Raw genomic sequence first — 71485 nt, forward strand, 5'->3', positions numbered from 1 at the left:
GGTGACCCTTTGATATGATAAACAGGACACACGTATGGCATATGAAACATGATTAACCATAACAGGATGCTCTACATATGCTTAAACGTGACTAAACTTGGGCTAGAATAACATAGAAACATACTTTGACTAGGCTAAGCCAAACAAAGATCCAATCATGCTTAACTGTAGAGTAACTCATCGCCTACAACTTTATTGGATTAAACTAACTTAAACAAGCCAAGCAATTCGATTACTAAGCAAAACAGGGAGGTCTTTCTTCTTCGACTACGAGCATTGTTTCAGCAACCAAATAAAGCAATATATATCATTTTTTATTAAAACTGATCAGGCTAAACATAGTACAATTCTTCAACAAATGAAACAATGAATCTATATCGGCATAGCAACTAGTCGCGGCCAACCACATAAACAGCCAATGAGGAATAAGAAACAACCAAAACAGCATACATAATTCTATTTCTTGATACAACTAAACTAAGCAAAACATAACTAACCTACTTAAACAAACTGGACTATCTTAACATCTATAGACATGCTGAACTACTTAGTTTAAACAACAACACGCAAAGCAGTAAACTAACTACGCTAAACTCAAGGTAACATACAAGGCATGGCTCAGCTATATAAACTAAATTAACTTAACACAGAAGCATCCGAACATCATTTTAAATGAAAGAAACTATGACTTTTAGCTTAAAATACAGAAACATACAGAAATCCAATGCATAAAATAAATGAGGAAAACGAGGATTGTTACCTTTTTCGAGTGCAGCGAACTGGATTTTAAGCCTTCAATCTACACTCGAACACCACAAAGATCAAACTCGCGTACACTCGGACTCGAAATAACTCCGGAGGCAAACGAAAACAAAAATGACTTAGTATCCTAGAAAAATTGCAACTGCTAAAGTTGATATTTTCTTAGAGGGGAAATTTCGGGTGGCTGACCAGAACTTGTGTTTCTTTAGGGAATTTTAGTGACTGGAGAAAAAAGAAGACGACCTAATTCTTCAGGAATTTCACCACGCAAAAAAAAAACTCCTCATATGACTGGAAAAATGATTATTTATAGGAAAAGATTAGGGTTTTTGGAGTTCAACGATTTGGGCGGGATCTTTGGTCAAAACCCTCCACTCCAAATCAGAGTTCGTATTTCAAATCTTTGGTCAGAAAAAGAAAGGAGTGGACAAAATATAATTAAGATTCCCGTACCCGAAGATAAAAAAGAGACTGATAAAATTGATTTGAAGTCGCAAGTAGACAAAGCCCATCAATGATGTTTCAGATTGAGACAGGGAGAAAGAAGGAGAAAACAAAATCTCACCCCCTTCAACCGTTGAAAAACTGACGGGAAAGTACAAAACATTAATTTCTCTTCCCAAATTTGGCCATGCATGGCCTGGATGAGGCGAAATCATTCTGTGATTTCGCCATTTTCGTGAGGAGAGAGAGAGACAGAGAGGAGAAGGGAAAAGGACGAGTCTGTTGGGGGTCACAAACAGACGACTTTTACACGGAAAGGGGAAGGTCAAACTGTTCAGGGCTAAAGGGAAAGCGGCCTTTAGCTGGAAATGGAGAGGAAGGAGAGAGGGGCGGGGGGAGAGAGAGAGAAGAGAGAAGGGAGAGAAGGGAGGCGGTTGAAGATGAAAAGAAACCTAAAGGTTTCATTTGTTTAATAAGTTGGGCCGGGTCGGATTTAATGGGTAATGGGCTGGGCGGATGAAAAAATATGGACTGTGTATTAAATGTGGGCTGCTGAGTTGGGTGAAATAATGGATTAATTACAATGGGCTAAGTTGAAACGAATTAGGCTTCTAGCCCAAATGATTTAGGATTTAATTATGGACTGAATTAATACGGACTAAAATATTACCTAATATAAAATATGTAATTATTAGTGCTCAGATAATAAAAATTTATGAGATTGTAATAGTCGTGCAAAATATTTTTTAAAGTTCGACAGTGAATAAAAGATATTATTTAACATCGCGAAAATAAATGCGATGTGTGTGCATATGGTGGTAAAAAATGCTGAAATGATTATAATGCAAATAATAATATTAATAATAATAATAATAATAATAATAATAATAATAATAATAATAATAATAATAATAATAATAATAGTAATAACAATAATAATAATAATGATAAGCGTAAACAGATATTTTGGAGGAGAGGCGGGACAAAATTTGGTGTCAATAGTGATGAATTTGAATTGTAGTTAAATCTTTCAAAGCAATCTGAAATTCTTATCAAGAGATGGACTCTTTATCGATAACTATAAAATTCAACTTATTTTCTTATTTTTAATCTCTTTTAAACCTATTTTTTACTTATGTTCATTATCAATTAAGTGACATATAAAAATTTTAAAACCAATTATATAAAGTTCCATTGCGTGATTTTAATCAATGAACTTGAAATTATTTTGAAGTTTTAAAATTTAAATTAAAAGCTATCCAAATTCAATTTCTTAAAAGTGAACTTGCATTTTCTTAAATCCTCTATTTCGTGACATGTTATACGTGAATAAATAGTAGTCAAACATATTCTAATAACACTAAAATGAATAATAAAGATTCTTGAATTGAGGTAAATTTGAATTTAAATTTAAATTAAAGACTAAATATTTTTGACCTATAGATAAAAAAATAAAAAAATAAAATAAAAAACTGAATTAGAATTGGATTGAATGATAAGGACTTTTGAATTGACATTAAGAATTTTGAATTTGGATTTGGGATCAAACGATAACAAGGAAATCATACAACGACAATATTTCAGAATTTTTAATTCCTAATGCTATATCACATTTTAATGAAATTGTTCGGGCAGACTTATCCTTTAAAATAATGACAAGATATGTTTTAAAAGAATAATCAACTTTGATAAATTTATCTCATATAAATATGCAAAAAGTTAACATTAGTAGATAACTCCTTAGTGCGAGATTTAAGGAATATTTTATCAGCCAATCCAATTTAAATAGATAGTTTATTAGAGTTTCAACTTTAATAGGAGTTTTTGCAATGTAAATTGTATAAATTGACATATAGCTGTGGTGAACTAAGTAAAATGACGAGCTTGACTCCTTCCTTTCTCTGTTTTGCTAATTTGTCTTCTCTGTCTCTTTTTTTTTTTTTTTCCAGATTGTTGCGGAAACAATTCTCGGGTGCAATCTGATTAAATACAAAATTAGATGGATATTTTGTTCTTGAAGTGTCTCAATAGATATTAGGTAGGCAATACTTAATTGCTTTCGGAATTTTGGTTATTATTTAACTTGAAATATTATATACTGTTCTGAAAGTTTTATGGTCTTTTTGTATTTCCATTGCAATTGTTACACATTTCACGAGCTTTAATATTTATTTTTTTTGTTTGGTTCGATGGATTGGAGCTATCGTCGAATTATCTTTGTCTCTTTCATTACAAACTTGATAATTCAATTTTTATGTCGTCAATAATAAAGGCTTTTTGTGGCATTGTTCTCCCCAAGTTATCAAGTGAACAAATAAATAAATAAAAACTTGATTTATACCGAAATCAAGTTAGATTGAAGCCAATGTAAGTTATTATTACATTTTTTTTTTTGGGTTATAGGATATATTTCTACATAATTAGTGAGGAGCATATATGGATTTCTTTGTGATTTTAAAGTTGACAATTTTAGTTACATATTATTTACGATTTGTTACATAGTATTATTTATAATTTTGCATCATTTGCACATATGGAGATTTTAAAAAAGCCACAGAAAGAATAGAGAAGGTCTTTTTGGTGTATTACATTTTCTTGGTTGAACTATAATTTTTTGTCCTGTTTAAAAAAAATGGAAAGTCATAAGTTGCTCAGTGTAAAGTACTTAAAGACTTGCTGAAGATGGCTCGAGTAAATTCTTAGTATGTGCTTATCAAATTTTGAGATTAATCAAAAACTATCTGAAGTTAAAGCTAAAAAAAATGTGGAAAAACGTTTTGTGTTCATATAAAGTAATTTTGGCTTGATCAAAATTATGGGATGAAAGTATATGTTCTTTGAATTTCTGTTTGTTTTGCACATTGACTTTAGCCTCCACAAATCTTGGGCCAAAAAAATTATAAGTTATGCTAAGTAGCAAGTTAATAATAAGTCACTTGGCAATTTTAAGACAAACTTTAATTTGATAGGTAATAACATTGAATTTTAATTTTAAAGGAAGATAAAGATGTGTTTTTTTCAACAGCATGTGAAATTAAAGCGTGCCATTATTTCTTTGTCGCATGTCCAAATCTTTCTTCCGGCATATGTTTACCAATATGTAGTGATTGACATCGGTGGTGGTTATGAGTGGTAGTGATTAATAATGGTGGATGCTAGGGGCAGCTGTAGTTGATAATAGTGTGTGATGGCAGGTACCAGTAAATGGGTGGAATTGATGAACTATCATTTTTGAATATAATGATATTAAGATTTTGCTATAGATTTTAACCATTCAGATTTATTCAAACTCATTTAAGGAGTCTTTGGCAGTTGGCACAGAGGTGCTCGTGTTTGGAAAGGAGATTTTGTCGCATGTCATTTATCGTTAACACTTGGTAATCTGGAATGCAAAAGAATGCTCCAAGGTGTTTGTTTGGCTTTGCCAGTGTCAGGTAGATTGTCATTCAAGCTGGTGGTTGTGACTCACAAGTAGTAGTTGTTAAAATGAGCTAAAAGTGAGTCATAACTCAACCACCCATTCTTACTAAGTTTTAATTTTTTTATTTGTTCTTTTATAAATTTTAGTACCTAATAAAACTACTTTTTTATGCTATATTATGGCTACATATAACAATAAAAATTGTCTTTTAAAATAAATTTTGTCCAGTTATTTACGCTTATCAGCCCAATTTTGATGGGTTGAAATGGATTGAGCTAATAAATGTATGGATAAATGACCAACTCAAACTTGAGCGGATTAGGCGGGTTAAGTTTTCATGAGCTAATTTTACCACCTCTACTCACAACATTTTCAATTAAAGGAAAATTTTAATTTTAATCTGCACATTATTGTTAAAGATTAACTCAAGGATAGAGTTTTAAAACTTGATTTTAAGGCTACATTTTCTAAAGTTGAATAGAAAGATAAGATTTAATCTTCAAAAGTAGAGTAGTCTTTAACTTTGTATTTTTTTTTATTTAACTTTGTATTCAAAATCAAATCAGATGTTTATCCCTTTCTAATTAGAAAATAAAATTAATGATACTAAAATTATTTGATAACTCTGAAAAATGACATAATTCACTAACAAAATGTAAATTAAAATTAAAAAAAATTGAAGTAAATATGTCAGTAATAAATGTATTGAACTGAAGCAGCAGAATAAATACACAAAAAAGAAAATCCCATTTAGGTAATCTCAATAATAGCAATTTAAATTAAAACATTAGTTGGAAATAAAATAAAAAGATAATCTAATTATTTCTATATCTATTAATTAAAGAATCCGTCATTACTCCTACTATTAGTTAAGCAAAAGTTTAAGTACTAAAGTTATTTATCTATTATAGGATAAGGATGTACTGTATTTTAAAAAAGAAATCCTATTCCTAACAACTTATTATTTGGTGGAGTATTACTTTTGAATTTGAATTTAAACAAAATTTGAGTTAGTTTGAATTTGGTTTCTACAGTCCTACTCCTACTGCTAACTAATTACTATATAAAGTTAAATATGAGGATAGCATCCGCAAATTCCTAACGGGTAATCCTTTTGAATTGAAAAACAAAGCAAAGCAAATCTTATCAAAAGTCAATTTTTTTGAATTTGGAAAAAAGAAATCAAAGTTTGAACTGAGTGGTTAAAACTTTTGACTTGGAAAGACAAAACTCCAAACGAATGCTATATAAAGAGGGTGAGTGAATGACAAAAGTACTACTAATGAAAAAATTAATTCTTCTTTGCTTAAGAGTTTTATATCTCAAGACAAAGCCTATTTTTTCTTTTCCCTGAAAATCACACAAAGCGGCAAGCTAACACTCTACGGTGAAATAGGTTATCGCATAATGGGTAATATTTTGAAAATATTGAAATTGTGAAGAAAACCTTAGATGTCTATTTTCACATGCATGATTAAAAAAAAAGCCTTTCGTTACCATCTATATTCTCTAAATAAAAGTCACTCATATATTATTACCGAATAGTATAATTTATTAATTTTCATTATGAATATTTGGACAACTTTTCTTTGAAAATAGCATGACAGACAAAGGTGAAATCAAATCTCTTCAGTTAAGTAGGAGGTTAGTGGCATTAGGTAATAATATTGAAGTCTTAATAGGTAAACTTTGTATAAAAGAGGGTAGTAGGCTTGGAGATTAAGCCAAGTGACGCTGAAAAAATACATGAATTTTATTTTTACAAACTGTCAATAAACATTGTAATAAAAATATTTGAATTGAGATAGAAAAATTAAGTCTAAATGGAAAGAGATAATATTTGAATGAGATAGAAAAAAATGATGTGAATTGAAAGATAGAAATAGTTACATTAAGATACAAATCTTCGAATTGAAATTTAGAAATATTAGTAAATTTTATGATAAAATAATCATATTACTTCTCTATTTATATTTTGTACAAGAATACAACATTATTTTGATTATAGGCAAAATATTAATAGAAAACGAATTAAAATATCACAGTGAAGCTATATAATGTAGAAAAGGTGGATAGAGATAATGTGAGGATATTTATACATTAAATTAATCTAAAAGGTAAAACAAAGTAAATAAATAACTAATACACAAAATATTCTTGATAAAATTTGGAAAACTGAAAAATCATGAATAATAAAGTAAAAGTTTTAAAATTATATTTTTCTTGAGAAAAAGGTTTTTTTTTTATACTAAAGGGAGTGGAGTGGTCGAAAATATTAAATCAAGTGACAAGTTAATAAATTAACTATATAATTATTTTAATTAGAGGATACTTTAATAAATAAAAATAAGGAACAAAAAGTTATTCGATGAATATGAGTTCTTTTAATTTTATCCAAATTTTGTTATCGGATACATTACATTAAGAAAAAAGATATCAGTTGATTTTTTTTTTAAAGTGATCTTATCTAATATGCTAAAACAAAAGCATATGATGAATTTTAATTTTATGTAGATTTAATTATCGATAGAATACATTAAGAAAAAAGATGGCAGTTGGAATTTTTTTAAAACAATATGATCTAATATGCTCAAATGACGCAAATCGCTATTTAAAATAACTAATATTTCTTATTATTGTCCGCGCATCGCGCGAGTACTAATATTAGTAGACAAATAAAACATAATCTCTTCATCTCTTGTTAAAATAGCCCTTCATTGTCAGGCCGTCTCAACAACATTAGGGGCCTAAAGTCAAATTTCAAAGAGAGACCCTATTCTTTTTTAAAGGAAAGATCGTCATATATATTTTTATTCAAAATCTGTTTTTCTAACTTTTTTAGATGAGAACTCATTAATTACTGTTTTATAATCCATTTATTCTAACAATTCCTTTTCAATTGATAATATAGCTAATTCATTCAATCTATCTTAAGACAATGTTGATTTTAGATAAGATTTTATCAAGTTTAATTTAGAAAAACTTCTTTCGACTGAGGCAACAGTTATATATAGAAAATACATTTTTAAAGAAAAAAAAAACCCCAAAAAAGTTAGGGCCTCAAGCGATTGCTTTATTGGCCTTATAGTCGAGCCACCCCTGCTCATTTTTCGAGTCGAATGGCTCCTCTATTTTCTGAAATAACTGTGCCAAAATAATGCCCAATTTCTTACAAAACAAAAACAAACCACGAGGATTACATGAAACCTATAATTAGTTTGTTCTTAATCTTGTTATCATTTATCTCATTTAGGGTTATAGGATAATTAAGCATTCTATTTAGCGAGAAACTATTCACTGTTATAAACTGCTCTTTTTCGTAGAAATAACCAATGAAGAACGCGTCAACTCATTTTCTCAAAATATCATAGGGAAATTAATTTTATATCTCGTTAAGAACATTCTTTTAGTTATATGATTAATTATTTATAAAAAAAAAGTTAAGTAAATAAAATACAGAAGATCGATAAATAAAATGCAACAGAAATTGTAGAGTAGTGATTCAGTTCTTTTCTATTTAAATTGTAACTAATAATCCAAGAAGATGTCAAATTGGGCATGTGTTGACTTCAAGTCTTTTGCTGCTCCGGATACTTTAATTTATTATCCCCTTTCATATTATTCCCTTTCATTTGGTCATATAATGCATTACTACTACGACCTTTTCATGCTCATTTAAGTAAAGTCAGTGATATTTCAGGTCTTCAACTGCTACAGCGACTTTTCTTCGTAATCAATGTTTACATGGCATAACTAACTCTAGTACATATTTAGATTTAGTAGCTATAGTTTAGATTAGTTACATCCTATAGCTAAAAGTAATATGTTAAATACAATTAATACCTACATATATATTTAAGGTTGAATACCCATCATCACATTATTCACTACCAACCAAACCGTCCTATCTCTCTCTCCCCTCTTCCCCCACTGCTCCGGTGAGGAGCATCCAGCTTCAGTGAACCGAAGCAGCCGTCTTCTCTAGCGAACTGTACAACTCCACACCACCGCCACTGCCCAGCGGTCTTCTCTGGCGTCTTCGCCGTCTTCTCCGAGTATTTGTCGTCTTCTCCGTCTAGATCTGACCGGTGTCAGTCTTCTTCTCCGTTTTGCTATAGATTTGATCGGAAAAAAGCAAGTTTTGAAGAAATTGCACGGTTTGCCCTCCAAATGATTTGGTCTTTAATTTTTCCGTTCAAATAGGCTGGTCTTTAACTTTAGGCCTTCAGAACTTACATGCAGCGGTGTATTCATTAATTTTTGCGGGATCTGGAAACATTTTCTGGTGCCGGATCTGGAAAATAGTGTTTCTTTATGAGTGTATTCAATAATTTTTTAGCATACAATCCAGTGTATTCATTAATTTTTTACATACAATTTAGTGGGTGTATTTTATTTCTTGTATTTAGTATTTGAGTGTATCCGTTAAATTTCAGTGCACAATTGTGTTTGGGGTGCATTTTATTTCTTGTATTTTGAAGGATATTTTTTTGTATACAACCGATTTTAAATATAATAAAGTGAATACAGTGTAAAAATAGCTACAAATGAATACAGTTGAGTTGAATACAACTTAGTTGAATACATCTGACTTGAATACAGCGAAATCTGAATTGAATACAACGAAATCTGACTCAACCGAATTTTAAATACAATCTACTGTAGCAATCTACTGTGGCGCGCGATTGTAGCTACGAAATGTAATTAGCTAAAATGTAGCTATGCCCAATTTAAAACTCCTAAATGTTAGTCATTTATGTAAAATTCCCATGTTTATTAACCCGACATTAAATAGTCAATGTCACTGGAGAAGATTTGTATAGAAGGCCATTTTCAAGTTTTAATTGGGAATATGGTCACTCAATTTTTTTTCACTTATTTTTTGGTATTAGGGTTTAGAAAAATGAAAATGGGTCCCTTTTCATAATTTTAAAAAGTTTGAAAGTTTTAAGTTATACACTTAAGTCCATGAGACTTCTAATAAAATACACAAAGATCCTCTCTCTCCGATCCGTCCCTTTCACTTCTTCATTTCTCTTTCTAGCTTGAAACTCTCAAACTTCCACCTCTCCCCCAAGATCTAATATGCCTTGATCGTCGTAAACAGGTAAGTTCTTTAACTCTGAAGCTCCGTCGGAGCATTTTGAGCTCCATATTGCCCTGAATTTTTTTATTTTTTTCGATCTTGATAAAAAACTAGTGTTCATAAATATCTGTTTTTTTTTTTCAAAACCTTTGTTGTTTTGCCTGTTTTTTCATCGAAATGTGTGTTATTTATACTTATTTTGCTTGTTTCGATCTTTGTTTTTCTGTTTTTGCTTTTTGAAATTATATATGGTCTATTAATAGACTTTTGGTCGATTATTCTTATATCGTGGTTGATCAACGTCTCTATTATTTGTATATAGATCGTATAAATGTCTAGGTGTAGAGGCAGAGGAGGAAAAATACTCCCTCGTTCTTCTGCAATGGTTGAAACCCGTTCTAATGCGAATCGTAAGGATAAAAAAAAAAGAAGAGGTGAAGAACTTAGGTGAGATAGAAACTTGTACATTGCATATGACATAAATGTACTACTGAGTGCCCAAATCCGTTTGGACAATTTTTCTTCCGTGTGATTTTAGTAATCAGAAATAATAAAAGGAATTTTGAAAATACGAAGAAATTTGAAATTTTATTTGACGTAGAAAATATCTGATTAATTAAAATAACAACTTAACAACAACAATAACATACTCATTGTAATTCCACGACTCACGGTACAATAGTACTCCTTTCATACACTTTTACTTGTCCACTTTTGATTTTGCACGTCCCTTAAGGATTAACAAATGAAGTATATATTTTAGGGTAATGCCCATATTAATTGGTGTATAGTTTCATTAGACTTGAGAATGATTTGAAAAATGATTAATTAATATTAAGGATAAAATAAATAAAAAATCATTTTTTCTTGATATGTCAATACGAATAATTAAAAATGAAAAATTATTTTTATTATAGTGAACATGTAAAAGTGAACGGATCGGTCGGACGTGAATTTCACGTGAAACTGTTGTTTTTTGGCCTTTTTCAATGATGGAAATGTAAATTCAAACCATCAGTACATGTGCATCCCGGGGAAGATTTTCACTTTGTAATGCTGGCCTGGGGCAGCTACTAGTCCACGCAATCAGCAGCCAGTCTCCTTCAAGCTGGGACCTTTTTATTAATTCAACACGTAAATTTAATTGTCTATTTTGAACTTGGGAAAAAAGTGTTTTTTCCTTTTAACTTTTCTCACTGGATGCTTCCTTCTTCGAACATCCTACTTTCTATGGGTTTTCTCTCCAGTTTATTTTGTTGTTTCGAGAAACGCGGTGGCGCCGGTGACGGAGACGAAACAGATGACAAAGGAGAAGACTCTTATGATTTGTTCTTTGAGCTCCGTGCTTTGCAAATTGCTACTAACTTCTTTTCCGACCTTAATCAGCTTGGTCACGGAGGCTTTGGACCTGTTTACAAGGTAGGCCTCGTCGAATTTCGTAATGTTTTTACACTATAGGTAACAATAGGGCTCATTTCTCCCCACAAACACCAGAATTTCACTTTGTTTGGCATTAATACTCCCTCCGTTCACTTTTACTTGCGATCGTTTGCGAGTCCATTTCAGATTTGACCCATCGGAGCTAAATTGAATTAGAATAATTTAATATTTTAGATGTTCAAAAATGATATGAAAAATACTATAAGTTTCAATTCTTCTCGATGAAAAAATACATTGGTCAAAATTCATATAATTTGACTTTCGAGAAGCGAAATGTGACAAGTAAAAGTGAACGTAGGGAGTACTAACATTCGAATTAGGTACTGTTAAAAATTTCTCCAATTTCGGGAATAATTGGGGTTGTTTGGTCGCATAATTGTTACATTTTCGCATTAAATTGTTGTTTGTACGTAACGAATTTGTTATCGTACAAAATGAATGACGTGTTGGTTCCATGATAGTTGTGACATGTTAACTCTGTGCTTTTTCTCTTAGCTAATAGGAGTAGTACCAGAATATTCCTTGCTATTTCAAGCTCCAAAATTCACAGTTGGGAATTTTAGTCAATAAAATGATGGCATGGCATGGCATGCCTAATCTTTATTTCTATTTACAGAATTGGGTGGATTATTGCTTTGATTTCGGGTCACGGGTGTTGGTTGGTTTGATATAAGGTACAGAGTGGTGACACTTTTGGCTTGTGATGACAATGACATGGAATACAGCGGTCGTGGTTATTTGTTCTTTATACTGGTGATGAGTTCTTGAATGGGGGAGAGACGGTCAAGAGGCATGTCATGTGGCGTTTCTTTGACATATATAGGGTCGAGTAGAGGCTGTCAGAGTGATCTGCTAATGTTGCGTTATACTGTTTTAGTTCCTTCTTCCAAGAACTGCTAACTCTCCATGTAGTACTATCACATACACCTGTTGCTTAGGAAGTGAACCTGTAAGATAGTATTCACTAACAAGTTTCCATACATCAGAAAGCATTCTAATCATCAGTTCCAAGCGAAAACTAAAAATTTCAAAATTCCAGGACTCTAGTTAATAATTAGTTCAACTGTCTGACCTAATGAACCTCATATGGTTGCTATAGTCGTTTAGTTCAATAAAAAGATATGGAGTCTATCTTTATTTTTATTTTTTTAATTATTAACTTTCTTCACAGGGACTGATGCCAAATGGTCAGGAAATTGCTGTTAAGAAGTTATCCGTAGATTCAAGACAGGGAATAAAAGAATTCACTAATGAGGTGAAACTATTATTGAAAATTCAGCACAAAAATCTGGTCATTTTGTTAGGGTGTTGCATAGAAGGACCTGCAAAGATGCTTGTGTATGAGTATCTGCCAAATAAAAGCCTTGACCGCTTCCTCTTTGGTAAAATAAACATTCATGACGCCAAGAATTTCTTGAACACCATCAGGCTTAGGAAAAACTAATAAAGTGTGATTTTTCAGCTGAGGAGAAGTCTCCATCTTTGGATTGGACAAAGAGATTCCAGATAGTTACTGGTATTGCAAGAGGTCTTCTCTATTTGCATGAAGAGGCCCCTGTTAGAATCATACATAGAGACATTAAGGCCGGTAATATATTGTTGGACGAGCAATTAAATCCAAAGATCTCAGACTTTGGTCTGGCTAGGCTGTTTCCAGAGGACGGCACTCATGTAAATACATTTAAAATCTCTGGTACATAGTGAGTATTATTTTCCTTTCCGTGTACGTATTATTTTTGAAGACCAAAGGGGAAAAAGTGATTCCTCTGTCCGTTAAACTAATTGGCATCTAAGCTGCTTCTACTGCATGCAGTGGTTATATGGCTCCGGAGTATGCATTGCATGGTTATTTGTCTGTGAAGGCAGATGTATTTAGCTTTGGTGTTTTGCTGTTGGAGATCGTGAGTGGAAGGAAGAATAGTGATAAGCGGCTTGGTCCTCAAAAGGCAGACCTCTTAAGCTATGTAAGTTCCAGGCCAAAAACTTCAAGTTTTTGCTTATGCGATTGAGCATGTGTACGATTTACACTTGAATGAGTTTTGAATTTGTTTTATACTTAAAATATCACTAATAGTCTAATACTAAGATAGCGTGGCTTGGTAATCGGATATTCAAAACTTTTTATCAAAATACGAACTTAAAATATCACTAATAGTCTAATACTAAGATAGCGTGGCTTGGTAATCGGATATTCAAAACTTTTTATCAAAATACGAACTTGCTGTCATGGGCATCCCCCTAAAGTAGTGCATCTTAGATCACAGTTTGTCCAACAACTAGTTCTCATTCAGTGCTGCTGCAAGCCAGCAAACACTTCATGTTTCATCCCTAAGAAGGAAAAAGTATATAACATAGTTTGATAATTTACCATCCACTTTCTGCTATCTTGCTTTGACAAGTTCACTGCTCTCGCTTTACAGGCATGGGGACTGTTTCAAGAAAGGAAGACTTTGGAGCTGGTTGATTCCAGCCTTGAAAACTATGATTCTGCTGAAGCAGCAATGTGTATTCAGTTAGGATTACTATGCTGTCAATCTACTGTTTCAGATAGACCTGATATGAACTCTGTTAATCTCACGCTTTCAAGTGATTCATTTACTTTACCAAGACCCGGGAAACCTGCAATTCAAGGCCGTGTAAGCAGATGGACAACTGATAGTTCTAGTGCCTGTACCAAAAATACTACTACTAATGCTAGTAGTACCTTTACTGGCGTAACAAATGCTACCAGTACTACTAGGGCTTCCGGTGGCAGTAGTTTTGTTGACGATTTTTCTAGAAATTCTATCTCATGTTCTTCTATAAACGAAGGGAGATGACCTCATTTTGTATTTGTAAATTTGTAACGAGTTTGTTATTTGCCATTTTTTAATTTTGTGTTTACCTTATTGTTTAAATCACCTTCTGTGGGTGTGTTTACTGTATGTAAAATTTATTCTTGACCTTTTTATTTATCACTATCAGTCTCAGAGCTTCATTAAAGGGTGTCCTTTCCTCCGTTTTCATCCACTTCAGGACCAAGGTGAACCTTTATCAGCGTTGAGAATTTCTCTAGTTTTTTTGTCACTACGAGTTTGGTGGTCATACGTTTGTTTGAAGTACCAAAAGATTAGTCAGAATAATACTGGGACCATAGTATTTCTGTAGCTTATCTGATGCCCGGGACCAGGCATCTGGATTTTCCTTTCAGTGTGGATTCTTGTGAAGTTGCATAATGCAAGATGAAAGGTGTTCCATTCTGGCGTTCGTGATTTGTTTTGCATATGTTGGAGAGGAATTATAGACGAATAAGTACGGCTGAATTTAAAGGCGGATATAGAGCGTGTTCTACTAATTCAATTGAACTCACTTGGGCTCAATTTCTGTTTACATATGCAAACTTTCTTTAGAAAATACTAGTACATATAATAGATTACACACATTCTGAATTCACTCCACATCTGACTAAATTTAGATTAAAAAAATGAATATGGAGATGGCTTGGGTAATACGAGTATTATTTTTTTGGTTTTTAATTTTATTTTATAGAGGAGCTATCAGATCCAAAACCAAGATCCGAGGAACTTGATGGTCGAGTCAAAATGTTTTCTCCCAAGACACCATTCAATAAACTTAAATAGACGACTTGTGTCAGTATTTGAAAATTGTTGAAGTAGAAACAAAGTAATGAGATTGGTTGCATGTGACATGAGTTTCAGTAAAAAAACAAGAACCCACGCCGCAGTTATAGCACCGACTAGCTACTCACAATAAACTAACACCCCATTCTGAATCTGCCATTCAGCATCAGCCATCTCATTCTCTGTACCTCTTTACATTTCAGTTACTAAACACTGGAAACAAAGGAAAAGTAAAAAAACACCAGTCCCTCTATAAAAAAAAAAAAAAAGGAAAGAGAAAGAGAAGACGCTAACTAATTTTTTATGTAAAAATTCACCAACTGCAACTCATCATCTCCATATTGCTTTATGCTGGAAAAACGGAACAAAGTCAATTTTAAAAGTTTTTCGCTCACACCCACTTGAGAAAAAAGATTCTTGATCCCTTTGCCCAGAAAAATACCAGTTTGAAGAACATTTTTTTTTTCCCCTCTTTTTGGAAATAATAGTCTTGTAAAGCATGCCAAATTGGGAGCTGAAGCATTGTTGCAAGCATGAGCAAGTCGTTTTTCTCGCCACTCTCGGCGTTTGTGCTGTCGTCATTCTTGCCGTACTTCCCTCTTCTTGTTTCTCACTATTTCTTTTGGATCACATTCAGTACTCTCACAAATTCAAGTTAAAAAAGGAACTTTCTTGGATATCTAACAGTAGATCTTAATTGTGGGAATGTTATGTAAATCACTTGGAATGATCATTCCCCACTTTATAGTAGCTCTTTCCTCCCCTCCCCACCACAAGCATATTGTAGTTTCTCTTAACCTGTAAGTTGAGTAGCTATAGAGTACTATGTATCTTATTGCCTACTATAATTTCTAAACTCAGGAAGTCCCCTGATGTGTTACTTAAGCTAGGGGTTGATTCTTTAACCAAGTTGAAATTAGTATAAAAGACAGATTAATTAGTGTCCAGTCCATGTTGGATCCATAGCAATAGATGAATTTGATTTCTTCTATCTTCTTGATTGTTCATAGTGTGTCAATATTGTAGTTGTGGTAAATCATCACCACTTCAAGTTTTACTTGTCTTCTACTTTTTGGAAATTTAAGCTTTTATGACTTAACGGTCTATCTGTTACCCTTCATTTGGTGATAATATGTTGTTTTCTTGCAGCTATGGAGGACGGTGCTATTACTACCTTTCAAGCTTGTGACCGTGTTTATTCATGAAGCTAGTCACGCTATAGCTTGCAAACTTACTTGTGGCCATGTGAAAATCCCTGTCTCTTTCTTTTAATTTTTAGGATATTATACTGTGGGTTCAGACTTACTAAGTAGTCAAATATATGATTCAATTGTTGGAAGCTGATAATGCCATGTCCTTATAGTTGGATTTTGTGATAGAATATGATAGTTCATCATCAGATGATGTGCAAGTGCATCTACTTGTGTGACCTGAACATATTCATCAGATAAAATGCTAGAAAAGCAAATTAATGCTTGATTGTTCTTACTTCAATACTTGCTTCTTATAACCAAGATATTTCTGAGCGAATTAGGAAAGATTATCTGTACTAACCGTTTTGTTAGCCATGTCATTGCTAATCAATAGTCCTATCTTCAGCCTTATACCATTCAAATTTTAGCTAATTTTGTGATGCTTACCATCTGCAGGTTGAGGGGATACAGGTTCATGCTGATGAAGGTGGCACTACACAAACACGTGGCGGTGTATATTGGTTCATCTTGCCAGCTGGATGTATATTTCTATCACTTTCCTTTGTTACATTTTAATTTCAATGAACTGTGAACTTTAATCATAGTACTGGAATAATGTTCAATACTTTCTTGTGTCTAAATAATATTACAAACTACTGTAAGATGCACACAACGAGTTTTCTCTTTCAATGGCTGATGTTAACTCATATGACACTCTTGTTTTGGTTCATGGAATCGACTCTATTTTCTGCTTTATAGATCTTGGTTCAGCATTCTGGGGAATGGTTTTAGTGCTTGCATCCACCAAGCTCCTTACAGCAAGAATTGCCGCAGGATGTTTAGTGGTCACTCTAATTATTGTTCTTTTTGTGGCTAAAAATGTGAGTGATTCCCTTAGAGCATCACAAAATCATCTTATCAATGATGGCCGTGCATAAATAAACTTACATGTACATAAATGCCAGAGCATCTTGATGGATTGATATTTTTGATAAAATCGGTGTTGCAGTACCTGTCTTGCTGATCATGTAGCATCTCTTTTGTGCAGTGGACACTCCGGGGCCTTTGTATTGGTGAGATCATTCATCATTTTCTAATATTTTGAGACCATGAGAACTAGGCCAAACTGATATTTAAACATCAAACCATCAGGATTTATTGTCTTCCTTGCTATTGTATGGATTCTGCAAGAAACAACAAAGATTAAAATTCTGCGGTACATCATTCTTTTCATTGGTAACTTTCAGTCCTTTTGCCTTGTCATAATGTGAATTCTCATGCACCAGTGAACTTTTTTCCAATGCGTAAACTCTTTTTTGCTCATTAAAGCGTTTTACTGGAATGCAGGTGTAATGAACAGCTTATTTTCTGTGTATGGTAGGCCCTGGATATACAAAACTGTTTCGCGCACTTCTTCATTTGAGAAAATTCTACTTTAGCGTATTGATGCCTGCACGTGTATATAATTTATACAGATATATACGATGATCTGATATCACGAAGAGTTAACCACAGTGATGCTGAGAAATTTGCTGAAGTGTGTCCCTGTCCTTGTACTGGTGTTGGCTGGGGAGTGATCTGGTGAGCGCACCTATAACTTAAGGGAAAGCATTGAACCATCTGACTTCATAAATATTAGATCGTTTGCTTAAGGGAAAGTCACTTGCAGGGGACTCATTTCTTTCTTGTTTCTCTGTGGAGCCACATATCTTGGTTTGGTGATCTTGTCTTGAGGTACACCTTGTTAGTTCATTACAGGTGATCTTATTCATTGCAAGTTCTTTTGATTTTAGTCTACCTTCATGCTACTCATATATAACTTGTCTTAGTTAAGTCCTATTTTCTTTTTTTCTGGAGTTAAAGCCTACGTTTGATCATCATTTTCTTGTCGTAACCCCTCCCCCCCTCCCCCACCTCCACCCCCACCCCCCACACACCCACCAAGGAGGATGAGTGATGAATCCCACATGTGAAAGGTTGTTGACGAAACCATCTTAAGCTGTTAGTTCTTCCAAGCTACTAAGAGTTTATACCTATGCAGATCTTAAAATGAGCTCGGAGAGGAAAACCTCTTCCGATGTATCACTCTCTTGGAAATAATCATCTTCCCTTTGTCTAACACTAGAGGAAAGAAGTAAAACAAAAAACTGATTTACCATTTTTGCTTCCTTCTACTCTGATCCGGCTTTGGTTGCAGTCATCCACCCTCCTGGCTTTAGCACTGCCGAAATTGTTCTGTCTTGTTTTTTTAAAAAGAACATGAAACTGCTGAAATCTGGTTGTAATGCCTTTGAGGTCTTCTCCTTTTTCTTTTTGTTCTTATCGGAGGCAAAAAGAAAGAAATTGGTATATAGACCTTCATACTAAGTGTCCTAAGAGACAGAGGGAGGCACTTGTAAATTTAATCACAACCATCTTATTATAGAATTTATTGGTAAATAATGCAGGTAGTTCAAATTGAACCTGCCTTTTTTCTGTCTGTGAAGCTGGATACTTATCACAACTCACAAAACAAGGGACTTCCATTTATACAACTTTCAAGATCATTCTTTTAGCCTTATCTTCAGTGGCTTCTTACCAGTTATGGAACTATGAATTATTATAGTGCATTTGCCAAATCATTTATGGAGGAGGAGAATCAGAGAAACTGGAGCATCTATTTTTCCTTCTCATATACCAAAGGATCTAAAATATCATATATTTCCTCATGATTCGTCTGTCTTTAACACTTTGCTGTTGTATATATCCGTTTCAAATAGTTTCTTGATGGAATTAATAGCTTTCTAGTTTTGGATATTTTTGTAACTTTAAATTTGTCAAAGTGACAATAAAATCATTCCTATCGGTGCCTTCATCTTCATTTTATCTAAAATATATCTGTATTTATTGCCATACTCTATAAAGGTGGGATATGATTCCTCTTACTTTCTGTTTCTTCCAGGGTGTGCGTATACTCAAGAAGGCTGATAAAACTACTTGATAAATAGGAGAAAAATCGTGAGAATACTCTGTGCAAAAATAAATTTCTTAACCTTTGATTATATGAGAAAAATGAGGGGCAAGACTATATATGTGGCTGTGTTTCTCTAGCACTTGCAAGTGCAACTTCAACTGTATATTGTAGTAAAAATTAGCAAACAAAACAATAGTGAAATGATTATTAAGATTGATTTATAGCTTGTTTGGCCAAGTTTCTAAAAGCAGCTTATTTTGAAAAGTGTTTTTAAAAAAAACACTTTTGACGAAAAAAAATTGTGTTTGGCTAATTAATTTAAAAAACATTTTTAAGCAACAATTAGTGCTTGGCCAAACACAAAAAGTGCTTTTGGGCAAAAAACTATTTTTTTTTACCTTCCAAAAACTATTTTTACTACTCCCCAAAAACACTTTTTTTCTCCAAAAGTTTAACCAAACACCTCACTTTTTTAAAATAAATACTTATTGAAAAAAATAAACACTTTTGGGAGAAAATACGCTTGGTCAAACATGTTATTAGATAGTAAAATAAAAGAGTTTGAAAGTTAGAAAACAGATGCTTCTTTATAAGAAACTTAAATAGAAAGTCTTGATTGACAACTAAGATCTAACTATTTGTGAATAATAATATTCATTTACAGAGTTGATTTTAGAAGCGACAACTGAAGAATCAAAGATTTTTCAAAAGCAGTCTATGAAAAATAATTATATTTTCAAAAATTCAAATGTTTAATATTTTAAAATATAAGATTTATAGATTTGTTCTTTATCAAAATTGATAAATTCGTGACAAGTGACTTCAAGAAAGTGAATTAAAATTCTCGCGAAAATCAAATAGAAGCTAAATAATGAAAACAGACATAATTGGATTTCGCCGACACATTGCCATTTTCAGTTCAAGTTATCAAGTACTAGTGGTAACTAACATCATATGCTTTGCATATTATCCTTATTTTGATTGATCAAACAATTTTAATATCAAATGCTTATTATGTTGAGTTGTTTGGATAATTAAGGAACAAAACAATATAAACACCACGTATACTAGAACACATCACTTGTATAAAAACATAAAGGGGAAGAAATTTAAACAAAGTTAATTCGTCGTAGTTTTCATGACCTATACAACAAAACAAACATAGATGAAAGCTCGAATTATTTTGACTAGGGTGCATGAGGGGCTTTTTGCCCAAAACATTAATGAAACAGGTAGCTTTATAGAAAAGGTGTAGAAATTAAGTTGTGGAACTGCTAAATTGGAAAACGATTTTATCAGACATGGATGTACCCACATGTAAACTTGGCGCGGATAACAATTCTAAGGTTTATCAAACAACTGACTGCCAAGAGGGGTAAAGCATAGTTCAAGAAAAAACCTACTGGAGATGCACCCAATATGGTGTTCACAAAGGGAATCCCCGTTCAATTTACTGGTAAAACTTGAGAAAAATGAGCCTATTTCAAACGAGACTAGTAATTAAAATCCCTTTCATATCATTTGACCAAAATGAGCCTATTTCAAACGAGACTAGTAATTAAAATCCCTTACATATCATTTGACCAATTGTAACTTCTTGATTCCAATAGTTGAAGTATTTAGCAAAGACTCAAAATAAGTAAGAATAGAAAAATCGATTTAAGTTTTAAATTAGTTTAAGTTAGTCCATATTTTGACTATACATGATACGACTGCGGTGTATACCAAGAAACAGTTGCAAGCAGCAGATTTTGAAGTTCCAAGACATGAAAGTCCTAGGTACAACAGCACAGAATGAGAGAAACAGCACGGCACCAGATTTATCAAACGATTTGGATAATCTAGGGCATTGCAACAAAGTTCCAATGAATAACAGTCTAAACGATGTCCTCAGCTTTCAAAACATAATTTAAACGCCAAAAAAAATTATAATGTAGCCCCTAATTTGTAGTCAAAGAGATCAACACTGCTATTTTGTATCTTTAAGGCTCAGCAGCAATGGGGTATTCGAAAACAACATCTTTGCCTGAAAGCTTCCTGTAAACTGCAGAAAAGGTCTCCAGCTTGTACTCGGTGTTGTTACGCTCCTTGGGGTCCAGGTAGACCTGTCCAAAACAAGCACATGATGAAGCACTGAGATAGTGAGAAAAGTTTAGAAATATAAATAAAACTAAGACCTGTTTCAGAATCTACTGTTTAGATTGATAATGTTTTTCTTTTGAATTAGATAGCCAATGAGTCTATTTAGAAATAAGCAGTAAAAGTGGGAGCTTCCAACTCAAAAGTGCCAAAAAGTTTCTCGTAGCAGCAGTGATTACCCAAAAAGGTTATAAGCAACCGATAAAACTAGTGGTAATTCCAACAACCTACCTTCATTATCTTGGATCCATCAACGCGATATCTAGTTCTCTTCCCGACAATCTCAGCAGGGACAACCAAATCCTCCAATATGGCATCATGGACAGAAGTAAGAGTCCTGCTGCGGGGCCGTTGGGCAGCAGAGCCTCTCTTGGGGGGCCTCACTATCCTCCTGGTAGCAATGAAGATCACATCCTACAAGAAATGGAACGTCAGGAAATGCCAAAAAACAATGTCCTCCTGGTGAAGCGCTGTAGCAATGTTCTAAGAAACTTAACAACCACAAAAAGAATAAAGGACAACTGGAAACTGAAAATGTAGCCATTTCTCACACTGCAAGCAAACTGTCATCCATTAAATAAAAGCAGGCAAGAGCATAACTTCATTATTATGCTACATCGGTTAATTCATTGACTAGCTAAAAATGTGCAGAAATACCAAAATGAATATTAACATAAGTACCATTGCGTTCGCACAAACCTAAGGTGTAGAACATCAAATCAGGGATTGAGTACATAACTAACAGAAGGCATTCCATTCTTAAGAATGGCATAAGGGCAGGAATGGTAAAAGAGATATTTTGGTGGAATCCAGCAAACAACGTAGGCGATATTTTAGACAAATCATCACTGGAATTAAGCATAGGTTAGCATCGAAAATCACCACATTGTCAATAATCTTTAAATTAGTTGGGAGTACGAAAATGTGGCTATTCTGATGAATGGATTCCTAAATACATACTTGAAACCATACTTAAAGTAACAGCAGGAAGCATAAACTAGAAAGCATTTGATGGTTACCTTTCCACTGAATTTCTTCTCCAGCTCCCTAACAAGCCTGACATGGACCTTGCGGAAAGCTTTCCTCAGTCTGTAGGGCACGTGAATAACAACAGCTTTCCTACTTCCTGACACATCAATTTGACTGCAGCAGCAGCCAAACAAAGTAAATACCACAGTGCATTCGGATACATATTTACTAACAAAATTCTGTTAAGACCACTCTTACGCTGCTGAATTGATGTATAGATCCTTCAATTCACTTTTCAGCTCTTGGTTAGTGTTTTCCAAATCAAACAGAGCCTGTAAAGCAGAAAACTTACAATCTTTATTCAACAAAAACAAAAGTAGCAAATGCTTAATTAAAGATAAACAATAACTAGAACCATCAAGCAAGGAACAAAAAATAACCTGTGCAACAGACTCCTCAAATTCAGATGGTTCAGCATCTTTGTCTTTGTGAATCTTTTGCCTTGACGTGTACATCTTCACAGATCTAATCAAATCAACATATCAGAAATGCAATCCTAAACATAACTATAAAGAGTCTGTAGAAACTGACTGACAAGACCAAACGACCAAAAATACAACACTCCATTTCTGAAGATTCTTAAGCTCAATCTTGATGATGTGAACTGAACAGCTTCGAAATTATAGAGGCATTGAGATATAAAGTTCTATCCAGATGATACGAAATGAACGACTTTGAAATCATACAGACATTGCGTTGTAAATCTCTATCCCGGTGATATGAAATGAACAGGCATTGAGATTTAAAGCTATGCACTGATGATGCAAAGCGAACGAGTTTGAAATCATAAAGGCATTGAGATATAATGTTCTTTCCTGATGATACAAAATGAACGACTTTGAAATCATAGAGGCATTGTAATATAAAGCTATACACTGATTATGCAAAATTTACGACTTTGAAATCATAAAGCCAACTGCACAAACGTAACTGTGTTGCAGAGGAATAAGCATTGCAGATTCGTTCTTTATTTATCTAGCATTTAAGAAAGATTAAGATGAAAAACCTGAACTAATTCATGTAGTTCTAATACAAGGAGTAAAATGCAACAGTTCTGAAAATTCTCAGGTATAATCTTCTCCGGTTTATCTTACTTGCAAGACAGAACTTATAAATGATTTTAAGAATGTAAATATGGCGTGCATGTGAAGAGAAGTCAGTTTGAAATGGAGGAGAAGAGTACCACTGAGCTTCGGCGACGGCGGATCTGTGAATGGCACGGCAATACCTGTTCTAAGAGAAAGATAAAACCCTAGTTTTGAGGGTTAAATACCATATAAAGAAATATCAACGGCTGGGATTAAGTTGTGCGGTGAGCCCAATTGTTTGCTTCAGCCCATTTTGTTAGCAACAAAACCCCTCAACTTTCAAATATATAGTATTTATTTATTCATACCTTCCGTTATATTTTTGGTCCAACTGTGCCTTTATCGATATATTTTGGTGTTGATTTATCCTTAATTTAGATGAAGTGACACGTATAGTCTTAGAATAAAATAACACATCCATAATTTTAATATTCGGATCTAATTAAAACCTACCCGAAATTTTAACCCACTATCTGACCTAATTGTCCCTAAAACTTATTGAATTAATAAAAAATAATCAAACACAAACACATGGCAAATGCGGGACCCACACCTAGCTCTCATCATCTCCTTCAACTAATCACCGGAGAGACCCAAAAACCGCCCAAATTTTGTAGGCAACAAAGGACGTGGCCAAAACATATAAAGATCGGTGTATCACCAAACCATTTTTTAAAAACTAAATCACTTAACCCCAAAACAATCGAAGTCGAGGGCAAGCACAAAACAGAATTTTGCAGATAGCAATATAGGAGTACAAAGCAAACCTATATCTAACAACGAGTTCATAGGAGGCGAAAAGAATAGGAAATTACAAGCTGATGAATCGCTCCGACAAGTCATATACTTAAGCTTCGATATTAGATCCTAACATTCTCTTGCGAAAACGCAAATAAGAATGAACATTTACCACAAATTCATTTAAGAAATAAACACTCCAATACCAGCTTCTTCGCCTCATCTTTGGAGATATTGTCCTTAAATTTCACTTGTAGCCAAGCAAGGGAACTCGAAGAACTACAAGTGTCGTTCATGAAGAGAGGGACGTTAGAAGAGCTTGAAGAGAGGACCTCACGAGTATACAACGTTTGGGAGATGGCTTGGGAGGAGATTGAAGAGGAAGCCACGAGAGAGGAAGCTCCTAAACAAAGTGGCTAGAATTGCAAAGAATGCAAGAGCAAGTGGGTGTGTGAATGAAGGCCCGTGTAAGTTAATTATGCAAAGGCCTTTGTTATAATAGACAAGACTATAAATAAATGCCTTAGCGGTCGTTTGGTAGGAGGATAAGTTATCCCATGTAGATGGAATTGGGTGGGATAAGATGGGATTACTAATCCCACCTTTTATCCCATCTATATGGGATTGGATGGAATATCAAAAAAGTTATCTTACCAACCAAACACAGGATTAATTCCAATCCCATTGGATTAATAATCTAGCCCATCTTATCCCTCCTACCAAATGACCCCTTAGTCTTTCATTTGCATTTACCTTGAATGTTGATGAAAACTCTTGAGTGATAGTTTGTTAATCTTAGTAATCATAGTTATCTTAGCTTTAGTTGTGTTAAACCTTTGTTGGAAATTGCAAACCTTTGTCAATTGATTTCAATTGGAATTGCATCTTTGTAGATGAATTTGTGTCTCCTTTATTGAATTCAAATAGTAATGGTTCATTAGTAGGAACCAATTAGGAGGGTTTATGCTTAGTATACCTAGATTTGTCTATCATTTCTTTACTAATTGGGTCTTACTCCATATGTATTCTTCTCATCCCCAATTCTTGCTATTTGGTTGTGAATCTTAGAGTTTCACCCTAGGATTAGTTATCATTAGGCAAGCCTTCAATCAATTCCTTAGCTTCTTTCAAAGCCAAATTGGATCTCCCGTGCTTCGACGGAGGCGAGAGGGGCGGAAAAGTGGCTCGGCGGTGATGTGTTGTTGTCTCACTACATCACCAAATTCGCCACGTGTATATCTTTTTATTCACCCCATGCTTGGGATTTGTACTTGAATTTGAGCGCAAATGTTACTTTTCTGGAAAACACCAATTTTGATAGTGTTTAGGGGTTTTGGACTACAGGCAAGGAAATAAATTTGCACGGTCATTTGGTCGATGTTTGTCGCCTGAAAAGACATAGGGAAATGGTGGTGTTGAATTTTGAAGAGATGAAAGAGATTTTGGTGTGGGTCGGGTAGTGGGTTAAAATTTGGGGTGGGTTTTAATTAGAGTCGGATATTAAAATTAGGGATGAGTTATTTTATTCTAAAACTGACATTTGTCACTCCATCTGATGTAAGGGCAAATCAACAACAAAATATAACAATAAGGGCATAATTTGAGAAAAAGTATAACGGAGGGTACGAATAAACAATATTTGAAAGTTTAGGGATATTTTTTACCCTTTTCCGTTTTGTTTATCTCCAAGACCCAATATTGTTGCCTAGCCCATCATTTTTTTTCCCTTCTTCTTTTGGTACGCTGGTAGGCATTTAGCCATAAGATTTGGAGCACAAATTTGAATTTTTTGTTTAAAACTAGAGTTTGTTTATGAAGTGTGAACAAGACTTCAACTTCAATTTCAAACCATGATGCGAAATCTCAATTTGTCCAAGAAGTAGGATTTCAAATCTCAAGTTGTGATTTCAATACTTTTTAAATGTAAAACTTGATTCATAAATTTTATAATTTGCAAAATGACACTCATCATTTTAGACTTTGCAAAAAAAAAAAAAAAAAAAAAAAATTGCTCATGCTCAACATGAAGAGATTGTTTGTACCATGTGGAAAAATTATATTAAATAACTAATTCCTACTATTGTTGATTTTGTTTTTAATCAGTGATCTTTGTAAAATTATGTGCATTTCAAAACCATGTCTTTTGCCCAGTATTTATAAAAAGTCAACTTTATACAGAAGTTTTTATATTAGTAAATTTAGTTTTTTACAACAATATCCAAAATAATATATTGCAAACACATGGATAACATCTTATTAACTCGAATTAATTATTTCAAATATAAATAGTATTAGTACTATGTGGAGTTAAATGTTTTATGTCATTTAAGTATACTACATTACAAACAACAATTATGGGGAAAAATCCTCTTACTAAAAACTAATTTTAGACCACTAATTTTAATCGTCCCTGCCTTCATTTGCCAAAAAGTTTAAAAAAACTTTGCCTCTATCCATATAAGTATGAGAGTCATTTTAATAGTTTTTTAGTCAGTATTTGCAATCTTCAAAATATGAAAGTGACTTTACAATATGAAATCTGGCATATAATTAGATAGAAATCAGCTTGAAAAGGCAATAAAATGAAGGAGAAGAATACCTCTAGGCGTTCAGCGACGACAGACAGATGTGTGAGTGTGCTGGAATCACTTGCTCTCGAGGGTTAAATACTTTATAAAGAATAATGAACTACTGCAATAGGACAAATAGTGCTGGGCGGTTTTGATTGAGTGAGCCTGAACTCAAGTTAATTTCAGCCCATATCAACAATCGGGATGAGACAAGAGAGTTGTGCGATTCTGATTGGTGAGCCCAATATTTTGATTCAGCCCATTTTGTTTATATGTAAGGCCCAATGTTGCTGCCTAGCCCATTATGTTTTTTTAGGGTACACTTGAAATATGTATATATTTTTGTAAAAGTTGTTCATAAGCTACACTTCTTAAATCCGCAAGGAGCAAAAACTTCATATTTTTAAGTACTGCTTAGTTTCTTTAATGATACTTATTCCAATCATCATTATCTTCAATGTAATCTATATATACTTATTTCTCGGGAATGAGAAAAGTGATGTGGCATACTTCTATGACAAGGATCTATATTTATCTTTTTTTCCTTTTATTAGTAACTAAAATGTTGCATCAATCAAATTAATGTCAGTCTATTTATAACCCCATTATTATTTATTAGCTCTTCTCCTAAATTTCCTTTACTTTCCTTGTATAGTAATCAATGTGGTAATTGTTGGTATTTAGAAGGTATGATTCATTATACCTTTGCGGAAAAAAAAAATTGCTCATGCTCAACATGAAGAGATTATTTGTACCGTGTGGAAGAATTATATTAAATAACTAATTCCTACTATTGTTGATTTTTTTTATCAGTGATCTTTGTAAAATTATGTGCATTTCAAAACCATGTCTTTTGCCCAATATTTATAAAAAGTGGACTTTATACATAAGTTTTCATACTAGTAAATTTAGTTATTTATAACAATATCCAAAATAATATATTGCAAACACATGAATAACATCTTATTAACTCGAATTAGTTATTTCAAATATAAATAGTATTAGTACTATGTGGAGTTAAATGTTTTATGTCATTTAAGTATACTACATTACAAACAACAATTATGGGAAAAAAATCCTCTTACTAAAAACTAATTTTAGACCACTAATTTTAATCGTCCCTGCCTTCATTTGCCAAAAAGTTTAAAAAAACTTTGCCTCTATCCATATAAGTATGAGAGTCATTTTAATAGTTTTTTAGTCAGTATTTGCAATCTTCAAAATATGAAAGTGACTTTACAATATGAAATCTGGCATATAATTAGATAGAAATCAGCTTGAAAAGGCAATAAAATGAAGGAGAAGAATACCTCTAGGCGTTCAGCGACGACAGACAGATGTGTGAGTGTGCTGGAATCACTTGCTCTCGAGGGTTAAATACTTTATAAAGAATAATGAACTACTGCAATAGGACAAATAGTGCTGGGCGGTTTTGATTGAGTGAGCCTGAACTCAAGTTAATTTCAGCCCATATCAACAATCGGGATGAGACAAGAGAGTTGTGCGATTCTGATTGGTGAGCCCAATATTTTGATTCAGCCCATTTTGTTTATATGTAAGGCCCAATGTTGCTGCCTAGCCCATTATGTTTTTTTAGGGTACACTTGAAATATGTATATATTTTTTTAAAAGTTGTTCGTAAGCTACACTTCTTAAATCCGCAAGGAGCAAAAACTTCATATTTTTAAGTACTGCTTAGTTTCTTTAATGATACTTATTCCAATCATCATTATCTTCAATGTAATCTATATATACTTATTTCTCGGGAATGAGAAAAGTGATGTGGCATACTTCTTTGACAAGGATCTATATTTATCTTTTTTTCTTTTATTAGTAACTAAAATTTATAACCCCATTATTATTATTTATTAGCTCTTCTCCTAAATTTCCTTTACTTTCCTTGTATAGTAATGAATGTGGTAATTGTTGGTATTTAAAAGGTATGACTCATTATAAATAAATGCTAAAATATGAAAGGTCAGGTGATTTACCATAACCGATCAGTATGCATAACAGTTATTTTGGCATATAAATATAAGAGAATAACTTCAAATCATGGCAATGATTTATGAAGAACAACTCCTGAAAGATACATACCGGATAGTGATTAGGAGGAATCCTAACATGATAACATGCAGGTTTGGCTAGATGATTGGAAGCTATCATAGAGCCAACTACAGAGGTTCAGGGTCATGAAGAACGGAAGCACGAGAGTAGATAATAATGCAGCCTTTAGATGAGACGTGATTTTTGCTAGGGAAGACAAAGTGAACGACTCTTCTTGGTTGGCATGGACAGATTCGAGATTGGGATTTAATTTGAGAGGGAGGAAAGTAGAAATTGGCTGTGGAGAGGGTTGTGAGTTTTATATAAAATCAAATTTTTAGTAGTTTTCTTAAAAGCTGGTAAGTGCATACGCATACAGAAATGCGTGTATATACATTGCAAATTAATAAGCAATGATTGCTTGATTTTAGTTTTTTTTCATTTATCATTATAATGCACGAATGCAGGTGTTAAGAATGCAGGTGTTAAGTTTTTCTTTCTCGAGTTTAATTACTTTGTCTCAAGTTTTAGCAATATTTTATTTTTCTCTCTCTTTTCCCCCTGTTTGCCTCATATTCTATTTAACTTAGTATGTGAAAATTTTTATTTTCTTAATTTTTGCATCAACTAAATTATGACGAACAAACTGATACGAAGCTAAATACAATTACAATAGTTAAGGTTAGAGGAAGATAGGCGAGCGATAGTAGGACGGATAAGTTTTGTCAGTCATAGAATAATTTGTGGGTATTAACTGATTAAGCATCATAAGTGCATGATCAAGTAAAAATGACAGTGTATAGGATAATCCAACATAGGCCTGAGAAACATAACACTCAAAGTAAATAAAAAAGCTAAAATGACAAAAAAAGAAAGAAAAGAAGAAGAAGAAGAAGAAGAAGAAGCAGCAGCTAAAAGTAAGAAAATAAATAACCCGACATCAATGATTACACTAAACAAGATTAATTGTCTTCATACGTCAGTGCTTTGTGAAATTTTGGTACTCCTAAAGTAGCAATTTGATTTATTTTTTCCTCCTTTGCTCCCTTGGTTACTCGAACTCGCAACCTTCGGGTTGAAAGTGGAGGGCGCTTATCATATGAGTAACCCCCTCTTGTCATCAATTTGATTTAAATTTCAGGGTATGACTTATTTCTCAGGTGCTATTTTCATTTGTCTTAAATTACATCTAAATTATTGAAACCTGTTTAAGTAATGTAACGGCACTCTTTTGGTAAAGCTGATTGAGGAGGTAAAAAAATTCCAGTACCACTGCTTATTCAAAGCTCAATTACTCCACATTAATGAAAGTAATAACAACCTCTGCTAAATTCATGAAGATAAACTATCTCTACTTATGATTTAATCAATTTCTAAAATTTATTTTTGTATCTTTTTCGCGATATAAGTACAACTTAATCAGTTCAATACTTAAGGTCATATAGAGATTTTTTATTTGCTCAATTTGGCTACATTCACAAAAGATATTTTATAAATTCAATTTGTTATTTTTACAATCGCACAAAACGCAGCCATGTACACTAATGTATGAGTATGTAGAGAAATGAATATAGCGTTGATTTAATCTCCATTTTCTAAATATTACGGCGAACGATAAGTGTATGGAAAAAATGTTTCCATTTGTGGTGAAAATCGTCAAGTCTTACCTTTTTTTTCTCAAAGTCTTTTCATGCACCAAGTCAACTTAATTCTCATCAAATCATTGTTTTTCTACTATTTTCCAATACCCGATTCTTTGCATCCATTTTTAAGACGATCTCCCAGTCAAAGGAACATGAAGTTTCATTTTCTAACACGCCATTAAGATGAGATTATATATAGCTTGAAGACAATTATAGGTGCAAAAGACGAAAATGGTTATTTATGCTAGGAGATATGTTTAAAATTGTGTCTTATATATAATGTTGCACCGTTTTAGTCCTCTAATTTCTTAAGAGTAAACACTTTTGTCAAATACTCCCTCTGTTAAAAAAAGATTAGCTTAGTTTGACTTGACACAAAGTTTAAGAAAGAAAGAAAGACTTTTAAAATGTGTGGTCCAAAACAAGTCTTAGGTATTTGTGTGACTGTAAATCATCTCATAAAGTTAAATTATTTTTAAATATAGAAAGGTGTCAATTTTTTTGGGACATACTAAAAAAGGAAAGGAAAACAATCTTTTTGGGACGGAGAGAGTAGTATTTAATAAATTTTGATAGTTAGATTTAATAGAAAAATGTGAAAGAAAAGAATTTAAATAATAACATCAACAAATCCTAAAAATCCTAAAAATCGCAACACCATAAACTTCACAAGACACAAGTAATAGATAATTATAAAAAAACAAAAATTATACCTCAAAAAGCTGCATCGGGTTCCAAATATAGATAAAAAATAACAGAAACTACAGAATCTGCACCTCTAAATATTAGTTCAAGTTAAATTCTTTTTATTTCACTATCTTATTAAATCCAACAATTAAAGTTAATTAAATATTTGATATAGACTAGAAGGGCTCACTTTTAACTTAAAAAAAACCCCAAATTACTTAAAAATGTATTTAAACAGCTAATTAAATTTACCTTCGAACATAAGAGATCACTTAGTCATTTTCTTATATTTTTAGATATGAAACCTACGCCTCAATAAGATTAGTAAGGTAAGACCTAGCTCCCTTGCTTGTACTTTTCCTTTGAGTTTCGCTTTTATTATATAAATAAAAAATTAACCTTAGACACCCCGCCTAGTGAATTTGCTTAAGGAAAAAAAAAGTCCTCGTGATCATTCTAATAAGAGGATTGATTATGGAAGTAAAATTCTCGAGGAAATTATTTCTTGCCTTTTCGAATTCAACAATTCTGTACAAAGCTCTGAACGGAGGCTAATGATGAGATTGAATTGTTCCAATAGACTGTCACCCAATAAGAATAGTAATTACTATTCTCTCCGGTTATTAATAAGTGTTCACATAATTTTTTTATTGTGATTCAAAATAAGTGTCCACATAATCAAGAAGGAATTGATTTTATTTTTTTTATTTGCCCTTATTAAGTGATAACTGATCATATCCAATATGTCGAGTTAATAATAAATAATAATATATAAATTTTAATTAGAGGTAGTTTAGTCAAAAAAATTTATTTTCTTCTGAGACTTAATATTTTTTTAAAGAATGTGCTAAAGACTAATTTATTTTGAACCGGAGGAAGTTTGTTATAACTGACCCAAGAAAAAGAAGAAGAAGAAAAATGAAAGTCTTTTTAATTCGTTAATGGGCGGCCAGAAAAATCTACCTCTCTCCATATTTGTCTGGTTCCAATTTTTTAATCCGTCTTTTGTGGAATCTCAAGATTATCTAAAAGTCTTTAAAAACTGTTGAAATATGCCCTTCTTCTAGCTTGAGGCGTGACATGGATGATATCGTTCATAAGAATATTTCGTCCGATGCAAGTGTATTCATAAGATTCAATAAGCTTTTCTAGTATACACTAGACGCAAAATAATAAACAGTAATTTAATGGCAGAAAAAATAAAGAGGGGAGATTTTTTCCATATGTATATGTGTCTTTCTCAAAGGAACAAATGTGTATATATATATATATATATAAGTGAGAAAATCTGAACATTAAACTGGCCAAAAATCATAGTCATAATAGTTTAAAGATAATAATACTAAAACAATGACCATTATATGGATTAAGTTAAGGCACTTTTCTTTTTAGATTCAAGGTGTTTGGATTAGGCTTCGCAAGTATATTCCACGCGTTTGGTGTAAATTCGTCTCTTTTGCCTTCACACTCTTTTCTCATGCATGCTAGTTCACTCTCTTTTTTTACTCTGATCACTTTTACTTATTCACTATGGACTTTGCACATCCCTTAAGAAATAATAAATGAAGTGTATAGTTTACAATGATACTCATATTACTTGGTGTATAGCCTTAATGGATTTGAAAAATGATTTGGAATGGATAATTAATGCTAAGGGTAAAATAGGAATTTTTTTTCTTGATATATGAAAATGAACAAGTAAAAGTGAAAAAATGTTTTTTAAAATAGTGGATAAGTAGATATGAACGGAGGGAATATCTCTTTACATTACTAATACTAAAGAATAATTCTTTATCAAGTGAAAAATAAGGTTCTGCCTAATTTCCGAGGGATAATTGTAACGCCCTGTAAACTTGAACTAGGTGTGAATATATAAAAATCTAGTGTTAAGATGATATTTTATCTATATGAATCCATTCTTGATGAATTCGGATGGAGGATGGTCGTTTTGAAGTCAAACCAACTAGTGAAGTTCTTAAGGGCTCTTAAATTTGCCTAAGTTTTGGTAGGTTTGTCTTCTGGGCGATTTTCATGAAAATGTGTTGCGAATTTGGAAAAACTTTCTTGATGAGAGTTGTAGATCTTTGAAATAGTTTTCCAACGGTAGGTCTCCCAGCCCAAACAAAGCTGCATACAAAAAGTTATGCCCGTTTTACTGAAGCCTGTCCTAGCTGGAAATTTGACCTGTGTAACGGTAAGACGTTACGGACCGTAACACATGTTACGGGCCGTAACATGAACCGTAACGTCTCCAAAATTTCCAGAAACTCTCTGGAAATTTCCACTAAGGGACGGTCCAAAGAACGGTCCGTAACACGAAGGACGGTCCGTCCTTCAGAGCGTCCCTTGGCCCGTTTTCACCAGAAAAATATAAAAAGGACCCTTGTTTTGTTTATTCTTCCACCTGCTAAACAACCCTAAGGACGAAAATCATTCCCCCAAGTCTTCAAATCAAAGGTAAGGGCATCCTTAACATTACTAAATCATTCTAACATAAATTTCATGATTCTTAACATGATTCTTGTGACCAAAAACTAGGGTTTGCAACATAATTCCTTCCAAAGTGATTCAAGCTAGGGTTTGGGTGTTCTTCATTAGAAAAGTGAATTGTTAAACCTTATTTAACAAATTAAGGTATGTCTCTTTTGAAAACCTTATTTTGGAATGCATGACTTCTTTTCTTGGAAGTTCTTTATTGAATAAAAAGGGTGAACTTCTCATACAAAACCCTAATGTATGTCTTTAAAAACTTATTTTGGATGAAAATCACTTTTTGAAACTATTGTCGGAAGTATAAATTTTATTCAAGATTCTCTAATGAATGGGAGGAAAAGTAATCTTTTCATGTTTCTTGAACCCTAGTTCATGTCTAAATGGTGGTTAATGTGTGTGAGGGGACAAACCCACATTAAACCTAGATTGTAATAAACCCTATATATGTATAAGATGTTATGAATGTTTTCCTCTATGGGAGATGCTTAGTAATGCTAGTTAAGAGTTGGTAATGACATTCTCATTGGTGAATTGGGACATGGAAATCTTTGTAAAGAAGTTGTACGTTTTCAGAACATTGATTGGAATGACTTATTCTTTCGACATGGCATAATGAACTTTAATGTTATATATGGTGTGACTGCTGTGAGACAATTTATGAATCGGCTTCTATGCTATGAACTTTATTGTTGCGTTTGGCTTAGCTACTCGGGAGGAAGGGTAGCCACTATGGATCCTAGTGTGTCATTGCCTAGCCATTCGGGAGGAAGAGTGACCACCGCTGGGTTCGCTACCCGGGGTGTGATTTATGCCTAGCTATTCGGGAGGAAGGATAGCCACCGCGTGTTACATAGTCCGGTGTGATTTATGCCTAGCTATTCGGGAGGAAGGATAGCCACCGAGAATTATATGTTCCGGTGTGGTGCGCTATGCGCGATATGCTTGATTCTTGGGCCTGTATTGGCATGTGTGACATTCTTATTCTCTTATGGAATTGTTGATGACTATCTTAATTGATTAAAAAGGCATATTGGAAGTTGTAACTTGACAAGAGGCTTTATAAATGAGTTTTGATACTTATTATTGAGATACATAAACTGAATAACTGTCCTTACGTTGGTTTCATATGATTTTCAAGACTGATTTCTTCATGTATAATTTTTACTTTATTTTCGTATTATTCATTGTCCCCGAGGCACTCACTGAGTACGAAGTACTCAGGCATACCATTGTTGTTTTTGATGGTATGTTAGGTAACGGAGAAGAGCAGGTTCTTGATACTCCCGGTGCTTAGGAAGGACTTGCTGTTGCGGCTAATTTGGTGAGCCCACACATTCATTCGTGGGACACCCTATTGATTTACTTATTTATTACATTAGTTGTCCGGGCTGTGTCCCGATGAGTCAGACTATTAATCCTTTATCTTAGAAGCTCCCTAGTATGCATTTGTGGGTAGTTATTGAGTTATTGATTAACTCCTGGGCACGTTGTTATGTTTGACAAGTATAGATAACTAAAGACTTCCGCTGATTTAATTCTTATATGCGTGATTCGTTTACCTTTATTTTATAAACTGTTGGAGGCGAATGTTGAACCTGGCAGGTTCAAGTATTGTTATGGTGTTGTTTAGGTTCTTCCGATGTTGTTCATGACGTCGGATGCCGGTCACGTCTAGAGTGGGTTTTGGGGCGTGACAACAATTCCTCGTAAAGTGAAAAGGAATGTTTCCTTTTGAGATACCTTCATTTGTCTAACGGGTGAAAATCCTTTACGCCCCCAATTTTACTTTAAAAATCAAACTCCTTCTCAACTTTGAACAATAGAGATTTTCTCCCCTTTATTCAATTGACTTTTTAAAATGCCTACTTTATCCTTACATTATTAACTTTTGTTTTCTTTTTTTACTTCTTTAAAATCATGTTAATTTTCATTTTTTTAATTTATGTAACAAATTTCTTATAAAAACTTAATATTGTCTTCTAAGCGAAGTAAAATGTGAGAAATACTAATTGAGTATGTAGGTTAATGATGTTCTATAATAGAATAAATTAGCCGAATAAACAAAAAATTAATTTTATTAAAAATAATCAAAACTTTAATATTTATTTATACAAGTGAAAAATAACTAGTCATAATAACTTTATAAATATATTTATATGTAGGTAATGCAAAAACAATTAAAAAAATAGATGTAAATTATTAAAATTTATTTATTTATACTGTAAATGAATTTTATTATGATTTAAGAAATATTCCCTTAGAGAACTCCAAAACTTGTTTATTTATATAAACAATAGAGAATAAGAGAGAAGTGAAACTTAATATACATACATATATACATACTTACTGCATATAATATTGAAATAACAATCATAAAAAAACATTATATTCTTGTTATAAATTCATAAAAGTATTATTCTACTTATAATGTAAATAAACTTAAAATAAGAATCTATAAATACCTAGATTAAATAAATAAATATTATATACAATAAATGTAGGATTGAAAAAAATAAGGGTGAAATAGTCATTGAATAGGATAAAGGGGGGAGAATGTCTATTGTCAAAGTTGAGAGAAGTTTGATTTTCAAAGTAAAGTCGGGGAGTGTAAATGATTTTCACCCTTAGTCTAACACATTCTAACTAAAAGTCTTGAGGTATCAATAGAGGCGGATCCATGATTTTGAGGTTCCTGAGTGTCATATTATTTTGAGCTTCGACTTAATTCTTTTTAGCTTTGATTCGGATTATTCGTCTTTTCTATTTATATAAACAAATCGACTAAACAATTTTTTTAATAACTATAATAATTTTGAACAAAGCATAAACTTCAAAAGTATTACTTTATCAACACAAAATTATTATTCATTTATAATTGTTCTCGACAAGTTTTCATATTCTGAAGTTACCGTCTGACTCAAGAATAGGCAAATAAAACTAGAAATAGAACTCGTAGATACATATTTAGATACTCAAAATAAAAACTTAATAAACACTACTCCCTCTGTCCCAATTTATGTGTTGATGTGGGGATTACAAGAGTTGATGAGTTGTTATTTGACCGTAATTTTTTATATGTCTTTTAAATATTTTAAAAATTATAATTATTGACTTTTTTATGTAGTTTTCATAAATGTAAATTTTATTTTGAAATTTTTAAAATTATATTTAAACAAACAATCAAAATTAAAACGTTTGAATTTTGAAAAAGGAGAAATATCACATAAATTGTGACAGAAGAAGTATATGAATTACAAAACAGAAGCCAGAAGAATTATAAAACAGAAGCAAGAATTAACAAAATTTAAAAAGTCCAAAGTAGCTCTTAAGGTAGAGCTCGTAATAAGGAAAAGTGAGTGAGCAACAAATAAAGAAAAAGAAAGAAAAGAAGAAGCAAAAGGAAAGAAGAGAGCGTGAAAGAACCACGAAGGAACCTTTGAAATTTCAAAAAGAACAATATCGTGAAAGACCCTCAGTATATTTGCTTTCAATGACCTTCTATCAGCATGATCAGTAGTCAGTACACCCATTATTCCAGTTTAACTGTTCATACAATCCCCACTATTGTACAATGGAAATGTTGAAAACAGAAAAAATACTAACTCTTCCTTTTTAAGAAAAGAAAATTGAAACTAGCTTGCAGCCAAGCCATTATCAACTACTAGTACAATTGCTCATAGCCTGTTTTTGGTAGAAAAATTCATCCATGCTCCAAAAGCTGTCAGCTAAAACATTCTGATCATAATCTATCACATCGTTAAAGTTTCCATTTGCTGATTGGCCGAAAGTATCCACATTATTAACATAACTATTGTCATCAAATGGAAAATGAGCCTTGACGAATGAATTTAAGTCCGAATCACCTATCTCACAAGGTGGAATTTTAGCACATTGTGGAGTATTGGGAGATCTATAGATAATACTCGAGGAATGCGAACTTGAAGAACTGCTACTGCTGGTGTTGTTTTTCTCTAAAGTGAAACCTTGTGGGGTTGATTGTGAACTCTGATTCGATGATTGGATAACAGAGGAAGTGTCTATCTTCTGAAGAAGATGCGGTATCCACAAACAGCGAATCACTTCTTGAAATGCTGCACTATTCGAGTCAATCTTCAGATTCCTCGCCTGTTTCTGCACTCTTGTTCTCCAGTAATTCTTGATTTCGTTATCCGTTCTTCCAGGTAGATATTGCGCAATTCTTGACCATCTAGTAATAAGAAAACAAATATTTTGATCAAGATATGTAGTACTAGAAACCGGGCTTATGACAACGGTTCTAAAACAGTTGCAGTAGATAGGAAAACAGCTGCAATAGATCTATTGCAAATTTGCAATCAGTGGTGGAGCCAGAACTTTGAATTCAAAATTTTAAGAAGTTAAAGGAGATAGTAATTTTCTAGCGTGGGGGTTCAGATGAACCCTCCTACGCCCCCTAACTCCGTTAGCTTGCAATAGTTTAGTTGCAAAAGCTGGAAGAAGAATCAAACAGCAGTATATATACCTGTTACCAAACATGGAATGAAGTTCAAGAATCACGAGCTGTTCCTGAGGAGTTAGATTTCCTCGTTTAACGTCCGGTTTAAGGTAATTTAGCCATCTCAATCTGCAACTCTTGCCTGTTCTCTTCAGTCCTACAGAAAAGAACATGTGCGCTAGCTTAGTGAAGGAAACAAAAATTAGACGAATACATGATTTAGGGACAAGCGAAAGATTCAAGAATGACTATACAGAAGAATTACCAGCATGTTTAGCTAGCATATTCCATCGGCCTTCGCCGTGATTGGTAATGTAGTGGACAAGGAGATTGTCTTCTTCAACAGTCCATGGACCTTTCCTCAATCCAATTTCATCATCACTAGAGCTGCTACTTGAACTTTTAGACAAGGAAGACATGTCTGTTTCCATTGAGAGATTTATTTAGTACTACTGAATGTGCTAAAAGTAGTTTGAAGCAAGAGAGAGTAGCCAGCTTAGATTTATAAGTTCCAAGTTTCTGAGTACTCTCACCAACTTTATAGTAAAGTGGATGCTGCGTGGAACTTGCCTCTTAAAGTTAATTTCCAAAAGTCTTAACCAAAGAGGTTCAGAAATTAACGAGAAAATTAGACTTTTTCATATATTTGGAAAGGTAAGTCAGTTAGAAATTAAAAAGTAAGTCGTCCATTAATGTGACTTCCACCCAGTTACAGCGAGGGTGACCAACATGGCTCCCTCCGTCTCAATTTATGTGATATAATTTGACAAACATGAAGTTTAAAAAATAAATGTAGACTTTTGAAACTTGTGGTCTAAATCAAGATATAGATATATGTGTGATTGTAAATCATTCATTAAGGACAAAAGAAGCAGTTTTACGAAGTGTATCACATAAATTGAGACAGCGAGATTATTAGTTTTTAGGCTATAGTACCTAATATTAAGCAACATCCATGGTTAATTAAACAAGACTAAAGTCATCCAAACAAGCTTAATTTAAGTAGCGTGGAGTGTTTGCAGGTCTTATAAAATAGTGTCAATGTGAAAAGCTTTTTTTTTTTTTTTTTTTTAATTGTAGAATTCCACATTGAAGATTAAGATAAGTAAGAAGAGGCGATGATAAAATTTCCGATAAGGACACAAAAAGTTACTGTATTATGAAATGTTGTTTTGCAGGCCGGAAGGGCCCAGGAATGAGTGACAAATATTTCCTCAGCAGTCAGCACTACTTACATCAAACTAACCAATTAAATTATAAAAGTTACTTACCAATTAAAATGAAAATATATGAACTTAATAATTTAAGTGATAAAAAACTTAAGCAAGACATATATTTGCATTCATTTACTTGACATAAACACTGGGCTACGACAAACTCTTCTCTTGTAGTTAAATTATGTGAGGGTGTGGCCTAGTTGTAAATGAAATGACACAAGCTTCGGAGGTCAATTCAAATCCTAGCAATGTAAAAAATTATTAATTGATTTCTTTCCTATTAAACTAATAACCTGTTTGGCCAAACTTCTAAAATTAACTTATTTTAAAAAATGCCTTTTTCAAACGCATTTTTCAAAAAAGTACTTTTTACCGTTTGTGTTTGACCAATTGATTTAAAAAGTATTTTTGAGTAACAATTAGTGTTTGACCAAGCTTTTAAAAAGTGTTTCTAAGTGTATTTTTCTCAAAAGTATTTTTCAAAAAAGTGCTTTTGGGCAAAAACTGTTTTTTTAGCTTATGAAAAATTGCTTCTGCTACTACCCAAAAACACTTATTTTCTCTCAAAAGCTTGACCAAACACCTCAATTTTTTAAAAATAAGTACTTATTGAAAAAATAAATATTTTTGGGAGAAAAATAAATTTGGCCAAATAGGCTATAAGTCACTGAAGGCAGAATTAGTCGATATATGTGTTGATGAGAGGTTAATAGATGCACAATCAAATAATGATCGTCATAAAAATTAAATAAAAAACTTAAAAATAGAAAGAAGGGTGTCCATTTTCCAAGATTCTCCACTGATTCAACGTGGTTGGCTGAAACACATGTACTACTACAACTGTATCCAGAGCTCACAAAGTGTACAAATAAAACGTGGGGATTTTGATGTTCGCTTGGCAAGAAGGCGGCAGTTTGAGCCGCTGCTTGGATTTTCATTACAAGTTCCCTACTCTAACTTTAATGATGCCGACTTATTGCAACGACGGTGTTTATATGTGGTTCTTGCTTCTCCCAAATGTCTATCATACACTCGAATAATTATATAAAGTTTTTCTTTAATTGAAAAGTCCTGGAATGCGGCTGGATTTGACTCAAATATCTCAATGGCGATAAGTTTACAAGTCAGAGGTTCTATAAGAAATAACGAGATAAGTCCTAATAAAAGTTGAGCACATCCAATAATATTGCAATTTAGCACACTTGTATTTGAGAAAAAAAATTTAGAAATCATGCTGTTCATACTAGTACTACGAAAAATAATGGTTCACTTTGTAACAGCATTAAATTCACTCAAACATGGTTACTACTGCTACAAGAAAGATGTTGCATGCCTACCACTAAATTTGACACGTTTATTTAGTGTACACTTAAACTGTTTGCGATCCTAACTATATCTAAACTTGACACACTTTATTCAATGAATATTTAAACTTTTTATCGTCCTAATTACCCTCTTGGAGTTGGCTCAAGGACGGGTGTCCGGCAGCGTCTCAACCCCCATCCAATTTTTGGGCCAATCCCCCTTCGTACTACCAAAAAATGAGATTCTTATCGAATAGAGTAATTAGGACTAAATTTAAATGTACACTGGATATTAGTTAGATATTCTGCCTAACAAAAATGCATCGTAGACGGAAGAATCGTACAAACAGAACATCAAGATTGCCATATCACAATCACTGAAGTCTACTACCTTGATTGCCTATACAGCCATTTCCATACCATTTATGTGTAGCAATGAATATCTTACCTACACCACGAACGCAGCAAGGTGAAGGATGTATGCAATCTCAAGTTCTTTGAGGAAAGAGAAATCACTCAGTAGGCTAAAACACAAGAAGAATCGTATATTTGACGCTGGAAACTCTTAGTATAATTCAGTAGGCTAAAACACTTTGTTCCAAACCGACAAACTCTGGTTGCCAAACTCAGACCGGAGTGTTCTTGATTAAAAATCAATTCAAATCTAATATTAAAATCAAACCGATTAAATAAATTGATATTTATTTGGGTTAGATTTGATTTGATTTTGAATTTAAAAACCAATAATATTTAGTTTAATTTTGATTTTATTAAAAGTAAACCGCAAAAAAAAACTATACCGAACCGACAGATTTTATATATAATTTTTATAATTATATAAATACAATATATTAATTTTTATAAATACTTTAAAATAATTTTTATACTTTTTAAGCAAAAATTTGTTTACCTTAAGCCGATTTAAAAAAGAAATCTATGAATTCAAACTCACTTATTCAAAAAAACAACTATATGAGATTTACCTAGATTTATTTTTGTATTTCTTATAAACTTTATTTACTTGTTTAGAATCATAAATCCTAAGACATTTTCTCCATAATGCAAGAAACTATAGCTACCACATTAAAAGGGTAATAACGGATTATAAATTGAAAAATGATAGAAAATACTCTCCTAATTGTAGGAAAATAATGCTATAAAATAGATAAATACCGTTAATTTTCTTAAAAACCGAAACCAACCCAAACCGAACCAAATTGACTACAACCAAATCGATGAATATGTATTATATTTGATTTGGTTTGATTTTAATAATTTTAAAAGCCTACTAAATTGGTTTGGTTTTGATTTTAACCCAAAACCGATCCATAAACACCCCTACTCAGACCTTTATATAGCTCTTCAATCTTTGAATCTATTACTATAATACTAATAGGCATCCTTCAGATGAAGTTAAAAAAGAGAATGGCTTCTCCACGGACCACAAACATCAGTGTCATGGCTGAGAATAGAAGCCCAATAATTCTACAAAGGCAACAACAAATTCTTTAAAGATAAATCATGTTGACAAGTCTTGGGGAAGTGTCAAAGAAGCCAATTCATCGAAGTTTCTCAATCAAGGTGATTAGGCGGGATAAACGGCCGCCATAGAGATAGGGCAAGTAATTAACCAAATAGTTAAGTGTTAGTCAACGTGAAATGAGATGATAGGAAGAAGAAGACGACTTGAATGAAGTAGTATGAATTGTATTCAATAATGTGTTGAATATACAAGGGTATACAATGTTTATATACTGATATACAGAGGCAGTCTCTTCCTAATTAACTAACTGCTATTTGGACTTCACATAGTTAGTTAAATAACTAACTTCCGGAACTAGTAAAAGACTATAATACCCTTCTATACTTTATCACTCCCCCTCAAGCTAGGTGGTGTAAATATGTTTAAAAAAACCTAGCTTGGACAATAAAACTCATGCTGAACCTTGCTTAAGCCCTTGATCAACACATCAGCAAGCTGATCTTTGGTGCATATGTATTTGATCACAATCTGGCCTTGTTGAAGCTTTTCTCTTATGAAATGGCAGTCTTTGTCCTTTCATGGTAGACAGGATTTGCAGATATCTGAATTGCTGCTTTACTTTCACTAAACACCTTAACTGGTGGTTCAATATCAGCACCAATCTCTTGTAGTACACCTAGTAACCAAGTTATCTCTGAAACTATAGATGCTAGACTCTTGTACTCAGCTTCAGCTGAGCTCTAGACACAGTTGTCTGCTTCTTTGCTTTCCATGACACTAGGGACTCACCAACCTTGATCATAAAGCCTATTACTGACTTCCTTGTAAGAGGACAAGCAGCCCAGTCTGCATCACAAAAGGCAGACATTGTTTTTGCTGATTTACTAGACAACAGTGTCCCAAGACCTGGTTGAGCTTTTACATATCTAACAATCATAAGTGCAGCATCTATATGTGATCTTTTTGGTTGTTGTAAGAATTGACTGAGTGTCTAAACCACAAAGGAAATATCAGGTCTGGTCATTGCAAGACAGAGTAATTTCCCTATCAATCTTTGACTTTTTGTGTGATCATCAAATTGCTTTGAAGTAAGTTTGAATAATGACAATATATGTCCCGACTAGTTTTGATGCTGAGAGACCAACTTCAGATATAAGCTCAAAGGCATATTTTCTCTGATGCGTGATAATTCCTCTTTGTTTCTGGTAAATTCAATGCCAGGAAAATACTTAACCCACCCAAGTCCTTCATCTTGAAAGCCTGTTGTAGAGACTATTTTGTTTCTTCAATTACTTCCAATGAGCTACCTGTAATCAGCATATCATCAACATAAACTAACACTAGAACTATACTCTCAGCAGTCCTTTTTATGAACAAAGAATAACCATGCTGACTTTGTTTGAATTTCATCTTAATCAAGGCCTCAATGAGTTTCGCATTCCATTGTCTTGGTGCTTGTTTGAGCCCATACAATGACTTCACCAGTCTACATACTTTCTCCCTCCGACTGGCGAGACCTTGAGGCAAATTCATATATATTTCATCACAAAGATCACCTTGAAGAAAGGTATTATACACATCTATTTGATGAATGTGCCAATGCTTTGATGCTACCAAGGATAAGACAGTTCTTACAGTTACTATACCATCTTAACTACTGGACTGAAAGTTTCTTTGTAATCTATGCCTTCTTTTTTATTATAACCTTTTGCCACAAGTCTTGCCTTGAACCTTTCAACTTCACCATTAGCTTTATACTTTATCTTATAAATCCACCTGCAGCCTATTGGAGTTTTTCCTGCTGGTAAATCAGTCACTTCCCATGTATGATTACTTTCAAGAGCTTGTATTTCAGCCTGCATAGCCTCTACTTATCTAGGATCTTTAGTTGCTTCAGCATAACTAGTAGGCTCAGTAAGACTTGAGAAAGCAGCAATATATGCTTGATGTACAGGAGATAAGCTATCATAACTGACATAGTTGCACAAAGGATAGTGCACATCTTCATTGATATTCAAGGATACAAAATCCTTCATCCAAACTGGAGGTTGTTTTCCTCTTAATGATATTCTTTCAGGAACCCTGGATTGAATCTGACCAGCTTCAGCATTTAGAGGCCTAATTTCTTGATTTAGAGCCTGCACTGGTCCTGTATTTTGTTCCTGAGTCAGTACTTGATGTGGTTGTGTGTCACATTGCTGTTGTGGATTTGGCATTTGATCATGATCAACTGCATGTGAATTAACTTCCATGCTTGTGAACTTTGCCTTTAGCTGTTTGAATATCAGATACTGAAACTTCAGTATCATACAACAAACTTGAGTCTGATAAATTGTCTACAAATATTGGCATCTCAATAGTTGATGTTACTGCAAATGGAAATATTGCTTCCTTAAAGATAACATCCCTACTTACAAAAACACTTTTGTTAGACAAATCATATAAAATATATCCCTTGTGCACTTCAGAGTAGCCCATATGCACAACAGTTTTTGCTCTAGACATCATTTTGTCTGTTTCTGTTAAACTCTTTGCAAAATACAAACACCCTAACACTCTGAGGTGTGTAAACATTGGTTGTTTGTTGTATAATTTTTCATAAGGTGACTTGTCATCTATCAACCTACTAGGAATTATGTTGATTAAGTAGACTGCAGCCAACACACAATGTCCCCAAAATCTGATAGGAATCTTAGCTTGGAATCTTAATGCGCTTGTGACTTCTACAATATGCCTATGTTTTCTTTTTGCTACTCCATTCTGTTGAGGAGTATAAGGACAAGTTCTTTGATGTAGTATACCCAACCTTTTGAACAAACTATCCCAAACACCATTCACAAATTCAGCGCCATTATCAGTTCTTATAACTTTTACACATTTATCAAATTGAGTTTGCATAAACTGCAGAAACTGTTGAATAGATACACAAACATCTTTTTTTTGTTTCAAAAAAAGTTAACCAAGTCGTTCTGGAAAAATCATCAACAAGATTCAAGAAATATTTATTTCCATCAATTGTAGTTGTTTTGTAAGGACTCTAAAAGTCTACATGAATTAACTGAAAACTGCCAGTGCTTCTAATGCTACTAACGGGAAATGCTAACCTAGTCTGCTTAGCATAAGGGCAGACTATACAACTGTCAATCTTATTACTAACATGTGGTAAATCCATAGACAACACTCTTCCTAACACACCAGAAGACACATGTCCAAGTCTCTTATGCCATAACTCTACATTTGACTGATTAACACTTGTTTGCAACTTTGATTTGTCTTGAACAGTTAAACAAGTACTTCTAGCAATCTTTGTAGGCACCTTTATTTCCTTCAACAGTAGATATAGTCTTCCTTTTTCCTTACCAATCTCCCTCACCTTGCCATTGGAGAGATCCTGGAAAACACAGAAATCAGAAAAGAAGGAGACTGAGCATCTTAAATCTCTTGTAATCTTATTAACATACTTAAAGTTGTATCTGAACTGAGGCACATGAAATACATTTGTAATGATAATCCTAGGAGAAACACAGTTGACCCTATATGTGTGACAAGTGCAATGTCACCATTAGGTAGAAAAACTTTCTTTTGAACCACAGGTTACTAATTGTCTCCTTTGATAACATATCTAATTTAGACACCATATGGTTAGTAGCACTTGTGTCTATGATGCATACTTCACTATCTTCTGAAACAAGTAAAGATTTACCTGCTATGTTTGCTGAGTCTGCAGGTTCTACATTCTTTAAAGTAGAAGTCTGTTTGTTATTTAGCATCTACAGAATCTGCTCATACTAAATCTTTAGTGAATCCACAATTATGCAGTTGTCTTGCATATTCTGCATTCTTGGCTGAGCCCTCATTGTAAGCCTGGTGGCTGATCATATTGGTATTTAAACCATAGCTGAAATTTGCCTGTTGTTGAGGAACACCAATATTGCTAGTATCAAACTGCTCAGACTGCACATTATAGGCAGTACTAGTTCCATTTCCATATGGTTTCTTTTTGGACTTGACATCAGGAGGGGATACAACTAACTTGTAAAAACTCTCTTTAGTATGACTTTTGAACTTACAGAAGTCACATATCACATTTGGATTATAAGATTTCTTAAACTTGTGATTACCATAAGTTTGAGAATTCTGACCCCTATAATTCTGAGTTTTTGAGTACATCACCAATGAGTCAAGATTGTTAGATGGTATTCCACTCTGACTCTCCATACTACCACCACCACCACCACCACTTACATTAGTAGAAATAGCCTTTTGTCCTTCATAACCAACAATCATAGCGTAAGCCTGATTTATACTAGGTGATTCATAAGCAATATTTGACTCCTAGCCTGTTGATAAGAATCATTCAATCCCATCAAGAATTGGTACAATTTTTGTTAATAGACATGAGTCAAGAAATCCCTTAGATTTTTCACAATTACAAAAAGGTGGAACCAAAGCATCAAATTCACTCCACAAGTTCTTGAGCTTAGTATAATAGGATGAAACAGAAGCAGTACCTTGATGAAGAGTGGCAATTTCTCTGTGAAGATTGTAAGTTCTTAATCCATCAACCCTATCAAATCTTTCTTTAGATCTTCCCAGAAATCACAAGTAGTTGTACCAAACATAACTCCACTAATAAGACTCGTCAAAACTGAATTCATCAGCCATACAGCACTATGACATTAACTCTGTCCCACTGATGCTATAGATCTTCACCATAGATTTCTTTTTTTTACAAGAACCATCAACAAGTCCCATTTTGTTTCTACCCATTAGAGCAAGTTTCATCGAATTACTCCACATATTGTAATTTTCAATACCCACTAACTGAAGGTTATGATGCTAATCCCACTGATATCAGCAGGACTCAAATGTAGGGGATGATTATAGTCAATACCTCGACCTTGAATCGAACCAGCATTTGAAGTTCCAGTTCCTCCATTGTTTTGATTATTGTTGTAAAGATTCTGCTTCAGATCCTCTTGTGCACGTTCTTCAGTGATTCCCATTCTTTAGTTTTCAATAATCTTTCAAGAACACCAGCTTTGATTTGAACTTTACAGAAACACGTTTGCGAAAACTAAAAATGAATTGATTGGGATAACCCTTTTAATCGAACTCGAACCAACTGCTGATATGATACCATGTTAGTTAACGTGAAATGAGATGATGGAAAGAAGAAAAAGACATGAATAGAGAAAGGGTATGAATTGTATTCAATAATGTGTTGAATATACAATGGTATACAATGTTTATATACTGATATACAAAGACAGTTTCTTCCTAACTAACTAACTGCTATTTGGACTTCACATAGTTAGTTAAATAACTAACTTCTGGAACTAGTAAAAGACTATAATAACCTTCTATACTTTATCATTAAGAGTTCAAATTCAAATGCAAAGGTAGAGAACAAATAAAATTATCCCTTTGCAACACACATACACAGAGCTAATACTGAAAGCAACTTAAGAATCCTGTAGTGGCGTTTAAGGACTAAACTATTTTTACAAGTTGATTCTCTGGTCACCAGCACGCTTCGGAAGTGTCAAAGAAGACAATTCACCATAATTTCTCAATCAAAGCGAGTGATTAGGCATGATAAACGTTAGCCATGAAGAGATAAGACAAGTTATTGAAGATATTGCTTGGTACTGGTCAAACCCCCCACCCCAATATCACTTTGCAACACCACACAGAGCTAATCTCTAGCAGATTAACACTTTCTATCTCTGATCAAGTTTCAGTTGTGAAAGACAAGAAATGTGCAGAAGTCATGTAACTTTTTCTTGAATGTCGTAACAACATTTCTTTCTGGATGAGCCACATTTCATGCAGAACTCCATTTGAGATGCATTTCCATGCACAGAAAAGGAAACACGAATTCTCTAAATTCCAATTATCTGATTAACCTTTTATCTGAAAATGTAATAAAAAAGAGTGGAATGAGGACTTAAGGTCATGTGATCGGAATACTCTGTTAGGAATGCTAAGTTCCTAATAAAGAAAAAATGCTACGGCCCACCACAGTCCCCCTTTCATTGCATATAGCGACCATACCAATTGAATCTAACTCACCACCATCTTTAACTTCATTAGATCATATAAACACAAACAGAAAAGATATGAAAAAAAAGGAGTCTGATACACGATAACATGGATTTTTTTAAAAATCACAGAAGGAAAGAAATTAAACGTAATTTCGGGGAGACGGAAACCTTCATATAGGCAAAGAAGGGCCTAATGCCCTATAGGAATTAGCAGATTTAGAGCAAGATATCGACGTAGAAGAGACTCTGTTAATGCTCCATACTGTAATCTAGAAATCTTATGCCTACTACCATTGTTATGCAGGTATTCAGGATGCTGCCATTAAAATTTATCGTGATGTTTTGGAGACTAAGAATTCCTCACTTCAAAACTTACACAGAAAGGAACAGAAGAGATGATGCACCTCCTAGTGTGAGTAGAAAAAAAAAGTGCAGTATGAAACATTTACCTATATGTGCTTTCACCACATGATCAAAACAACTCAAGTAACAGGCGCTAACTATCCTAGTACTTTCAGAAAATAGATTTGCAAAATAAAGACAAGACAGACTATTCTCATTTTGCCACAAAAAAAAAGCTATCTAGTAACACCAAAGAAACCTTTTTAGTGAGAAATACAACAAAAATAAAAATAAAGAGGAGATGAAAGAAACACACAACATCCAGTAGTAAGCATCTGAACATAAGTATGTACTTAAATGGTTATGTTTCCAACATATAGGGATCAAAGATTTTACTGCCACGAGAGGTAACTGACTGATTAATCTTAGCAAGTTTCATGACCATAATATGTCTAAAGTGTTGAAAAATATCCAACCAATCAAATACTGAAATATACTGGAAATTACAAAGATCTTTTGTCTATAGTTCCTAATGAAGATCTCCTGGAATTTTATGCCTTCAATGCACTACCAACAGATCCAAATATTCACCAGCCCACTGGACAATAGAAGGAAATACCACTTTTTGTTAATAGTTGAAGCTATTGGGAAGGAAAGAAAGATTGTACGCTTATGAAATATAGGGGATGGAGTGCATATTTCCAATGATAATAAAAAGAATGATGTGATCCGAGGTGGCCATCAAGGACTTGGAAGCATCCTTCCAACTATCAAGAGCATAGAGTTCTTTTAAGGATTGTGGGAATAAGACTTCAAGGTCCATAATATGCTTAAATGGACATTTACAGGAGGAGCTCATGCCTCAAGGCATCAAAGAGCTCAAAGAAGCAAAAGGAAGGCTGACAGAAGAACGGCACGACCACGAGGAGCCAGAATTAGTAGAAGCTGTGATCGCAACCTATGCTCCGTGATTGCGAAGCTTGGGCTCCAAAAAATTCCAGACTTCATGAATTTGGCCTAAGCAGTTTTAGGGCCTCAGCTTAGGGACTTAGGGTTACTTTTGGTATCTGCAACCTTAATTAAACCCTACGTATACATAGTTCATAAGATCTTCATTTTAGTAGCTAGTTTTTGGATATGTAGATGATTACTCTTGGTGAGTTGTGGGGGAAACCCTTGTATGAACCTCTATTGGATTTTTCAAGATAAGAGTTCCATGTATGAGATCTCAGGTTCAAATTCCAGCAAAGACCAAACATACTAGGTTATTTTTCTCATCTGCTTAAGCCTTAGTAGGCAAAGTCACCCGATACATGTACTGGTAAGAGGTAGCAAGTACCCAGTGGAATAGTCAAGGTGTGCGGAAACTGATCGGGCCACCACTGTCACAAAAAAGTCGCATGTATGAGTTCAATGTCTCTCCCCCCTTGGATTGATTTCTTGTATTGATTAGCTAATTGGTAGGTCTCAATTTTGGTATACTTGTGGTTGACTAACTGCTTCTTTACTAGATTCCATCATTTCTATCTTCTTCCCTATTTCTTGTTTCTATTTGATTGTTTCATTTCTATTTCCGCGCTTACATCAAAGAATGACTCAATCAAAATCACGTGTAACATAGTGGAACAGAATATTAAAAATTTCATTTAAATATATATTGTTAGATGAATAACCTCATAAAGTAAAATAATCACGCAAAACCTGTCGTGCCAGACCCAATGCTCCACTTGTCTTGTAGATCAAGCGCAGGTTGTAAGCTGCTTCTCTATGCAAGCTGCATTAACCCAGGTTTCGTTTTTCTCTGAGATGTTGGCTTTCATAAGGAAGCTGGGGGATAGGATAATCCTTTTCGCGAACAGGAAGCCCCTTCTCATAATATGAAGTGGCTAGAGACACAAGGCCTACATGATGATATGCCCGAGCTATGTTGAATAATGCTTCTTGACTCTCTCCACAAAGTTTTAGATACTTCAACGGAAATGCCATACCTTGTACCACACGCTGATGCTTATTCTAAGTCTGAGATCAAAGGCTAGATTAATCAATGCAGTTCCAATACAAATATTAATAAATCAACTATCAGGAAGAAGTTTGTAAGCATGTAGGTATTCTTCTGCAGCAGCTTGATATTCGCTTCTAACACTAAAACTGATGCCCTAAAATGATATAATTGGCGATACACAATCCTTCTCCTTCTCCCAAATTCTACGGAAGAATCTGAAATGCTTATGGGGATAAATCTCCATTTTAGATAGTGCTCTAAAGTAGTAATTCCACACTGCAATTTTCAAAGGATGTCATTGAAGAATGTCCCGGACAAAATCGTCCCCACGTCTAGGACTTATCACATATGCCATATGAGCCCCAAGAAGTGTAAGCTCTTCGGTATTATTAGAAGATATTGCATCAGAAGCAAAGTTCAGCGTCCATTTGCAAACATCCAATGCATCTTCACATCTCTCTAGAGATGCCAATGATTTGGGTAAATCAATAACAAGCTGATGATGGAGATGAGGAGTTGGAAGTTTCTTTTCTTCTTTGGCCACACTCTTCATCTGACTCTTCACTTTGCCAGTCAATACCAGCAGCTAATGCTTTCAATTTCATTTCCTCCCTCAAATTTGTTCTCAGGTTAAGCTCCCTCTTTGCTCTATCAACTATTGCACGCTCAGCTGCAGTAACTGGTGGTTTAAGTCTCTGGAATCGGTCGTTGAACTGATTGTTTTCCAACACTCTGGCTCTTTCAGTCAGCTCACTCCTTGACGATGATTAATTGACTAACCAGGGGAAAGAATACATCTACAAACTCCGGAAGCAAATCTTTAGTCCGATAAATCTTACAAGCTTTAATCTTACTTTCTTATCATGTCACCAAAACTTAGACGTCTCGCTACAGGAATCTGCCCCAATATCTAAAACCGGTGGAGAGAGCAGTGATATGGCTTCTTTTTCCTTCCTTTCTTCAAGAAGAAGAGAGGCTATTTACTTTTTCGCACGTCACCATTGTCCTCAACTGAATGTACAGCTCTGTAGAAGAGTCGAATTGCCTCTTCCTCTTTCTCCATTGACAAGTAACATTGTGCGATTTTCCCATTCAAAATCCCATCATCAACTCCCTGGTTTCCTCCCAACACAAAATAATAATGTAAAGCATATTCATTGTGCGCAAGACTCTTCAATTTGTCTGCAATTTCAACAACTGAATCAACATTATCATTTGTAATTTCTGGTCTAAAAGCCTTTAGTAAGGTGTCAGCTTTACTCAGATTTCCAAGATAAATGTGGCAGATTCCTGCTTTCGCTGTTAGGTTCAATGGCCATTCTCTTCCCAGTAAACATCCTTCAATATGTTGAAGGGCTTTAGCATATTCTCCATTTTCAATGCATATATTTACCAGCATATCAAATAATTATTGGATCAGCCTCTGTTGTGTGATATTTAGGATAATCGTCTAGAATCAAAACAGAACGTTCAGTTTTACCAAGCTGCTTATACAACTTTGCTGCCGATATGCGTGCTTCAATGTTGTCCGGAAGAAGTTGAAATACTTCCTCATATTCCTTGGCAGCTTTCTCATATTTTTTCAGCTCAATGCAACCGGATGCAAAAAGGAGTCTTGAAATATCTTCAGGCTCTGAAGCTATTGCCTTAGGAAGGTGCCAATCCACAGCAAGAGCATTCCCTTGTTCTAAATACCACGACAGAAGCAACTTCCACAATGAGGTGTCTCTAGGAATAATTTCAGCAGCAAGTGCATAAAATTTTATGGCCTTTCTCTTTTCATCAATTGCATCATAAACAAGAGCAAGTGTATGAAATGCGTCAGGCATAGGTTGTAACCGAATAACTTCCTTTAACAGTTTCAATGGCACTGTATATTTACCAGTAGCATAGCAAAGAGTGGCCTCTCCTAATAACTTTCTGACTTCAACATTTACCGTGTTTTTGGATCCTTTTGGCCTTCCAATCATTTGTCCTCCTTGCTTTTCCTTTTAGTTCCGTATGCTTCCATGTTTCTTTTTGGTTTGTTTATGCTCGCAAGCAGCTAGTGCTTTTCTCTTTCTTTCAGCAAGTAATTCATAATCATTATCTGGTAAGAAATTAACAGTGCTATACTGGATGTCATGTCATAGTTATCTTCACAGTTATCTATAGCAGCTGCTCCTTCAGGAATATCTCTTTCTAAAGAACTTCCAGGACACAGTTTAAACAAATATTCTTGGTTATGTTCAGAATCGCCTAGTTGGTTTACTAGTTCTCACATTGGTCCAATTAGAGTTAAAACTAGAACTGCATATCATCAAACTACAACATGCAAATATATGCTGCACATGTTTCAGTCCAGAGAAATAGAGCAATGATTTTGAAGCTTATTAAGATGAAACAACCGCCAAAAAAAAAAAAAAGCGGATATAACATATCATCCTGCATGTCTTTCATCGTGTTCTACTTGATTCCAGTTAGAAACAGAATCTAAAAGTTCAGTCTTACAGGACAAGTTTTTCTTTTTACATTTATCAACAACCTAGGGATAGAATTTAACATTTTTGTCTGTCGCTCGGGTAGATATCGAAAAATACCAAATTAAAACTCAAAGAAACTCAGGTATGATTATAGAGCAGATCAAATTAAGACTCTGAGCACAACTGAAATAATGAAAATAATAGTACTTATATTTTTGCCCTCTATGCAGAAAATGTGAAACTGAACCATTGATCATCAATAGCCATGCGTTTCTCAGAAATAAACTATTTTACTGTTCCTCTATCAGTCCATTCTCATTTAATGTGATTTTACACGTATTTAACGACCAATTTTACCTTAATAATGCAAGAAGAGATTGTAAATGTTTCTAGGGTTTCTTCATACTGGCAATCTTCCGATAGAAGAAACTGATTCGAATCTAAAGCAAAATAGAGCAACTGGAAAAATTGAAAAGTGGTTTTCAAAAATTGATATCAAGAAAAAAGCTAACTGATTTCTAGCTAAAATTTTGTGGAAAGAAAAATATGGAAACGCTAGAAGGAGGGGTTTGAACCTCCGACCTTATGGTTAACAGCCATACGCTCTAACCAACTGAGCTATTCCAGCTTTGTTGATGCTCTAATCTATGCGTTGTTATTCAAAGACTTGTAGGGGTCGTTTGATTGGGGAACAAGTTATCCGGATCAGCTATCCCATATTGTTATCCCACCTTTCCACAATAATAAAAATAATATTATAATTTGGGGATTAGTTATACCGTAAAATTATCCCAACCGAACATGAAATAAACTCATCTGAAATTTAATCCGTAGATTAATTATACCTTATTCCTCATACCAAACGAGCCCTTACAACTAAGATTGAACTGACTGAATAAACCCATATAGTACCTAGCCTACATATATTTTTGTAAGAATATTTTTTAAAAACCATATTTAAACATACTCAAAGATCTATTTATTTTCTTCTTACTCTTTGAAGCCAGAAAAGTGACAAAATTGTTAGGGGAGATTATATTTGCTATTTATTAGCAGGCAAGGTAGCTCTGAAGGGAGAGTTGAGCGAAATCAGGCATAAGGAGCGAAATTCACTTCAAATACTTGTTTTGGTATAACTATTCAATATCCAAATTCACTAGCCGGATATTTAATTAGTGTGCATAAAATTCATAAAGATGAAGCGATCTTTACCAGAATTTTTTTCATTCCTAAAATTCGAACTAATTCGCCTCAAATTGTTACAATGAATCATGCACTTCTATCCCAATAAACATTGTTTCTGGTACTCTTTTATGATGTTCAGCCACGTTCATTGAGGTGTTATTTTAGCTTTGAGGTAGTGGAGATTAACAGTCACCAAACGATTAAGTTCAGAATGGTAATAATTTGATACTTAAAAGAGTCAAATGCATAATAGTGACTAATAACATGGTATGACTTAATACTGTCCACTAATCTTTCAATTAGTTCAGTTAATGACAAGATCATCTATATGAGGGTGAGTGTCCCCATCTCCAATCAACCACTTTGATACTGATTATTAATAATCAAATGAAGTGCATCCATATCATTCTCAATCTTTTATGTCTTATCCCTGTCCCTTTTCCAAAACTTTATTTTAACTCATGTACCACTTAATACTATACTGTCTATTAGACTATAACTTTAAAATACTATAGTGTCTATACCTTCTTGTCCCTCTCCCTTTTTTATTTAAAGGTAGAAATACATGTCTAAATTTATATTTTAATCTTTATACTCTGAATCTGTTACTAATTCTTTTCTTTAAGCAGAAAAAACACTTCTATTTTATATAGATATATATAGGAAAAGGGACCAGCTCACCAAACTACTGCTCTTTTACTTGACCATGACTTCTAATTATAAAAAATTATATTAAAAAAAAATTGTGCACTTTTTTCCTTCTCTTTTTTTCTTGTTCTAATAACTTGTTTGATCAAGCTTTGAGGATGTTAAAAGTGCATATTTAAGAAAGTTGAGTGTTTGGTCAAGTTTTTAAGAAAAAATAAAGTACTTTTGAATAGCATCAAAACCTGTTTTTTTAGACTAAAAAAAATATGTCCTGTACTAGTTTTTTCACATAAGTAGTTTTAGAACATTAATCAAGCACAAAGTATTGCTATAATATTGATAGAAGTGGTTTTCAAATTGATTAGTCAAATATAAACAATTACTCTTCAGTTTTTTTTTTTCAAAAGATACTCTTAATAAAAATATTTTTCAAAATAAACTAATTTTATAACCTTGCTAAACTAACCAGTACCACAAATTATCAATAATTTGTTGATTGGAAACCAATGCCTGAAGCTGGGTCCCAGTGTAATTGGATATATCTCCTGAATATTGGGTCCAGCAGGGGGAAACAAAACTATAGAAGCTTAAATTCAACGTGGCCTCTAAAATGCTTCACTTTTTTCATTCTTTAATTAATGAAAAAGCAAAAAAGAAAAAAGAAAAAAGAAAAAAAAAAGAAAAAAAAAAAAAGAAAAAAAGTTCACACTCCATGCTATTATTGCTATCTATAAATATAGCAGTCATCAAATTGCTCTGTATCATAAAAAAAGAACACAACTAGACCATTTTATAATACACAAGTTGCACAAATGGCTGATCATCAATTCAATCCAGACATACAAAATTTTACTAACTCACCATTTTCTTTATTAAACTTCGATTGGAATATCAATTTCATGAACCAGTTTCCAGAAATGACAATTCCTTGTTCCTCAGATATGTCAAGTTTCAATATACAAAGCTCATTGGAATTTTCCCATGAAAATATTTTCACTCAAGTAGCTGAATTTCCAGGAAGTTTACAAGAAATTTTTCAAGGAATTAATGAAAGCAAAAAGAGGAAAACTAGTGATACCCCAGAAAGTAGTTCAGCTTATTCATCCCCTGCAGTTTCTGCCACTGGAAATAAAAGGAAAAGTGTAAGTTAATTTTAAATTAATGTTAGTGATCACTGATCAGTTAATTAACTTAACATTCTCTAATTATTATAGCTGGTACTGATATTGGTTTTTAATTTCCAGAATAAAGGAACAGGAAAGAGAGTGAAAAGTGATGAGAAACCAAGAGATGTGGTCCATGTTAGAGCCAAAAGAGGCCAAGCAACTGATAGTCACAGCTTAGCAGAAAGGGTAATTAAGAATATATTCTATATTTTCCATAATTATCTGGTGAAATTATCTGTAAACTATTTCACAAAATGTGAACTTGTGACTAATGCAATTTTTTATGTCTGGTTCAGGTTAGAAGAGGAAAAATCAATGAAAGACTGAGGTGCTTGCAAGATATTGTTCCAGGGTGCTATAAGGTCTACAACCTGAATGATATTTACATCGACAATATATATTACTTAAATTCAAAAATATAATGAAAAAAACAGAATTTTAAATTGACTTACAATTTTCCATTTTAATCGAATTCCAGACAATGGGCATGGCGGGAATGTTGGATGAAATTATTAATTACGTGCAGTCCTTGCAAAATCAAGTGGAGGTGAGTTCAGATAATAAATTACTAAAAGTAGATACTTTGTTTTCTTAGTTGAATATAAAAAATGGAACAAATAAATTGACTTCTTCGAATTTGTTGCATCCAGTTCCTCTCCATGAAGCTTACTGCAGCAAGTTCATACTACGATTTCAACTCAGAATCGAACATTCTCGTGTCACTACAGGTAATTTTTCTTGTTTTCTTCTAAATCGTGTCAATAAAATAAATTAAAATTTAGTACATACTCGTGACTTCTTACGAAGTCACTATTAAAATGATTTTTTGAGTCGCCACAAAAATTCTTACTTTTTGTGACTACTAAAGGAGCAATTGGCATATTTTTATGTTGCAGAGAGCAAAGGCATATGAAGCACAAAAAATGCAAAAGATGCAGAAGGAAATTGGATGTGAAGGGTTGTCTTCAAATCAAGCTGGCCCTTATGACCATAATTTTGGAAGTTATCCCATGTTGCCATACAACACCTGAAGATTCTCCCCAGTTTTTCCTTTTTTCTGATTAAAGTTTTAATCAAGCTTTTTCCCACTTGGTGCTATACATTTGTAATCTTTGTACACATTGAACATTGAGAAATTTATATATTAATATACTTATATCAAACTCACTCGGCTTTTATGTGGGTACTTAACCAAAATTATTATAGTAATAAACTGTTTGGTTTCATTTTAATTCTTCGATGATTTTAGTTTTCGGTTGAATATGATGAGAGTGAAGAATCTATGTTGAATTTTATTAATTTTAACCGGTCATTATCTTATTTTCAATTACTTATGGGGCATATTTATCACGTAAATTTGATAAACAATTGTGACTTTAGAAACTTCAAGTTTTTGATAATCCAAGAATGAATTAAGATCGTCCCTCTATGCTCGAATAGACGTGACATGAAATCTATTAGGACAAAAGCTATATGTAGAGCAATAAAAGTTCACAGACCTCTCAATTGACACCAACAAATATAATCTTTTTGTGCTTCAAGACTCCATAGTCCACAGTAAGAATGTACAACAAATGTGCTAAACTATTAGCAAGAGTAGAAATTGTAACAGATAATTGCAACCTTCCAAATAAGAACTAGTCAATCCATGAGTATACCGACAAAGGTTGTACATGTATATCAACCCTCTGTAACGAAACATGCACAAGAAGAAAGCAATAAATTGGACCGGCCTTTAAAAATGAAAAGGTTCCTCTATAACCAGTCAGTTAGATTTAGAACATGTTTTTACTTGTTACATAGGTAAAAGATACTATTTTAACCGAGTAAAAAATAACTTATAAAGTCCAAAATCTCATCTTTCACCTACTTTTGGAATCTCTTGCTTGAAAGTTGAATTATGTTATTCAATTATTATTTCCACTTAAGATCTCAATCGTGTTCTATTGGTTCTTCCACTTCTTAGTTCACTCACAGGATCACATCAAAATACCAATCGTTTTTTTTTCTTGTTAGCTATTACCTTATCCAAAACCACGTGATTAAGCATGTAATGGCTTTGATTAATTGGACATAATGAGATGATGTGTTTGTATTGTTTATTCGGTTCAACTAAATGATAAATTATAACAGCCAAAGTTTCTTTTTGACTTGGTGAGCTTCCGATGTGATGCTACCAAGCAAAACCGTTGTCCCATTATCTCTTGCTCCCTTACTAGTTGCAATCACTTCAGAGTATTACCGTCATTTTCATATCCAGTTACCATCAATTAGATAATTAGTCAAATGACTTAGAAAAGTAATAATAGATAGATTGAGTCAATAAATAACTATGACACTAGTTAAAGAGTTTGCTTAAGAAAGATGGTTAAAAACTGGAGTCAATTTCTCAAATTGTCCCAATTACAGAGCGAAGTCGTTTTTTTTAACACTATAAAATGATCCAACTTAACCCAACCTCTCCAAAAAATCAACTTTTCACTACTTGAAAGATGACATGGCCACATTACCTGCTAAACTTCCAATTTCCTTAAATGGTCATTAAGCTTATGAATTTTGCAAATTCTTCCTTTTTTTCTTAAATAAATTTTGTATCAAGTCAATAATATTAATTCATAAATATACTCTTTCACCAAATCATCTTTCGGCACCAGAAAGTTATATTTTCAGTTGAAATGATTTTTTGGGAGGGTTGGGTTAAGTTTAATATTTGTACTGATTAAAAAAAAGCGACTTTACTCGATATATACTAACTTAAGTAGAATGATCACCAGAGAAATTAACTTATCAAAACTGAGACCTTTAATTTAAAGCGATGTGATCATAAATAGTACTTTCCGATATTTGCAAATATTGAAGTTCAATATTTCAAGTAAAATAATAATAATTTTCACTCACATATCTTTAATATTTGTTTCCACGTATAGTTCGTGTTCAAGCACAACTTTTATTTCCAAACACTCTACATTCTAACTTTTTTCAATTTCGACCATATATTATCCAAACGCCTGCATAACATAGCCGGCTTCATGTTACATAATGAAGCCTCATTGACCAAAAATACCCTCAAAACTGGATTAAACTTCGCAAAAATGGGAATATACACTAGAAAAAAGAAATCTTATCGCTCACCTATTTTGTCTTATCAATCTAATTTGCCCTGTCGTATGTTGACAAGTTCTCTTTGGTAATCAATTTGTAGGTTACAATCTAATATTAGTTTAGTTGACTTGATCCTATTAATCTATTCTTCAGTTGTTATGTCAACTTTTAAACCCACTATTTGAATAGCTTTTTCAAACATATTCATGAACCTTCGAGGTTCTAAAAGAAATGCTCACTTTTCTTTTTTCAAAAAAAAATAATACAATCAAATCATGAAATTTCATCAGCAGAATATACATGAAGGAGTTACACCATATACAATTTATGTATTAACAACGTGGAACATTACGTAAGATTTTCTATTAATAACATAATTAAAATCACACCCAAGCCACCAACTAGCAAGCTTTTTAAAACGGAAGTTACTAATATCATTAATTAATTGAGTGGATGCATCAATTAAGTTGTTGAAATGTATGTGCGGGCCATTGTCAACCCAAGTTTAGTAAGTTACTAGGCAACAAGTTGTAGAAAAATCCTTTTGGTAGGCATAATTAAGTAACAGTATGTTTCCATTTAGATGGAAAAGGAACATCAAAAATGACCCCACAAATACCCAATAGGGCATTATAAGACCAAGTCTCGATAGAGTCGATTGTCCATTCAGGGAACAAAACAATTTTTTTTTGTTTTTTTTGTGACGAGAAATAAACAGTTGATAAATCCACGTCGGCAACCTCTTTCTAATGCAATGCTTCTTCATTTCAATTTATGCAGCTGTGTTCGAAGCATGAGAGTCGAACATTTAATTTTCTGTATGAATTCGATATAGAAAAAGTCACTTACAAACGGTTTACGCCAATTATTTCGGATAATGCTTGCATTCTTTGATTTGTCGCGTTTGCTGGCACAAAATTAACCGATGTTTATTCCTCATATACTAATTGTTTTTTCTGGGGAAAAGAAATTCACGACCCATAAGCCTTCTACCTCCACGAAACATTAATTGCCCCTTCAAGCTTTCACCTATTGCGGAATAATTCCCCTCTCTGCTGTCTCATGTAAGAGTTGGGACAGGTAAAACTTATTCGCGCCGGGTGTTTTCACCTAATATAGTTAAATTAACCACAGATGAAATACTAAAGTCTATTAGGATCCCTACTTTTAATCAATAGATTTTTTTAAAAGGAACTAAAATCTTAATACCTTAATGTTAGGATCAATATTATCTCTCTTTTATTTCTTGTTGTTCTTCTCAGGCTTAGTTTTGAAATATTGTGTCATTCTTTCTTCATTTTTTAACTTTCCCATTGGAAATAAGGAGGCGAAATTCAAAATTACCATGTGGTTGAGAGTTGTGATTAAAAGCGATAGGCATAAAATAATTGACATATATCAGATTGATTAACTTCATATTTCTGTATATATATACATGTGCTAGAAAAATTATAAAACTAAGGACTATATCTTGTTCATTTTGAAAAGAAAATCTTGCATGAGGAAAAGGTCAAGTGCAAATTTGTGAAGGTTATTCGTATGATTTTGTTGATGTTAAAAATGTTTAAACTGCTGGAATTTTTGGGTATTTCATAAGGGCCAGTGATAGAGGGGAAAAAAATTGCCTGTGATGGCCCTCGAGTTTGAAATGTGGTTAGTGACGTTACCATTAAGAGTATAAGTGAGAATATCAAGATATTAAGGATTTTTTATATTACTTATTAATTAAGACCATGTGCAAAAAAAAAATGCTAATTAACTATGGTTAACTGCCAATAATTGTAGTTAAATAAGTGACACGTGTCATTTGTTTATTGGTCGGGTGTAAACATCCGGTGCGGGTAAGTTTTTACCAAGTTGGGACTGTGTCTCAGTTTCATGTGGCGATTTTCCTCTTGGACCAGCTACTGATCATCGCCTTGGTAAGTGATTGCCTTACCTTCCTCAACAAATGTTATTCAAGTTTTTTGAAAAATTTATGTATTCGCGAACTATTTAAAAGAAAATATTACTATGCTATAAGCTAGTCAGGATAGTTAACGATTCACAAAATGTTAAGAATTTCTTTTAACAAAAAGAAAAATATCGACTCTCCAAAGAGTCACAGTACATAGCACATATAATTAAAGTGATAGAACATAATTAGGTAGCAACGACAAAAAACTCACTGAATTTAAATGTTCATTTGTTTTATTAGGACTTCACACGCAATTTAAATTGTGACTTTTTAGCCACTAAACTGCATCAGAGAGTACTCTAAAATAGTAGATTGGGTATACATAATCTGATGGATGTTGCCAATTCATTGGCCAAATGATTAAGTTTGAGAAGCAAATGATAAAATTCCAAAGCCTTATTCCTATTAAAATCTTGAGCTCCCCTTCTTCATGAATAAGCAAATAAAAAACAAACAGAAAGAAATTAAATATTGATGTTATTTGTGTGTTGAGATGGGAAAGTTTTTCAGGCAGATGCGTTGCATGAGACAGCTTGAATGGGGCAAGTGGGGTTATAGGCCAAAAGAGAAAGGGGCAATATCCAAGATTTCTCTAAATGCTGTGCAAGAGATTAATGAACCTTCAAAACTACTTTTGTTTTTTCTCAATTCCCACTCGGAAAAAAATCAACATCTTTTCAATTTGACTCCCTTTTGACCAAATTTTTTTGCCTGGTTTGTTGGAGTATGCATGCATAAGGAAGGAGGAACACCACTGTTTGGGACCTACTCATACTTAACAAATTGGATTACATGGAATTGGAGATCACACAAGATTCAAGAAGAGTTCTTTCATTTGGCATAATACTTACAAAGTTAAGTTATATACATTATTAGTATAAATGAGTTATTCTTGTTTCTTCTTTTTCAAAAACCTGATGTGAGGGGCCCCACTCATGCACAATTGAATTGAGTTTTCTTCATCGATTGTCGATTTCTTACTAGCTAGGTAGCCGATGTCTTTATACAATTTAAAAAGAGTTTTGATTGATCAAATTAAAAGAGGAATTTACTTCAACCGATATGCCCTTAGGCACGACAGCATACATAACAAAGAAATAGTCAGAAGGGGTGGACAATTAACTAACTGCAAATGGAAAATTTATTATTTTATCAGGCCATTCAAAAGATATTTATAGGTAAACCTCCTTCAAACATGGGCTATCTAATCTTGAACAATAAGACAGATTACCTGCTACAACAAGTAAATGTGACATATGGTGTAAGGATTTTTTACACTAATAATGCATATAACTTAAACTCATACATTAATAGTAGTACCCCATTCCAGTCCAGTGACGGAGTCAAAAGTTTCGCTAATGCCTTAAGGGTGTTAAAAAAATGTTCATAATTTAATATATATGGATAAAAAGTACAACTATATATAAAAATGGTAGCTCGGTGCACAAAGCATCCCACATTAGCAGAGTTCGAGAAAGGGCTGCACTCAATGGGTGTGATATACTACTAATACTTTTTGTTTGAACTTTTGCTGTTGTAGCTCCTCACTAAGCACATGACCCAGTCACTAGTAGGTAAGCTGGAAATAGCTGGGACAGATAGAAAGAAAGGGAATTAATATGGCAATTGGGGCAAATTCAGGGATCCTAAGAACAGTATTTAATTTCATCACAAAAAAGCCTTTAAAGTTGGGAAGAATGTCGACTGTTGCCATCACTGCATTAAGGCGATGTAAGGTTTCAACTTCAAAGAGCTTACAGATGCATCTCCTTTTTTGGCTTATTATAGTGACTCATAAAGAAATATATCGGTGCAAAAAGAAAATAAACCAATTGCAAGGACGAAATGCAGCTTAGTACAAGTACCGACGAAATTAGCTGCAAGAGTGAGATTTCTAATGACAAGGCAGTGTTTTCTCCAACAAAGAAATAATGAAACGAGTAATATATAAGCGACGTATATAGAAGCTCATAAATACTTACTTGTATTCGGTGTTCAATTACAGGTTTACAACAAGTTAGTGAATACAAATTTTGTTAAATTAGATTGTTTATCCGGTATAAAGATTGATTGTGAGTAAATATTTATCGAAACTTTATTAGTATATGTATTAACACTGTTCTGCAATAACAGTTTGACTTGTAAGACCAAGATAATGAACAAAAATTAGGCTAAGAGGCTTTTGACAGTTTGACTTCTAAGTTTTTCTGGGGGAAAAGAAACAAGTGACATTTGAGTGTAGGCTTTAAATAAAGTAGTACTAGTTTAGCATTTTTCATTTCAGTTTGGAAATTTTAGACACCCGTACAACGCCTAAACATAAGCTCCAAACTACAGAGGTAGGGGTTTCATGAACCGGGTTGTTTGGGGTTTTCAAATATCAAACCAAATCAAACATGTCAAGTTTTTAAATCTTTAAATCAAACAGAACCAATAAAAGTTGGGTTTTTCAACCTCGGATTTTTTGGGATTTTTTCGGTAAAGTCTTCATATTCATATGGAAACATATAACTTGTGCTTCAAATAATTAAGACTTAAGATAACACAAAAAATGCGAGATGAGTGATGATTTTATTCTAAAATATTCAGTAAAAAAAGATAACAAAATCGCATAAAACGAATATTGCTAATGAATAAGCCATAATGAAAATGATCATAATCTAAAAGTACTAAGTCATGCTAAAATAAGTACGTCTAATAAGTATTAATTACATGACACAAAAATAAAATTAAGTTATGTGTTTTCACAATTTAAATCAACACAAAACAAAAGAATACATATCCAACATTATTGTTATTTCTAGTGTTAGAATTGAATTCTTTTGTTAGCATAGGAATTGATTTGGTTTTGGTTTGGACTTTATTTGAGTTACTAACATTTATGAGCTATAAAACTTATTCGACCAATAAAATTCTAAGTGCAAGCTTTTAATAATATGTTAAAAGATAAAAACTACGATTTGTTTTTAAGAAATAATTATAAATAAAAATTTCTATGTACAAAATATTTTTAAAATTGTATACATGTAACGTCGGGTTGGTTTGGTTCGATTTGAATTTTTTTAGTTAAAACCAAACCAAACCACCAAACCAAACCAATTATGGTTAAGTTTTTTCTGTCAATACCAATTCAAGTCAAATCAAATCACTAATCAGATCTTTTTTTCGATTTGACTCGGATTATTAGTTTAGTGCGATTTTCTTTGTACAGCCCTACTACGAGGAATACTATACCTTCGTCCCCCAGGTCGCTCTGAGGTGCTTTTTACTACGACCCTTCCTAAAACTCCACCGAGAAACACATTTTAAAACATTGATTTACACAATTTTTTTTTTTTGAGAAAGGGTCAAAACTGCCCCTGGACTATCGAAAAGTATACCCTTCGTCCACCTATTTTGCTGAAAATACCCGTCTGGTTACCTTTTTGGCTCACTTATGACCTAAAAACTAACGGCCCTAAAATAAAAAAGGGTTGTTAATTTTAAGGGCATAAGTGAGTTAAAAAAGTAACCAGAGGGGTTTTTGCAACAAACCGGTGGACGAAGCGTATATTTAGACCTTTTTTCAATAGTCTAGGAGCATTTTTTATTCTTTTCGGTTCATTTTTTACATGACTAAAGTACACGCAAGGGGGAGATCTTAATTTTGAATAAGCCGACCCAAAGACGGAAAGCACCCATGGTACTATAAAAACTAAGCCTAAGAGAATCCGAAGAAAAGGTCAACCATGGTGAAAATCATCTTCTATGTGGACTTAACATTAATTAAAGTTTGTAAAGCGAGCTAAGCAAATATATTTGAGGATATGACATGAGACTTTACCCATGGATTTCATGTCGGGCTCAAACCATATCAATACAATCATGTCGGGCTCAAACCTTTTCATGTATTGATATAAGCTGGGCAGAAGTGTAACCTTTGTTGTGAACCTATGAACCCATAATAAAATATACTTGAATCTGGGCAAAAAATAGGTACACTGAATTCCTTTGAAAATCATCACCTAATGTGATATTCTCTACCAAAGAGGCCTACAACTACATAATATCCAAGCAAAAATATGAAAAAGGGATCTAGAAACTTAACTTCAATTGAATATGGAAAATTACTAGACCATTAAAATCAACTATTTATGGCTTATTTGAAGTAGCAGACTCCCACTGGAGCCCACTTAGAGTAAAGGAAAATTCTGCTTGCCAGTTGTTGCAATTGTGCTCAAGATATATATATATATCTGTCACATTGTCGAGTATACCCAGGCGTATACCTACTGAGGAACTCATAAGTGGGATCAAGGATGCCTTTTTAACCTATAATCGAGAAATTCCTGAGGGTTAGCATTTGGTTTGAAGATCGGTGGATGATGAATCCACACCTCTATTCTTCTCCACTTAAGTACCAAGCTCTTGTTTGCAACAGGATACGAACATGCGAGCCTAACCCACACACGTAATGGATGTTACTGTTAGATTAAAGCACTGGGGGCAAGTTGGATCTAGGATACCTGTACGACCTCAAGCAAATTGCTCAACCAATGTCTGTTGTGGTCCGTTTTCTTACCTTATACACTTTTGGCCTATATGGACCAATAGATAGCAACACCTTCAGGCTTCAACCATAAAAAGGACTATATGGAGATAAACCACCCTGTGACTAAAGCCACTAAGTTCACCTTGACAGTCCAACAATAGTCGATTCCAAATAATTAAATGGAAGCTCCCGCCAAAAGAAAGAACCTACAAGCTCAACACAAATAGTGCCTTTAAAGCTAAAACTAGACAAAGTGGCATAGGCAGTGTCATAAGAAACTAAAGAGGGAAAGGGTTAAAGGTTCTCAAAATCTACAAACGATGATATTTCATGCCTAGGAGCTGAAATTCGACTAAAACAAAGGACTGGAAATCGCAAGACAACTTAATCTAACTTCTCTTGAAATTAACATCGACTCAAGAAAACTTATCTATACTTGCACTAAGTACAACAAAAAGCTGGACTACTTGGATAAGCCAGAAAACTTATCACACATCTTTGGGGAAGGGAATCATCACAAACTGCTTAGGGCATATACTGGCTTTATAGGGGAAAATATTGTATCATTATTCTTCCCCTAGTTTTGCTTAGGAATTTTTGTAAAAGATATAAAAGGAACTAGTCACAATTGAATAGTTCCTTCATGAATAGTACCAGTTTCAACAAAAAAAAAAAAAAAAGTTCCTTCGTGTAACATGAAACAAATATACAAGATATATATGTAAAAAAGATGAAACGCAAGATACTGGAGAAACTGTAACGTATGGACTGGAACTGTGAAAGATGGCCGTAAGGGGTTATGGGGCCGATCAAGCAAGTTGGAAACTAAATACTTAATATAGAAAAGTGTGGAGTAATCAACTTTTAATAAAGCTAAAACAGATTATACGGTGAGGGCATTGTTGATTCAAGATCGAGATGATAATATATATATTGGCAGTATAAAAGTTATCAGAATTAGAAATATTGAACAATGGGAGCAACCAAGGAGTTACAATTAACATTATGGAAACATAGCCTGAAAGAAAGATCTTTGCTAACCACCAACCGAACAAAAAAAGGCAAAAACAATTCTAAGTCAACATGCCTGTACTTCAACACTGCATCATTCGCCTAAAACATCCTGAATGAAGTAAATATGGACAACCAAAAGAAGAAGATAAGATGTTGATACATGATTTAAACTTCTTAGTCATGTACTGTAGATATGTCTAATTAATCGCATATGTGATTCACATTATATACATGTGTTTGAGCAACAACTCTAGTCCAATCTTTGAGTTCAAAGGGTTTATCTTACTGGTGTTGGCCACCAATTTTGGGTAATTGGTAACACATGATGTGGCCCAGCATCTAAATGAAGTGACCTATCATCTGGTGGTAGTAATCTTTGCAATCTCTTAAGCTTGAATTGAGAAGGGAGGGTAGAGCTTTCCACTTTATCTGTTCGAAAATTGTACACGACAACCTGATCATTACCTACAAGAAAACATATAAGATCTTCATTATATGGGTGAAAAGCAAGCAGTGGCGGACCCATGTACAATTTTTGGGTGCTCCAGCACCCATTAAATTCAGTCACGGAGTGTATAGCTATATAGAAAATATAAAGGAAACAAATATAAATAGTTAATAGAGCACCCCCGAACTCAAAATTCCTGGGTCCAGTACCCCCGAACTCAAAATTCCTGAGTCCAGCACCCCCGAACTCAAAATCCTGGGTCCGCCACTGAAAGCAAGTACCGAAACCAATTTCGTGCTATCACGAGGAAGTATGCCATCCCTACAAACTCTTAACGCTGTGTTTGTAGGAATTCTCTTGTGCACCAATGTCCATTTCCCCATTCTATAATCATCCTCAAGTTCCCATATACTTATACAAGGATATCCACTTGGTTGGAGAATTAGTTTAGCAAACCTTAGACAACCTCGACACACCCCCAAGTTACAAGCCAAACAACGAATATCACGAGCCTCAAGTGGGAAATCAATAACACACAAAAACCGAGCAGGATCATTAGCGAACAGATCAAACGAGAGAACACAATCAACAACATCGCTTCACTTATACGTAAATGTATATAGTATCCTTCCACAAGCAACAATCGAAGTCTTACGAGTTAAAATATTCAAATTCCGCGGAGACATAACAACCACAAGCAGAGTAACAGTGATCGATAATGCTGCTCTGATTCTATTATAGATGCCAAAGTGGGCGACAAAGCAATCTGCTATACGGAGTAGAAGTGTGTCAATTCCCAGAATTTCAGATTGTGTTGGGTCTGTGGTGCCAATGTCTATTCTTGAGGCTGCCTGCAATGAAGTTGGATTTGGTCCAATTTCCTTGCTCAGACGAAAACGTCTGAACACTAAACTTGTAATCACCCAAAGGAATAAATCGTAACACCAGATACAAACAATTAGGCTCAATCAAGAAACCAGCACCTTCACTTTCTGGAAAATGTGACTCTTCTTGAGGAGTAGGAGGAAGCACAATCCATTGCTTAGTAACAATATTACAAATATACTAATCAATACCAGAAGATCCTCCAGAACATAAAATTAAGTCACCCCATGATTCTTTTAAGCGAATTCCATAACGATAAGGTCGATCAATATAAAGAAACCTTAAATCTACACTTCTTGATAAATCCTTTTCAGTTTGAAACTCTAACAAATATTGTACAAAAAAAAATTCCATCAGATGAAACAAAAGTAAAAGGGAGCAGTGTTTTACCGTTATTTTGATGGTGAATTACAGAAGTATTAACGAAGTAATCAGATGAGATTAGGGATAACCAGTGTTTGCAAACCAATTTGCATCGAATTGCTTCTTTGCTGCTTGGTAATCTAATAAATATTTGGATTAGCAGTTCATCTGTGAGATTATTGAAGAAAGATTGTTCCTTTTTCTTGTTCCGAACATGGCGATTAGTCTTTGAATGTCCCATTAGCCCCAATACTAAACAATCACTCTGCTAATTGGTAATTGCTATCACAAGTAAATCAACTCCTATTAAACAGTGATGAATACTTACCGAGAAATGATAAAAATGGTCCTTAATGTATAAATTTCTATCTATTATATTTATATTATTTTTTCTATTTTATATATAAGTGGGATGGAGGTACGAACACTGCATACAAAATTGTACAATTTGCTGTCTTAACTCTTAAGCATCCTTTCCAATTCATAATTGTCTTTTTGGTACACGTGTCTCCTTGTGGATGCCTATTTGCTTCACTTCATTTTTCCATTGTTCCTTCTTTGCTTTGTTATTAGGTTTTCTTTTCTTCTATTATATTTTATCCGTTTCAATTTATGTGAACCCATTTAATTGAGCACGGAATTTAAGAAAGAAAAGAAAACTTTTAAACTTGTGGTCCTAAATGAGTCATATATATTTTATGTGACTATAAATCATTGCATAAAGGTAAAGTGCTTTCAAATATAGAATGAGGTTATTCTTTTTGGCACGGACTAATAAAGAAATAGATCCATATAAATTGAAACAGAGGGAGTATATAACTGTCCAAGAGGGACGAACACAGCAATGAATGCTTATACCAAAAGCTATATAAATTGTACACTTTAATCAACTATTTTTTTTATCTTACGTGGATATATGTTATATTACTGAATATTTATTTCTTCTCATGTATACACGTATGCACTTCAATTTTAATTCTCCGACGTATTTATTTTTTTCGTGCACTTTTACTTGTTCACCTTTGACTTTTCAAGTTCTTTAGGAATATATAAGTGAAATACTCCCTCCGTCCCATATTACTTGGCCACATTTCTAAAATATTTTTTATTCCACGCGGACATATGTCATAATACTGAATATTTATTTTCTTTTCATGCATACACGTATGCATTTCAATTTTAATTTTCTGACACATTTATTTCCTCCGTGAATGGACGAACAGTCAAACACTGCATACAAAATTGTATAATTTGTTGTCTTAAGCATACTTTCCAATTCATCATTGCCTTTTTGGTACACGTGTTCCCTTGGATGACCTATTTGCTTCGCTTCATTTTTCCATATTCCATTGCTCCTTCTTTGCATTGTTATTAGGTTTTCTTTTCTTTTATTATTATATATAACTATCCAAGAGGGACGAACACAGTAATGACTGTTTATACCAAAAGCTATATAAATTGTATACTTTAATCAACTATTTTTTATCTCACGTGGACATATGTTATATTACTGAATATTTATTTCTTTTCATGTATACACGTATGCACTTCAATTTTAATTCTCCGATATATTTATTTCCTTCGTGCACTTTTACTTGTTCACCTTTAACTTTTCAAGTTCCTTAAGAATATATAAATGAAGTACTCCCTCCGTCCTATATTACTTGGCCACATTACTAAAATATTTTTTTATTTCACGTGGACATATGTCATGGTATTGAATATTTATTCTCTTCTCATGTGTACACGTATGCACTTCAATTTTAATTCTCCGACACATATTTATTTTCTCCGTGCACTTTTACTTGTTCACTTTTGAGTTTTGACTTTTCACGTTCTTTAGGAATTAATAAATAAAGTACTCCCTCCATCCCATATTACTTGGCTACATTACTAAAAATATATGTCCAAATTACTTATTCATTTACAAAACCAAGATAAAATTAATTAGATCTTTCCCATCTTACCCTCTCTGTCCCATATTACTTGGCCACATTACTAAAAATATATGTCCAAATTACTTGTTCATTTACAAAACCAAGATAACATTAATTAAATCTTTCTCATTTTACCCTTAGTAATAAATGTTCTTGAAAATAGTCAATTTTGATTAGAATGTATTTATTAGAGAGAGATAGGAGTAAGATAGTAAAATACATCTTTTATTTATGATATCTTAAAGGGCGTCCAAAAGGGAAAGGGGCTAGTAATATGGGACGGAGGGAGTATATATTTTACCATAATATTCATATTTATTGGTGTAAGTCTCAATAGCCTTGGAAAATGATTTGAAAATGAGTAATTAATGTGAAGGGTAAAATTAATAATAAGAACAAAAATTTCTTTCTCTCTATATGTTAATATGGACAAGTAAAAGTGAACGGAAGGAGTGACTTTTATCCCCGTTTACCTTCTTTATCAATACTTTAAACGTGAGGAGAGGACGAATAATAGCAATGGAAATTGTACCAAAAGTTATATACATTGTACACTTTAACCACCTACTTTTTAATCCCACTTGGACATTTGTCATAGTACGGATTATTTATTCTCTTCTGATGTATACACATATGCACTTCAATTTTATTTTTCCTACATATATTTATTCCCTCCGTGCACTTTTACTTGTTCACTTTTGACTTTTCACGTTCTCTAAGAATTAATAAATGAAGTATATATTTTATCATAATATCCATATTCATTGGTGTATAGTCTCAATAGCCTTAGAAAATGATTTGAAAATGAGTAATCAATGTGAAGGGTAAAATAATAAGAAGAAGAAATTCTTTCTCCTGATATGTCAATGTGGACAAGTAAAAGTAAAGGGAGGGAGTGACTTTTATCCCCGTTTTTCTTCTTTGTTATACTTTACTTATTTTACTCTCCTTTGCAATCTGTCATTATTGTTTCTTTATATTTATAAAATGTATTACTTTATATTTTCATTTCGGAATTAAAATTTGGTGATTTACGATATAACATATATCTTTCTAATTTTGATTTCTTTGTAACAATTTTTTTTATCTATAATTGTTAATATAAAAAATTATAATATATTTTTTAATTAATTTAATAAAAATATTTATTCTTTTCTTTTAAAAAATTCAATATATACAACAATGGTTTTTATGTTTAGATCTAAACAATTAGTTAATTGAGATGGATATCAATTTGTCGATATACATATAGTATATTAAAGAATTTAAAAGGAAAAATCTAGAATCAAAATATTAATTTTCCCTCATATTCTTACTAATTTTATTTTTCACATCGATGAACAATTTTCATTGTCATGACAATGAGAAAAAAATCCGACTCTTTCCATCTCAAAGACTTAATTCCATCATATGCTTTTAATTTTTAAACTCCATTTTATAATTATAACTAAAGTGGTGGTACATAAAATACATTTTATATATGTTGCTATATATAATAACAATTAGAATGTTTTTAAAAGTTATTTTCAAAATACAAACCTTAAAGACTGGCTAATTAAAGTGAAT

General features: G+C 33.3%; 6 protein-coding genes, 1 long non-coding RNA gene and 1 other non-coding gene across 12 annotated transcripts; 3 read left to right on the forward strand and 5 right to left on the reverse strand.

Annotated features, from left to right (window-relative positions):
- The first annotated feature begins 10756 nt into the window (after positions 1–10756).
- LOC132633266 (cysteine-rich receptor-like protein kinase 43) lies at positions 10757–14135 on the forward strand. The gene is made up of 5 exons (XM_060349565.1): positions 10757–11132; positions 12325–12535; positions 12616–12853; positions 12967–13117; positions 13574–14135. Exons 1-5 carry the CDS (start codon positions 10914–10916, stop codon positions 13970–13972), a joined length of 1218 nt encoding a protein of 405 aa, XP_060205548.1. The 5' UTR covers positions 10757–10913; the 3' UTR covers positions 13973–14135.
- Positions 14136–14798: 663 nt separating this feature from the next.
- On the forward strand, positions 14799–19138 carry LOC132633267 (uncharacterized). 4 transcript variants are annotated; one of them, XM_060349568.1, is made up of 10 exons: positions 14801–15362; positions 15923–16018; positions 16423–16507; positions 16726–16847; positions 17015–17039; positions 17119–17202; positions 17314–17343; positions 17442–17547; positions 17636–17700; positions 18908–19138. In XM_060349568.1, exons 1-9 carry the CDS (start codon positions 15273–15275, stop codon positions 17697–17699), a joined length of 702 nt encoding a protein of 233 aa, XP_060205551.1. In that variant the 5' UTR covers positions 14801–15272; the 3' UTR covers position 17700; positions 18908–19138. The 4 variants fall into 4 exon arrangements, with proteins under 4 accessions (XP_060205552.1, XP_060205551.1, XP_060205550.1 ...); XM_060349567.1 differs by lacking the exon at positions 18908–19138 and adding an exon at positions 18414–18826 and having other exon boundaries at positions 14802–15362; positions 17636–17724; XM_060349566.1 differs by lacking the exon at positions 18908–19138 and adding an exon at positions 18414–18826 and having other exon boundaries at positions 14804–15362.
- A 1600-nt stretch (positions 19139–20738) lies between these two features.
- On the reverse strand, positions 20739–23400 carry LOC132633268 (small ribosomal subunit protein eS7). Its single transcript, XM_060349571.1, has 6 exons — positions 23271–23400; positions 22468–22552; positions 22286–22359; positions 22078–22201; positions 21290–21472; positions 20739–21024 (listed from the first exon to the last, which is right to left on the reverse strand). Exons 2-6 carry the CDS (start codon positions 22540–22542, stop codon positions 20902–20904), a joined length of 579 nt encoding a protein of 192 aa, XP_060205554.1. The 5' UTR covers positions 22543–22552; positions 23271–23400; the 3' UTR covers positions 20739–20901.
- A 13411-nt stretch (positions 23401–36811) lies between these two features.
- LOC132633269 (transcription factor MYB62-like) lies at positions 36812–38349 on the reverse strand. Its single transcript, XM_060349572.1, has 3 exons — positions 38092–38349; positions 37854–37983; positions 36812–37559 (listed from the first exon to the last, which is right to left on the reverse strand). Exons 1-3 carry the CDS (start codon positions 38255–38257, stop codon positions 37007–37009), a joined length of 849 nt encoding a protein of 282 aa, XP_060205555.1. The 5' UTR covers positions 38258–38349; the 3' UTR covers positions 36812–37006.
- A 5763-nt stretch (positions 38350–44112) lies between these two features.
- On the reverse strand, positions 44113–53399 carry LOC132633270 (uncharacterized). 2 transcript variants are annotated; one of them, XR_009579621.1, is made up of 3 exons: positions 46342–53399; positions 45534–46170; positions 44113–45221 (listed from the first exon to the last, which is right to left on the reverse strand). It is a non-coding gene; the product is annotated as an uncharacterized LOC132633270 (long non-coding RNA). The 2 variants fall into 2 exon arrangements; XR_009579620.1 differs by having other exon boundaries at positions 45534–46955; positions 49893–53398.
- On the reverse strand, positions 53237–53311 carry TRNAN-GUU (transfer RNA asparagine (anticodon GUU)). Its single transcript has one exon. It is a non-coding gene; the product is annotated as a tRNA-Asn (tRNA).
- Positions 53400–55037: 1638 nt separating the features above from the next.
- On the forward strand, positions 55038–56881 carry LOC132634342 (transcription factor BEE 3-like). The gene is made up of 6 exons (XM_060350602.1): positions 55038–55658; positions 55761–55868; positions 55979–56044; positions 56161–56229; positions 56333–56410; positions 56579–56881. Exons 1-6 carry the CDS (start codon positions 55329–55331, stop codon positions 56711–56713), a joined length of 786 nt encoding a protein of 261 aa, XP_060206585.1. The 5' UTR covers positions 55038–55328; the 3' UTR covers positions 56714–56881.
- A 9365-nt stretch (positions 56882–66246) lies between these two features.
- On the reverse strand, positions 66247–68304 carry LOC132633271 (uncharacterized). Its single transcript, XM_060349573.1, has 2 exons — positions 68010–68304; positions 66247–66751 (listed from the first exon to the last, which is right to left on the reverse strand). The coding sequence occupies exons 1-2, from the start codon at positions 68221–68223 to the stop codon at positions 66564–66566; spliced, it is 402 nt and encodes a 133-aa protein (XP_060205556.1). The 5' UTR covers positions 68224–68304; the 3' UTR covers positions 66247–66563.
- Positions 68305–71485: the final 3181 nt, after the last annotated feature.

This window comes from Lycium barbarum, chromosome 3 (genome assembly GCF_019175385.1).
Source record: "Lycium barbarum isolate Lr01 chromosome 3, ASM1917538v2, whole genome shotgun sequence".
In the NCBI taxonomy this organism is placed as follows: Eukaryota; Viridiplantae; Streptophyta; class Magnoliopsida; order Solanales; family Solanaceae; genus Lycium; species Lycium barbarum.

Bases quoted from the DNA above. Each gene is read 5' to 3' on its own strand.
- LOC132633266 (XM_060349565.1), top strand. From the start codon at position 10,914: ATGCTTCCTTCTTCGAACATCCTACTTTCTATGGGTTTTCTCTCCAGT. The intron at 11,133-12,324 runs GTAGGCCTCGTC...CTTTCTTCACAG, and splicing joins GCTTTGGACCTGTTTACAAG to GGACTGATGCCAAATGGTCA. The intron at 12,536-12,615 runs GTAAAATAAACA...GTGATTTTTCAG, and splicing joins CCTTGACCGCTTCCTCTTTG to CTGAGGAGAAGTCTCCATCT.
- LOC132633267 (XM_060349568.1), top strand. From the start codon at position 15,273: ATGCCAAATTGGGAGCTGAAGCATTGTTGCAAGCATGAGCAAGTCGTT. The intron at 16,019-16,422 runs GTGAAAATCCCT...TACCATCTGCAG, and splicing joins GCAAACTTACTTGTGGCCAT to GTTGAGGGGATACAGGTTCA. The intron at 16,508-16,725 runs GTATATTTCTAT...TCTGCTTTATAG, and splicing joins GTTCATCTTGCCAGCTGGAT to ATCTTGGTTCAGCATTCTGG.
- LOC132633268 (XM_060349571.1), bottom strand. From the start codon at position 22,542: ATGTACACGTCAAGGCAAAAGATTCACAAAGACAAAGATGCTGAACCA. The intron at 22,202-22,285 runs GTAAGAGTGGTC...CTGCTGCTGCAG, and splicing joins CTATACATCAATTCAGCAGC to TCAAATTGATGTGTCAGGAA. The intron at 21,473-22,077 runs GTAACCATCAAA...CATTTCTTGTAG, and splicing joins AGAAGAAATTCAGTGGAAAG to GATGTGATCTTCATTGCTAC.
- LOC132633269 (XM_060349572.1), bottom strand. From the start codon at position 38,257: ATGGAAACAGACATGTCTTCCTTGTCTAAAAGTTCAAGTAGCAGCTCT. The intron at 37,984-38,091 runs GTAATTCTTCTG...TCTTTTCTGTAG, and splicing joins TATGCTAGCTAAACATGCTG to GACTGAAGAGAACAGGCAAG. The intron at 37,560-37,853 runs GTATATATACTG...TCTTATTACTAG, and splicing joins CATTCCATGTTTGGTAACAG to ATGGTCAAGAATTGCGCAAT.
- LOC132634342 (XM_060350602.1), top strand. From the start codon at position 55,329: ATGGCTGATCATCAATTCAATCCAGACATACAAAATTTTACTAACTCA. The intron at 56,045-56,160 runs GTCTACAACCTG...ATCGAATTCCAG, and splicing joins TTGTTCCAGGGTGCTATAAG to ACAATGGGCATGGCGGGAAT. The intron at 56,230-56,332 runs GTGAGTTCAGAT...TGTTGCATCCAG, and splicing joins CCTTGCAAAATCAAGTGGAG to TTCCTCTCCATGAAGCTTAC.
- LOC132633271 (XM_060349573.1), bottom strand. From the start codon at position 68,223: ATGGGACATTCAAAGACTAATCGCCATGTTCGGAACAAGAAAAAGGAA. The intron at 66,752-68,009 runs GTAAAACACTGC...GTTTTCTTGTAG, and splicing joins AATTCACCATCAAAATAACG to GTAATGATCAGGTTGTCGTG.